Here is a 66287-nt window from a genome sequence, read left to right on the forward strand (position 1 = left end):
GCTGAAACAGCTGAACTTCCTTTTCAGTTTGGATTGCTGATACTTGAGACTCTTCAAATGGGACTGCAAATTGGAGGGTAAGACCGCTGCTGACAGATGTGATCCGTAAGGCTCGTGCCAACAGATACTCTGTGTGCTCTGTGAGTCTGGGGACAGTTGCCTGCATTACAGCTGGAAAGTGAGCAGCCTCACGCTGCTGTAAATCTGTATTAAAACTGGAAAGTGAGCAGCCTCACACTTGTAAAGAGGACATTGCACATTAACAGCTCATCTAAGGTAATTTTCTTTGCCCTCTGCTGCAAGACAATCCCTATAATATTTGATAGGCAGCTCAGACTGTTCATGAGATTATGAATGTGTTCCAACTGCAAAGCATGGCTGGGACAAAAAGAAGCTTTTTGAGTGTTTTCCAGCCAAGTGTATTTGGCCTAAGCATCCTACCAAGCTTTTACCATTGTCTTTATTCAAGGTTTCATTCAGATTTAACAACCATTCATTGATGCTCACAAAACTCCTGGGAAAAAATTCTGTTTAAGAATCAATGGAACTGCATCTGGTTTTATTAAGCAAATTAAAGCATGCAACAAAACATTTTCCATGAGGTATTTGACCCGATGGCAAAACAGAGTCAGTTCTGACAAGACAGGAGGAGCAAGCCAGCACAGACAAAAGCAAGACATTTAATAGCTCTTATAAAAGTAAAAAAGTAAACAAGCCTTTCCTCCCCACTCTCCTTTTGAATGTCAGTGTCCCTTAGCATGATGTAATCATGCTGAAGCTGAACAGGGAGGCAGAGACCAGCCCCAGCATGGGCTCCCAGCTCTCCCTTTTGGCTGCTGGAGGCGACCACCCCTCTGTGCAAGTAACTGTGCAAATATGGAGGGGAAGGCAGCAAGGGAAAGCTCAAACATGCTGGGGGTCACTGGTGAACTGGTCGACAGCAGCTGCCAGAAATGTGTCCTGTGAGACAAGGTGTGCATGTCTCACAGGTTCAGATGTGAGACATGCACACATCTGTGTGCATGATGTGCCTGGTTCAGTTGCATGGCTTCTCTCTTTCAGCAGAGGAGGTGACCTACCATAGCAAGTAGTTGATGGCATCTGTTACTGGGATCCACTGCTGGCAGGAGATCAGTTTCTGCACATCTGGGGGGCCTCAGGCCACCTTGGTGACTTGTGGCAGTTTAGCCTGTAGAGTGGAACATCAAGGGCCAGCTCTGGAACTGCAGTGATGCCAAGTATCAACCAGCCAGCTGTAGGCTCATTTCATCAGTTTAATGTTCTGTACTCAATACAAGTCTCACTATACCCCAGCCCACAGCAGTCTGCAATGCTGCTGTGGCACAACCTATAAACTCTGCCGAACCATGCTCAGTCTGCTACGTTGTCTTGCTGTCCTTCCTCTCTTCCACAGCCTAAATCCCAAAACACTGTCCTCTGCACTGCCTGCCTTTAACCACTGGGTGCCAGGGGCCTCCCAGCAGGACGCCGCTCACACGCGGGCTCGTTCTCCTGAGTCAGGAGGAGAAGCGCCAGCCTTGAACCACTTCACCCAGCTGTGCATGGGCTGAGTTTACATTTGCGGTGAGGGCAGGTGTGTGGAACGGCCAGTGGCAGATCAAGGCAGCCCCGGGCACCTAGGGACTTCAAGAAATTGCATTGTCTCTGCTCCGGCAGCTCAGGCTGCCTGCAGAGAGGGAGGTAAGGAGAGCTGTAAGGTTGTGGCTGTGACCCAAAAGTGCAACAAGAACCCCATCAGTTCGTTTTGTATGAGAATAGCTCACAGAGAGAGAACAGCCACCGTTAGTTAAAGTTACATCTCAGTAAGGCAAGAGGATTCATATCCCATTATCAAGGAAATACTGGAGTCATTCAGGCCCCTTTTGTTGCGATTGCTGCCTTTTATTGGTTTGAAATGACACTTTTGGAGGGCTTATTTCTGCCTTACTAGCTATGATTGTCTTTTCATTCGGTGTTAATATGCTGGCTAGCTCAAAGAACTCCAGATTAAGGTGTTGAGAAATAGCAATAAAATCATGAAGCCACAGGTTATTTCAACAATGCCTTGATCACACATACAATTGCAACAGAAAACAGTTTCAACAGCAGTTTCCAACAAAAAGCAGTTTCTTTCTCTATTTTATATGGCTTAAAACCCAGAAAAGAGGAGGTATAACACAAACACTCAGAAAAGCCTCTATTAATGCCTCAAAACAGGAACACAGAATCATAAAAAGTAACAAGCTAGAATATAAATGATTTCTCTTTCTCTAGAGAGGTAGAGCTAAAGCTCTACCTCTCCACAACCACATCCTTAAATTACCAAGCCATCATAAGGGTAAATGTCAGGATAAATGCTTTGAAAATGTCCTCCCCTGTATTATTACCATCGCTATGGACTATTAAAATTAAAAGGCTCTTTAAAACGTAATTGACTTTTTCATTATTTATCAGCTGCTGCTGCTGTTCACTTCCATGTGTGTAAGTAGTAAATCCCCAGAGGGGTGTTTCATATCTATATAAATGTATATTAAATGCTTTGCCTTTGGTATTTTAGAAATAGCACAAATGCAGCTGTGTTTGTGCATCTATAATTTCGGGACATGAGCCAGCCTCTCGAAGAAGTTTCCACTTGGCAGCTTATATTGTCTTCTCTGGAGTTTTGCAAAATCTCCAGTGTTAGTAAAAAGGGTGTGTGAGGCAACGTCAGAACAGCAGAAATTATCTAATTACATTAAGACTTCAGCCCATGTTTGTGTGAAACATTATGCCACAAGTAAATTGAATCCAGCTAGCTGTCTGCTGGGCTCTTTCCAACAGGATAAGAATGATATGCAAAATAGTACAAACTAATTACTTTCTTTTAAGGGAAGCTCTTCAAGCAGATTATGTAAAATACACCAAAACAGACTTAATCCCCAATGCCTATCATCTATTACATAGTAAATGCAGCATGTGTAACAGAAATTAATACTTTCTCTAGAAAAAATACATTTGACCATTTTGTGTGCATTCATCGTAACTCGCAGAGGGGGAAGCATGAGAGAGGGGCTGTTTGGAGTGAAAACAAACAAAAAATTGCAGTTCTGCAGGTGATGCGGTCACACTGTGCTGTGCCCTGTAGCTCTGTGATGCAGAGAGGCAGCTGTGACTCTGAGAGCACATGAGGTGCAAACCAGGCTGTGGTGTGACAGGAGGGAGCTGTCAGCGGTGTGACTCTCACGCTCAGCGTGTGAGCTTTGGCAGGTCTGGTTTGTCAAAGATGGGAACTGTGTATTGGTTGCTTACTTCTGAAAGCAGAAAGTCCTGGTGTTTATATAGTGCATGTCCTGTGGGCTGTTACTAATTTAATGAGGTTTTTTCCTTAATTCAGAACCGTTTATGGCTGTGGTGTTTTATGTTTTTTTCCTCTCAGTAAACTGCAGAATGCAGCTTGCAAAACCTCCAGCCTCTTAGGACATGCTGTGTTTAGCCCTGCTATTCCAAGGTATGTAGTTTGATGAGTTAGCTGAGTGTTTTGCTATGCTGAAAAGAGCACCTAAGCATTTGTGTGTTTGTTGTTCTGTTTCCTCCTGACTGATACATCCTGCAAACAACCCAACTTCATTCCTGGTCCCCACAATGACAGCATTGTACAGCACAACAGATCAGCATCAACTGATGTGTGATGCACGGTGCCTCATCGTACCAGAGACTGAATCAAAGGGCTACTGAAGAGTGCCACAGCTTTAACAAAATGACGTAGCTGAACCTAGAATTTGTTTTGTTTTGGTAGCTGTTGTTTAAACTAGGCTCCCCAGTATATTTTCTGTTAAAAACCTCTTTTGACATGGCTATAAAATTACCTTAGTTGAAGGGTAAACCAAATGATCACGACTCTGACATCAACCCTAGGAAGTAATTCCCTGGCTAATAGCTACCGATGCTGCCCTGTCACTGGGGTGCTTGGTTGTTTCTACCCCAGCTGTGCATCCCCACTCTGACAGGTTGTATCAACAGATGAGCCACTGCCTGGGAAACCAGAGCTCAGGGAAGACAGCTGCAGGCATGGTTTTACTGGTCGAGTGTTTTCCTGTGACAACAATATGTTTGCTGAGGATTTGTGTCAGCTCAGAATCTGTGCATGCAACAGAGAGGCTGGACATTGGTAGCTGACTTTATAATTTCAGTGTGTCCACATACAGTACAAACCTGTGATTATAAAATGCATATAATATATAAAATGTAAATACAGTGGTGTAAACGAGGCCTTTAAGGTTTCTCCACTCTCACCTGTAACTCTTTCTGCCAGTGCTACACAGGAGCACTGCTGTCTGAATCCTCCTGTTGCAGCATCTTGCCAATGCACAGTGGTGTTATGCAACTTCATTATGCAGTGACACAAATACCATGGAGCTGAAGCACTACTTTCAAGAAAAATTTATTCCAGCAGTAAAAACAATGTTTAAATCAACACAAACACAGGGTTTTGGTAATAAGGCAGCTGTGGGTCACCAACTGTTCTGAATCAGAGTGTCTTGAAATGAAGCAGAATGAATTCTCATACCTTAGGATACAAGCTGTCAGAGTTTAGAGAAGTGTAGATGCTTTACACCTCAGGAAATGTGTCTAAAAGTAGGACCTCCTGTACCAGTCTGGAAGCAGAGCCGTGTGCCAGCCCGTTGTGTCTTTTCTCTGCATTGTGGCTCTAGTATGCAGTGAAGTGACAAAAGTGTGGGACAGAGCACAGCCATTGCAGCAGTCCTGCCAGCAGTGCTTGTGATGGTGTTTTAGTTTGGATCAGGACTGTATTTTTGATGCAAATCTCCTGAACATCTTTATTGCCTGTGCTTCATTGGCATCAGGGGCTGATTTTGAGTGCAGGGGTTAGGTTCTGTTCAGTGAAATTAAACTGAAAAATGCTCTCCAGAAGTGTACCCAACGTGCTCAGACTTCATTAGGCATTCACTCCAGGGGATCCAAATGAAGGTGATTTGAATTGAAAAAAGTACTGGAATATGCATCGTGTGCATGTCAGATCCTCAGCAGCAACTGTTTGTGTAGAGCATCTACTCTACAGGTTCTTGGTCTGCTTGACCATCCATGCAGATGGAACTTGATCTGATTTTTAAGAGTAGTTGAGAGAACCTGGTGAAAATTAGGCTCCTAATTTTTAATTTCATTTTCCCCATAAATGAAATTGACCATGTGAAATTCTTCCTCCTCCATACACTATGATCATTAGTGAATTAGTGCTTACATAATATCACTGAAAGTGATTTGTCATTTCTGTAAGTGTGCTGGTAATAGTGAGGAAAATTGCTAGTTTATTCTATAATATTTTCTAATATTTCACAACTTACACAAGTGGTAAATATTTCAATTGTTGCTGAAAATGGCTCCCTTCAACAGTGGAATGTTCCAGCTGAATCAGCACACAAAATTGCAATGTAACTATAGGAAGTCGGGGGGTAAAAGGGGAAATTGGATAGAGAATCCCATGTCCTAGGTAAAAATCAGCATATTGCAACCTAAATTGGATTTGGACTAGCATTTGCCTCTGCTTTTATTGTAAGAGTCAATGTGATTTTTAAGTAGTCAGGATCCTACCAGCTACATTTTATTGGGAAACAGTCTGGAAATGCTCTAATTTCATAAACTGAGGCAGAAGTCCTTGAGAAAACATGTTTTCTACAGTAGAACATAAAGAGCACTCACAGCACCCTTGAGAATTTTCCTGAGCATTTCTAAAAGGAAAGGCATTTGAGATACTGTTTAATGTAAGGACTTAAATTGATAAGTAAATGTTAAACAGTGTTTGGAGAAAGTTGGATGTTAATTAGTTACAGCTGCATTTTCAGCAGTTCTGACTAGAACTTTTTCTTAAGCAGAAGCAAACAGGAAGCATAACTCTTTCAGTATCACCACTGATTCAGATTTGATTCAACTAGGAAAGAAAAGTCTATAGTAACAAAAATTTTAAAACCCTATTTCCTTCCTGGAACAGGAAATGTAAAAATAGGAATAGTCTACTTCCAAATCCTTCTAAAAGAGGTGAAAATGTGTCACTCATTCCATAAAAAAACACTTTACAGTGTTTTTGAAAAAGCAAGTACAGTGACCTAACCAGCTTTATTTATGAATATGCAACATATTAAAAGAACTGACAGAAAACACAAAAGCACACAGAAATCCTAGCTACCTTGGTTTCCAACGTCACTATTACAAGCTCCAAACCAGTACCAATCAATTTAATCTCTGTGAACTATGAACCACTATTGATCCATAAAATGTAAGAGTCCAGACAATGGAAGACTTGCTGATTTCTGACTGTTGGAAGAGAGCAATATCAATATTCTACTCAAAATCCCAGTCAAAATGGCTGTGATTATAACATGTAATTCAATTTTTGTAAAATCACATTTTAATAATTAGATGTTAGGTGTTTTTTTATTGAGCAAATTGACAAATGCTATTAGTATGTAGAATGCTCCGGAGACTCCCACTTTCATTTCCTTTTTTTTTCCCCTTCAAACACTATTTGGCTTGTTAATTACAAAAGGCTGAGAAACAGTTTTCTTACAATCCAGGTTTGGGCTTGGATATTAATCCTCAGCTAGAAGCTTCCTGTCCCAATTCTTTCTTTGTCTCAGTCAGCTTAAAACCACAGTAAGCCTCAAATACTACAATTCCAACCCCAGTCATCTCGAGATGGGAGCCTCAGAGTCCAAAAATCTCCTTCTGCTGGAGTCATGAGAATCACTGTGTTTGAACAACCATTCCTATTTCTCAAGATAAGGAGGCAGGAGAGGAACTTTAATATTTCTGAGGTCTGATACATGAGCGGATACTTCACTAGAGAAGCAGTCATGTTTGGGGGCACTTGAACAGACAAACCTCTCTCAAAATGCTGAGGCCAACTCTCCTCCCATCTTAGAGCAGGGAGGTTTCTTCCAGAGTATTTTCTTGGGAGCATCCAGCAGCCTGCACTCACCTCCTTCTGCAAATACAATTTACATGATTAGCTGGAACAGAGTCAACACCCCCAGACTAGGGCACAGGATACAGGAGGATTTTAGTATGAGCTGGGTTTCCTGGAGGGAAGTCCAGCTAAAGAGGAGTCTTGCATTCTCCTCAGTCTATTGTTCAGTCTGACTTGGACCCTGGTCTTTTCTGTTTACTTGCTCAGACAGCCCATGGCCCTGCATACCAGTCTGTGTGTGTACAGTAAACACTGGAAGCTCATTGTAGTGGTAATAAGGCATTGCAGCTACAAGAATCCAGATCTTCCTGGGTCAGCTGCTGACCTTGGTTCTTTCTGCCCTGTTGTCCCTGCTGGCAGGCTCGTGCAAGAAGGTTGGTGCAGGCAGAGTGTATCCTGTACATATCCTGAGCACTGCTGCACACTGCAACTTTCATCAGATGAGAAAAATACATGTATGTCAACAAAATGTCTTTTTCAAGGTTTATGGAGGTGATAGAAATTTTGTTCCTTAGACTTCTGTATTTATACGAGAGGAAAGCTTTTATTTGGTTAATTTTGTGACCACTGTATGTAGATAAGGGGACAATAGGGAATCATATTAAGGCTGGTTGAAATTGACTTCATTGACTTTGCAGTTCAGGCTGTGGCTGTGTTTTTGGCAGCAACTTAACTCCTGTTAACACTGCTCTCTCTCTTTGCCTCCTATCAGGAACATATGCCATGGAGTTTTCTCCAGCAAGACACCTGTCCTGCACAGACTTTGGAAAACACAGACATGAAAATAAATTCAAAGGTACCTGCAATTATAGAGGAAAAGTGATTGAACTGCAGGGAGCACCTCGTGCTAGCTTCAGCTTAGCTAATACAGGTTAATATACTGGTGGAGATGACTGAGAGAAGTCATTTTCCATATGCTTTTCCTGCTCCTATGGTCCACCTAAGGCATCTGTGTTTGGCTACTGTCAGAGACAGAAATCTGAGCTAAAGGGACCCATTCTGGCCCTCAATGTGTTACATTGCCTAGAAACCAAATGCAAGCTGGCTGGGATCCCTGCTAGCCTACCTGAGCCAGATTTATGCAATCAGACACGTTTCCTATTTCCAGCTTGTAACAATTGTATAATTGGACTAAGCAAGTCTCTCTTAATGGTAGAACTACTAATTTTTAAACAGGTTGATAATTCATGGTGATAATGGATCTGTCAGACAACATGTAGGTGCCCTTGCTTTTGCAGCTCACTTCTAAATTCCCCTGCCCAGTCCTGAACATCACCTCTCCCTGTGTTGGGTGCAGCCTAATGCAGAGTCCCTTAAAGAAGCCCATGTCCCAGCTGCAGGAGAACATCACAGTCTGTCCCTGTCACTCTCTGCATTTGTACCTTGCTGGGCAGAGCTCCTGGCCCAGGAGGTGACACAGTGCCAGCCAGGCATTGCTTCACTGCACTGTCACCAGAGCTGCTCATCTCCACAGGCCAGGACTGTGCCTCTCCTTAGCCATGACCTAGCAGATGCACTTTCTGTTGCAAGGGAAGGATGGGAGAGAGACTGCCTGCCCAGGGCATGGTGTGCATGAATCCAGTGAATAATAATCCAGAGTAAATGACTGTTTCCTTGCAACGTTTTTACCATTTTGATTCCGTATGTTTCAGCAAGGTGCAAAAATAATGGGGAAGGAAGGCAAGGGGGAAGGGAGAGAGGAAGCGAAGGAGAAGAGGCAAGCTGGTTTATTTGCTGAATTTTATTGGTTTCAAAGCCCAAGTGTTGTCCTTGTGTCTGTTCTAGTGAGTTGGCACCACAGACACACACAAAAATTTCATATTTCCTTTAAACGGCTGAAATTCCAGTCTGGCCTGGCAGAAGGGTAAATTCCACATAAAGAGCAGTCTCCATGGAGAGTTTTTGAAAATAAATCAAAAACCTGCGAGACTGAGAAAAATTCTGAAAACTGGTGATGTGTCAAACTGATTTACCCAATTTGATTTTCAAATTGGCACAGTTGGGATATGACTGCCCCCCACAAAAATGCAGAGCCTTAGACACAGATTCCACACCTGGTATTCAAAAACCTGTGTTAGCTCACTGGAGAAGTGTGTCTGTACACATAGCCATGTGGCCACCATAAAGCATTACTCATAAGCCATATGAACATGTGCATATGGGATTCTTCAGTAAAATGCATTTATTCTGCAATCACAAGCTGAATTCCACAGGTGCACACACCCTTGTGGCTTGCAAAGACTCATCCTATGCAGAAGGTTGATATACAGTCTGCATCTTCCTTTATGCAGTGCTTTTAGCATCTTCTATCCTTCCTCCTGCTTTATGGTGTGTTCTGGGACAAAGACTCTATGTGATAACATTAGATAATTTGGGATCAGGGGCATCTGATAACATGAAGGAATTCTATGAAGCTGTCCTTCATTTTACCATCCACATACCTCCCACAAGCTGTGTATATTATAGGTGTTTGCATCTTGCTCTGTATATTGAAATGCAGTTTGCATTCAAATGCCTCTGCTTGTTCTCCAAGCCTTCTCATCCTCCCTAGTTTAATGTATCCATCACTTCTATGCCAGAGGTCACTGACACTCCTCTGTGAGACAAGAGGTGGTAAGAAAGAGGCATATAGTTACTGAGTTGTGACTCACTCGTTCTGTCAGGCCCTTTCTCTGTGCAGGTAAACACAGAATGGCCAAGGGTTTTCTTCTCCCCCCACACAGCCTCCAGCCATCTTCCCCACAGCACAGCCCCATTCCTGGGCAGACAAAATAAGATCCTTTAGCCAGTAAAGGCGTCTTCCAATGTGCTCAGCACTTCTACATCTGGAAAAGATGACCTGGCAATTACAGTGGAAGTCAAGGGCAGATGAGTAAATAAGCACCAAGCTGTAAACATGTATGTTCTGTCTATGGCACCTGGCTGCATTCTGTCATTCCTCCATTTATCAAGGAAGGCAGGGTCACCTCAGGGAGGTGAGGAAAAGTTGTCAGCAGCTGTGCCAAATCAGCAACATAAGCCACAAAACAACAAGTAAGAATCTTGCTCCTAGAGGAAAAGGCATGTCTGCCCATCATTCCACCAACTGTGAGGGATGGATGAGGCTTCAAGTTTCTCCCACATTCTCTCTGAATATAAATATAGGCAGAGCTACTCTGATCCCTTTTGGTACAGCACATGATTTCCTCATGGCCCCTGACTAAACTGTTTCTTGTGCCAGTCAGCTCAGGAGGTGAGCATGTCCTTCTGCTGTGTGCTCACAGATTTGTTTTCAGCTGGCTCTGAGAGCTACATCAAAGTGACAGTTCCAAATGCATTTAGGAGTTTGAAGGAGGAAAGCCTGGTTATTTCTTACTAAGAGAAGTCTACCCCCAGTGGTGACTTTCAGTGTGTTGGAGTGCTTCTGTTCTGCAGAGCATAGCATGGTCTGCAAATGAGGTGTAGAAAGTGAAAAAGACAGACTGAAAACCAAGAGATGAATCACACCAAGTCAAGAATGAGTGAAGGAAGACACCTTAGAAACCTCCTGTAATTAGAACTGTGTGATTTGGTATCTGTTCACCACTGTTCACTCATTTCATCCTAAGAGTGATGCCAGCTTTCAAAGACAGTATTACCCAAAGCTGGTGCCAGCAGACAGCTGAGGTATGAAATACCAAACCTCTCTGCAGCTGGTAACTGAGCCGTTGGCCAGCTTGCCAAACTTACCCAAATTACCCCCTGTGGTGAGCTCTTTACTGGCACAGCCTACAGATCCTAAATGGCCACGGAACTGGCTCACAGCCGGACAGCACACATGGCAGAGAAGCTTGCAGCTCTGCTTCCAGGCCTGTCCTTACACTGAGAGGACACAGCGAGGTTCTCCTGGACCTTAGGCTGGTGCTGTGGTGGACCTCACACAGCACTGGATCCAATTGTCTTTTTCAGATGCCACCAACAGCACAAAGTCAGGTCAAGCTCCCTGTGAGAGGTGAAGGCACTGTCATCTTTGTAACCCAGCTCATCTTCCTGGTCCAATTTGCTGTGCAGTCACAGAGATATTGATGGCACGAGGGAGGGGCAATGCTGGCCAGAGCTAACAGCCAAAGACAGTGTGAGATTGCTTTTTTCAGTGGCAATCACAGCTGACTTTGGTGCAACTAAGATGTAAGAAACTGCAGTAGCACAAAGACAGGAGAGGAACTGTGGTGATAAGTAGAGAAGGACGGGCCAAGAGATGGAAGGAAATTAAAAGGTATTGCTTTCAATGTAAGAAGTGAGTGCAATGACATTTGTAGCACTGTTCTGCATAAATATGAATGAAGATTATATTTTTGAAAGCTGGGGGAAAAGATATCACAGTAAATTTGATATGAAGTGACTAAGGCCAGGCTGAGATATATTACTCTGTGGGTAAGAAAGGACATTATTTGATAGAAGACACCCAGAAAATATCTGGAAAATTTAGACATTGCCTGAAAATGAGAACCTAGAGAAAGAATAGTCTGACTTAAAAACAATGGCCAAATCAATGTGTGTGTGTGTCTATTTATAGTTAGTATATTAAGCTCAAAAAGGAAGAGAAGGGTCTGAAGTAGAGAAGGCAACCATCCACCAGTAACTTAACTGGTCTGGGTGTGTGAAATTACCTGAAGCCAAGATGAAGAAGAAGTGACCAAAAGAAAAAAGCCCTCCCAGAGGAAGCCAGAGGATGATACACTGATGAAGCAATTAAGGAGGAAAAAGAAACTGTAAGATGGAAAATGAGAGGCAAAAGGACTGCCATGTGTTTCAAAGATTGCTGACATGTCTGAGAAGATGGGAACTCTGAGGATTAACTGAATCATGGTAGTTAGAAAATAGGACACACCGCTCTGATGTGGGAGGTATAGAAACCAGATTGGAGAGGGTTTAGGTGGATGTGTAAGATTACAAATAATGAATTTAAAGAATCAATTTACTGACCTCAGGGATGAAAGGCCAAGAGGGAGATGGAGCAGATGGAGATGTTGGAGAGACAAACAAAGTCAGGAATGGGATGGGAAGATTTAAAGCAGGAGGATGGAAAGAACAGTTTGTTATCCTTGCTTGTGACATTTGGAAATTTATATTAGGGTTTCTAGCAGGGGTTAGTGTAAGGAATACTGGCTGCCACTGCCTTTGCCTGGCTCTGATTTGTGGTGTGACTGTAAAGCATCAAACACAAACATACTTTGGTTATTTTCTCTGTTTAGGTCTCTGCCCATGGGCTATTTTGTTTGTCTTCTCCTCGAGGTTTGCCACTGGCATGACAAACAGTGCTCTACAGAGGAGGAAGCTTTAGAAACACAGAAGTTAAAGATGGAAAATTCCTCTGTAAAAGATCAAGTAGCCCACTGTGCTTGGTAGGCCAAGGGATAAACACTGTTGTACTTATTTAAAATACCACAAGAAGTCTCCCACAGCAACTGCTCCACCAGGCAGTGGATCTTACAGCCAAGCCATTGTGACAGTACTCATCCTAATCTTCTTGCCTTGTTTCATCCTAGCTTCTCCCTCCCTACAATAAAAAGGCCCTCACTTCTGTAAACCAAAATAGCTGTTCTCCCACAACTGCGTTTATTTTTTTGCAGTGTTGTGTCCTACTCACCGTGCACAGCTGTATTTAGTTCTTTCAGCTCACGTGACAGGGTCTCTAAATCAATCCTCATCACTTCTGCTTTTTAAAAAATAATTCATTTATGTTTACTGATGTCTTCTTGATGACAAGACAGTCAGGACTGAATGCAGTATTCCAAAGAGTTTCCACAACACTACCAGTAACAGAGGCTGTTGTTACAGTTTCTGTTTATGAACTTTACTATCCCATTGTTTTCTTGTTTCTGTTTTTTTTTTCCCCTCCCATCATCTCAAATTATGGGCCTGTCTAATTTACTGTCTGCTTTCCTGCTATTTTAGGTCTCTCTCAGCATTACAGCTTCTGAGAATTCGTCTTCTCAATGAGTATCTGTGAGTTGAATATTTTTTTGACAGATGTAGTAGTATCCCTTGTGGAACTACATTTTGTTTCCTGAATATCATTTGTGCCAGAGCTTTGACTTATAAAATTAATAGAATAGCATACCCTCAACCCCACAGCTTAGAGGTGTTTCCTTCCCTTCCCCTTCCATCCCCAAGCTTGAAATCATGAACATTAAATGGCAACTAAAGAAGAAATAATTTTTTTATTCTCTTTGAAAGAGTTGTTTAAGCTTCATGGCATCACTGATACATGAAATTTTCTCACTACAGTCCCAAGAGAAAGATGAATTACTTTGTTAAATAATTTCCAGTGTCACTGAGGATTACCAGACACGTCCTCCCTGTCTGAGATGTGATAGGAGGTTGCTGCTCCCAGCTTATCCCCCTTTGCCTGCCCTATACTGCTTGCAAGAATCTGCAGGGCAATTTCAAATGTAGCTATTGCCTAATCCTTTGTTGCCAAAATCATCCACTTTAGTTGAAGTTGGTTGTTTTTTTTTTTTGCTGGCCCCTCCTCCCCACCACACTGTAGTAAGTACCTGCTATCCTTGCAGATGGAAAGGGCAAGAGATGCTTGTGGATAGGATAAGAATAAAATGTAGGTTGGTGACTTCTTAGCCTGTTTTAGCAGCAACCCTCAGCTATTTGAAATTAGTGCCAGAATTGGTAATGCTCTTCAGAAACGATGACTCTCCTTACTGCCCTCCTCACAGACTACACCGTGGGTCTTTTCCCAGGACTCATTTCTGGAAGCACAGGATGCTGAAGACCTGTTGGAGCACACAGCAAAGTGAAGGCCATACATTGTGGGTTCATCCCATCACCAAGTGCATTATAAGCAAACCAATAAAAGGTCACATCTGTTAGTCACAACTCTTGTGGTTAGGCTCCTATTGAACAGCAGGCTGTGTGACAGCAGGGCATGGGTGTGCTCAGGCTCGCTGTAGAGCGTGCTGCAGAGAGGATGTGTGGTGTTAAGGCAGAGTGGCAAAACCAAAATTAAGGCTGTAGCTATTTTCCACATGGCTGTTTGTTATAGAAACGTCTGTGGCAACATTGTTGATGCTGCCAGTTTGCCTGCTCTTCAGTTCTCTGAGACAATGCTGTAGGACAAGGCCATAGAAGAGCCCGTTCCTCTCACAGAAAGCACACTGCAGTGCATCTGCACCACACATTGTCTTTGGGGCAGAGAACAGACACCTGTGAATTAGCACTTGTCTGCGTAAGGCAAAGAGTTTTCTTTGAAAACCATGCTCTTCTCTTCTTGCTCAAACCACAGCTACAAGGGGAATTCAAAGTAATTTTTCTCATCTGTCAACCTGAACACAAGTATTTTCTCTTCAGATCCCTTTCACTGCTACCTTATTCCACTTGGGCAAGTTGTAGGGCAGGATTTACCTTATCTAACTTTGAAAGCTAGGGGTGTTTTGCTTGGACTCAGATAGCTAAAGTTAGGTAAAATGAATCCCACCTAAGTCTTTTATCTCTTTCTGCTGGGCTAATATTTCTAGTTGTCTTTTTTTTCTGCCCTTGCCATATATTGAAGTCTTCCCAGTACCTGTGCTCCTGCATAACATAACTTAGGCCCTCACTCTCAGAGACAAAGACTATTTTCTTTCCATAGAATCCTCACTTCTTCCTAAAGAGGAAATTAAAGAGGACCTCCCCTTTCCTTCTGGTGTGGTGGCAGGGGTCTCTTCAGCTCTTTCCTTCCTCTTCTCCCACACATGAGAGTCTAGCCATATGTCAGGATGCTCACAGTAAATCTGTGCTGTGGCAGTGATGTCTCCCAGTGGTAGTAGTCCTGAAGCTAGAACCACATGGTACAACAACAACCTTTTCTTTCAAAAACCTCATGCAGGAATTTGTCCCACACCTGAAATGTCTTGTCAAATTTTGATTCGTAAATATGTGAGTTAAAATTTGGGGAAAGATGCCAGCTTGTAGGATGGTGATTTGTTTTTTTTTAAGAAAACCTGGGAATTTCTCTTAAATGGAACATGCCACCTGAACAAATATGTCAGGTCACCAGACTCTTCACCTGAAAATTCCTTAGGATTTTTGCTGGCCCATGGAGAACAGTTGAAGCACAGTAAGTCACATCCTTGCTTTACAGCCGATTTACCTGCAGTGATGGTCACTTCCCAGCTATACCAGACTGGGATCACCACTCAAACTCCACTTCAGCAATGCTATCTCTGAAAAATAAGTAACTGTTGGCCTGAAAAGCAGGTGCAGAATGAATGACAATATGCACTTTTAATTATTAGTAGATTAACTGATTTTATATTCTGGGTAGGTATCAACTCTCATCATACGACACATGAGTCTGGGACAGGAAATATGTTTTTGTATGTGTTCATAAGCTTGCAGTAAAGTCTTGTCTGCAATCTCTAGGTAATGATTTCATGTTCATAATAGTAAACCCTAAGTAGTAGAAGCAATGGGCAGTAGGTAAGTTTCACAGTACCTCAGTGAGTCTTTGTTTCAAAACATCTGGAGATAGAAAAAAGCTACACGAGAATACCTCTCCTACAAACACATATGGCAGCTGTTCTTATCTAAGCTTACTATGGATATCGACACAACTTAAAAGTGTTAAAGGATCCCAGCATGAGCTAATGGGTGTACATCCTGGTTTCAGAGTGGCATCAGCTTTTTCCATTCTGAGACCAGATACAACTCAGTTGCAAAGTTACGATTTGAATTCTCTAAATAAGGAGTGCATCAGGTTACCAAGCGTCACCAGTACAGTGCATAATTCACAAGATGCTCTTAAACAGTTCGAGAAAATGACACTATTTTACCAATTTGGTTTGTCTCCTTTAAGCACTTAAACATCTCAAGTGTTTTCAATTAATGAGTAGCTCTCCAAAAGTCAGCGTAACTATTTGACTTACATGTTCCATGCCACTGCTCCCTGATTGCAACTAATTGCGGCTTTTAATCTCTTTAAGGACCCCGAATTACACATGGTTTTTTTCAGCAGTTTCCTGTCTGATACCTGCTGTAGGCTGTGACAGCAGAACAGAGCAAACTGCACGGCGCTGCGGCTGCCAGAGGAACCTTGAACCACGAGATCAAAATAAAATAAACCCTAACTTTAAACGGCACATCCCTTCCCCTGTGCTACACGACCCGTTGTTGTTCTGGCTGGGTGCGCCCCGAGCCGGGCCAGCGAGAAGCCGGCGGAGGTCCAGCATCTCCCGGCCGAGCCGGCGGCACCCGGGGCCGGGAGCTCCCGGGGGACCCGGGCCGGCCGCCCTTCCCCGGCAAGGGCCTCCCGAGCTCCTCCATCCTTTCCATTCCCTTTCTTTCGCTTAAGGTCAGAAGAATTTAAACTTCCTGACTGCGACGGGACGGGAGGGGTACCCCCAGGCGGAGCGGGCTGGGAGCCGGGGAAGGCAGGCGCGGCTGGCCCCGCTCCGCCCGGCCCGGCCCGGCCGGCTCTTGTCTCGGCGGGGAAGAGCCAGCCCGGGGCAGGCTGTAGCAGCAAGGGCTGGCCGGCCGCCAGGAAGTGTAAAATCCTGGCCGGTGGGTGGCAAATTTCGCCAGATCGCGGCGAGGAGACAGCGCGTCCGTGCGTCCGTCCGTGCGGGCGCGGGGAGCGGCAGCCCGGCAGCCCGGCCCGGGGTGAGTGCGAGCCGCGACCTCGGGCGCCGGCCCCGCTCGGCCGGGGGGGCTCGGGCGGCCCGGGCCGGCGGCGATGCCGCAGGCGGCGCGAAGGGGATGTTTACCGGGGGGCGGCTGAGAAGGGAGCGGACTGGGCCGGCTCCCCGCGCTCCGCGGTGCCTCTGGAGCGCAGGGCAGGCATGAGACCTGGGTAAGTTCTCCATTTAAAAATATTAAAAATAGACCCTCCGGCTCCATAGCGCTGCCGAGTGAGTCATTTCCAAACCAAATGTCTTAGTCTAACCCTTCCCCCCAGGAGATGCAATAATTCTGAAACCGGGGCGGAGGGAAAGAGATTCTTCTCCCGTCTCTCTCTAAATAAATTGAATTAGCACGTAGAGGAGACAAAACCATAAGAGTAGCTGGTCACCTGTTTAACAAAGTGGAGCGTAGCTCCATCCCTTTCTCTCTTCCCTTGTACCTCTCCCGTGCTGTCGCCGCCCATCTTCCCCCGACGTGCCCTCGGAACCTCTCTGCCCTAGGAATATTTACAGTGCTTTCCAGTTTCGTGGGCATAATCTACTTTCCAGTTCCTTCCACTGCCAAAGACATTGACTGCCACCGTCTTCTCCATGGGACATCAGCCACAGCCACACATCATTCCAGCAGTCACCCCAGTCGATGCAGCTCCTGGCTGTCTGTGCTGAGAAGAGTAGTCCAAAGCACGGCTATTTTTTTCCGCCTTTTCCAGTCATATGATGATTTGTTCATGTAAGTGAGCTGTCTTGACTAGAGGGACGTTTCATTTGTCAAAAACAAGTGCTGAGCGTATTTATAGGCAATGCTGCAGTTTTGTGGTGTGAAAGATCTTGGTTATGCAGAACTCGTCAGTACCTGGATCAGCATGCAGGACCTGTTTACATCTCGCATATAGTGCTCTCTGTGTGTGCATATTTCATGTATATACACACAGATCGTATTTCACGGTGAGGCAGCACGCACAAAACACAGGATCTGGTACACAGGCTGGGTATTTCTTTTTCTTAAACAGATGCCACAATCCAGCTGTGCAGTACCTCCTGACCGTGTAGCTCTAAATCAGAAGAGACAAGACACTGTGGTCTACTAATGAACTGAGTGTCCTGAAAACCCCCTAGCTGCAAGTAAAATCCTCTCCTCTTACCTCTGTGAAGAACTTTGTTAGCAAAAATCTTGACAACAAAAAATGACCTATAGTTGAAAATCTGTGCAGTAAATTATGTCAGCTGTTTTACAGCCATGACAAGGATGTTAGATTTGAGAATGTGATCTGTGGTAGCAACCCAAAACTTAATGGCCTGCCTATGTAGGTAAGTGGAGAATTGTGATGTAAAAGCACTGTCATTCTTTTTTTGCTGCTTAGATTAAACTTCTCCTGCTAAAGCTACATATACTTTTTACAGCCAAGAGAGACCATTGTGATTGATGGACCTGTCAAATGGGGTGAAGAGTGCTAAGAAATTCCTGCAGAAGGCATGCAGCTTTTCTTTTAGCTGTAACATAGAAGAGATTCATGAGCTTAGGGGTGCTACCAAGGTACTGAACTTAAAAAATGAAAAGGTTATTCTCTTGTGTTCCAAAACACAAGAAAAAGTAGATTTCAAATCCCAAGTAACTGCAAATTTCAAGTAATCTAGGATGAGGCATGCTCTTGATGCACAATTCATTAGCATTCAGAATGGCATTCTTGCTGAGATACAACATCTGAGGGAGCAAAGTTCTTGGGCTGGGTCAAAAAACTTGTGCATTTGATGAAGCTAGGAAGAAACTTTTCCAGAGGTGGATTATTCTTGGTTGTCCATGATGGCGGTGTCCTGAATCTCTGCCTGAAGCAGCTGTCATGTCAGATATGGTGCGTTGCACTGGGTTCTGCACGGATGGCACTGGCAAGCTGGCAGTGACAAGGGTGGGCAGGGAAGTACAAGCGCACTCAGGCCCTTATTGGGAGTCTTTTCTGATATGTCAGCTTAATAGTAATATCTCCTTTTGGCAGTTTTAGAGCACAGTTAAGGTGACAGTTTCGCATTTGTCTTCTGCCTTCAAGATAAAATTCTTTGTAATAACTTCATGCAGTGTGTTTATGGGTTGTCTGATATCACCTGAAACTCTGATAAGACTTTCAACGTTCGCTTTCAAAGTTCAGCTGGAACACAGGTAGTGTTTACTGAGTCCTTACTCCCTTTTGGAAGAATTTCAATTCCTTAAATTTCCAGCAACCAAAGACAGAATAGGTGAGATATTTAACCTTTGATGTATTTTCTGTTCTTATGAAAAGAGTGGAGGAATGGGACTTGCATGTATCAGCAATGATTTAAAAGTAGCACGCACATAAGTACTAGGATTTTGTCCTTCTTGTAACTCATATTCTGAGAGTTCAGTTTTCATGTGACTTTTTTAGGCGTACTTGTGGATTCTTTTGCCCATAATGTATGGCCTTTTGTACTCATTGTTTCTGCTGATGTGAATTCAAACATAAATATACACTGACTAAATACGTGCTGGGTTCCAGGGCCTATTCAGTAGGGCATAACAACCTGTTTTTACTGCACAGAATGAGTTTAAGTGCAGCTCAGAAGATGGACTGAGGATTTTAGCAAAACCCCAGTTACACTACAGCTGGCTGAGGATGGGCTGTGATGTATAAGCATCTACTTAACTGCCTCGTTTTGTAGCCCCAGGGTTAAAAATGTGGGACATAGATTTTTAATAACAGCAACAGGAATGTGAAAAGAAAAATCAAACAAAAAGGACTAAGAATGAAGTGCAAGAAAGCACAAAGATAATAGATTGTCATTCTAGTTGCAGTAGAGACAGTTCTTAAGTAATTTTGGTTGCTGACTTATTGTTTGATTTTGATAAAGTATATCTTACACGCTTCTGATTACCAGTCCTAGAAAATTAAACATGTCATTACATTTAGACTGATAATGACCTTTTTGCTTCTGAAATGACATTTTTTGCTCACTCCACGCTTTTGCCTGGCATACAATCATAGAACCATAGACTACTTTGGATTAGAAGTGGCCTTAAAGATAATCTAGTTCCAAGCCCCAGGCATGAGCAAGGACACCTTGGAGTACACCACGTTGCTCAGAGCCCTATGCAACCTGGCTTTGAACAATTCCAGCTTCTCTAGGCAACCTGTTCAGTGTTTCATCACCCTCACAGTACAAAGTTTCTTCCTAATGTCTAATCTAAATCTATTTTCTTCAAAGCCATTCCCCCTTCACCTATCACTGCATGCCCTTGAACACAGTTCCCCTCCAGCTCTCTTCTAAGACCCCCTTTAACTTCTGGAAGGTGCTGTAGCTCTCCCTGGAGCCGTCTCTTCCCCGGCCTGAACACCCCCAACTCTCCCACCCTGGTCCACTCCATGATCATCTTCATGGCCCTCCTCTGGACTCCTTCCAACAGGTCCATGTCCTTATTGTGTTGGGGGGCTCCAGAGCTGGATGCAGCACTCCTGGTGGGGTCTCAGGAGAACAGAGTGGAGGGGGAGAATCACCCCCAGTGACCTGCAGGCCGTGCTGCTTTGGGTGCAGCCCAGGATATGGTTGTGTTTCCGGGCTGCAGCTGCAATTGCTGGGTCATGTCAAGCTTCTCATTCACCAGCACCCCCAAATCTTTCTCCTCAGGGCTGCTCTCAATCCAGATACTGGGCCAAATACTTGGCCCAGCCCGTATTTGTACCTGGGATTGCTTTGACCCAGGTGCAGAACTCTGCACTCTGCCTTGTTCATCTTCATGTTCAGGCCCTCAAACCTGTTTAGGTCCTGCTGGATGGCATCCCTGCCCTCCCGTGTGCTGATTGCACCACACAGCTTGGTGTCATCAGTGAACTTGCTGAGGATGTGCTCAGTGCCACTGTCCTTGTCACTGACAAAGGTGTTAAACAGTGCCTATCCCAGAACTGACCACTGCTCTTCACTTGGATAAGGAGCCATTCACTGCAACTCCTTGAGTGTGACCACCTTTAAGAAATCATACTGTGGCTGGTCTGTTCCTCTCTTGTGAATTCCCTTAGGAATTTGTTTGTGAATTTCACCACATTTGACCAAGGAAGGAATGGTCTAAAAGGTCAAGTAGTCTAAATGGTCAAAGTTTCTCTGAGATTTGTAAAAATATTTTTAGAGCCCATGCTGAAGGAATGGCTCTTTGTGGGTATTATCACTTCCCACGTGGGTGAAAATCAGAATGGAGAGCAATGCTAAGTTAGTTTCTGGGTTTGAAAACGTATTTGTCAATTCAGTCCAAAGGCCTTTTCTACTGCAAGAGTTTGGTAGCTTACTCCTACTTGTGTCATTCAAGTGATACATTCTTGGGCTGTTTTTCTCCAGTAGGGGTGCATTTACTCGGGCATCTGTTGAATGCAGGAATACTGCCAGTGGAAGGAAACAACTGTGTGTGTTTCATCTTCCTTGTTTTCATGTGTGTTCCCATTTGGCTGTATTTCTTGAAAATCACCTGCTAATCAAGTGAGTTTAAGACTGGTAGGAACAGCATGAGGGGGCCTGAGATCCTTGGAGTACTGCTTTGCTATGAGATCAGCTGTGGTTTCTGGAGTGTTAACAGCTTGAGTAAAGCCTTGCTATAGAGTTGGAGACGAAGCAGGGGTGATTTTACATTTGCCATGTGTTGGTGGGTGAAACTCAAAAGACGGCTGCAGGGGAGTTTGGTGCCGTGGGTTACGATAGCCCCGCAGTGATCCACTTTGGAAGGATGGCTGCTCCAGCTGTTACAGATGCAGCTTTATGGAATGCCTAAAATACCCTAAAGCTTTCAGTTGATCAGAAAATGGTGATAGATCATATCTTTCCCCCTTCTTATCCGTTCCTCCTCTCTGTTGGATTGTTTATTTATTGTACTAAAGAGGTAAGTGTATTTTTTAACTCTCAAACCACTCCGACAGTTTTATTTTTACTGAGCCTGTGTGACATTTTTGCTTCTTGCCTTTCATAGCTAGGTTTTGGTGTGGTAATTGTTTATTAGGGAGATACAATTTATTTCAACCAGATTAAATCATCTGTTAGTGCAGCTAATTCAAATTTGTCTTTATCTTCATTCTGGTCAGCTAAGTGATTCTAATGAGCTCTTATTCTCACCCAGGCACATCAGAAAACACTCTGGTGTTTTGCAACCATATCGTGCCTTTTAATAGCCATAACATTTTTCTCCAGTTTTTGAATGATGTGAGTTCTAGGAATTAAAAAAAATTGTTTGAAATAGAGCATCTATGGTAGAAAACAAAACAACTTTGTTGTCTTAGATGCTACTCCTATATATTTATTTTTCTGTGTGTTCTTTACTATGAGCAGGTCTCTTGAGTTCACATTGAACTGGCTTGCTCTGTGTTACTATTGATTTCTTACATTTTTAAATGAGTAGTTGTACTCTCATGTATATAGATGTGAAGTAGCAGTCTTGCTTTGAGCTGGCTGTAAACTCCAAGGGGACTGCAGGGGTCTCTCAGCTACAGAGTAGATTCCCAGACCATGGTGGGATAAACACAAAGGTTTTTTCCCCTCCTCATATATTTACTCTCACTCTTAAGCAGAGTTTCACTTTGAGTTTCAGGTTTGATTTAACCTCAGAAACTCAGAGCACAACTGAGTGAATACCACTGAATTTCTTTATAAATGGTTTTGTTATCAAAGCCAAGTTAGATCTGTTTGTGAAGTTGTTTGAGATGTATGGTGAATAAAGGCATGGTGTGGGTCAAATTGGAAGAAGGAATATGCAGAAGGTGGGGATGGAAAAGAGGGATGCTGCTGTCTCTGTTGTGGAGATGGGTGTGTACTAGGAAGATAAGGAAGGTGCGATCTTGTTTTGGGTGGCCAGTGTTTTGTGGCAGTAAAATTGTTGATTATATGATTGCATTCCAGAGTGTGAACTTTGTATCAAGAGGGCTGTTTTCCCCAGTTCTGTTGATGTCACTTTGGTAACATATTCAAGCTGAATAGTAAAAATCTATCCATTTTAATTACAGATACGTGAGGCCAGTAGAACACCTCAGGACTGTATAGGGGACATCAAGTTGCTGCCTTTGTGGTGGTGAAGGCAAGAAAAAAAAGGAAAAGACACCTTTTGGTATTCAATCTTAGCAAGGGAGAGGTAAGGAGAGGTAGAGCTTTCCTCTCCAACCCTGTCAAATAATTTGAAAGGTTCATTAAAGCAGCTTAGAGGGATATTTTTGTTTGATGAATAGGATCCTGGCTTGCAAGGTTGAAGACCAGGCTAAGTCACTTCACTGGCTTAGCAACTTTTATTTCCTCAGCCAGAAAATTGAGCTAATTATTTTTACTCTTATTAGCATGCCTCCAAGAGCTCTTGATGAAAGGAGTGATTTGCAGGACTGAGTGGCCCATCTGCCTGGGGCTGAGCCTCCCTAGGATCCCTCAGGGCTTTCCCATGGTGCAGGGAGGGGTGATGACTTTTGGGATTCAGAAACAAATGCCATTAATTTATGGGTGGAAGAAGCTGTCTTTTAAAGTGTGTGACTTGAAGCAATCCTATTGACAAGACTGAAAGACCTGGAGGCTGGTCTTATACTCTTCCACTTACATTCTTGAACTGGGCATGTTTCCTAGCATGGGCTGTAGTCCTGGTGCTGGCATGAGCACACCTGGAGATAAACTTTTCCTTATTTGAGGAGCTGCTCACAAGACAAAGTGTCACCATTTTTCTGTGCTGCTTCAGGACTTGATTCAAACCATATTAAGATCAATATTTAGTTCAATTCCTGTTGTTTTTATGGGCTGTAGATAAAGCACTAAACTTCATGGGTCAGATAGCCAAAGGTGTGAAGGCAAGAAAGGATGAGGGTGTAGGAAGGAGTATGCCTTGAAACTGGACCCTAGACTGCTTGTACATTTTTGACCCTTTTGCTTTCAACAGCTGCTGAAGTGTCTGTATCTAACACACAGCTTCTGATCATTGTTGACCAGAAATAGCCTCTGTTAGTTATTGAGTGAATCTCAATTGTATCATCTTCTCTCCTGAAAAGTAGGAGAGATGATGATCAAACCTTGTTTGGTTTTAAGAAACTGAGCAATTGGGAGCTCTAAGAGGAACTGAATGTGCTGTTAATGTAGCATTGGCAAATACTGCCCATGTAAGAATATAAATGAACTTCATGCAGGTGGCATGTGTAATTATGATGAGCTACAGGGCTCCAAGATGCAGGTTGTGAGCTGCTTTTCCACTTCTCAGTGTGGCTGCATAGCAGGTAAATGAGGGATTTTTGTCAGAAGTGGTGTCTTCAGATCTTGTCAGTTGAACTCTCATCAAGGGTTTTGCCAATCACATACTTTGTTAAAGATTTATTGGGCTGGAAGAAGAAGCAGCTAACAAGAATCTGGTTAGCTCTCTGCATACTTTTTGTGTCTGAGGCAGGATGGGACTGCTCATTAAGCATTGTGGGCTTAGTAAAGTGGGGCATTTTACTAAAGATTATGCTTCTTCTACACTCAAAATGATTACAAAACACTCAGGTGCATGTTGCAGTGTCCACTTTGTGTATTTTATGGTTGTAGGTCGTCAATGTCGCAACTATATGAAGCATATAAAAGACAAATATAAGCAAGTGTATATTTTTCTTCATGAAGGGGTTATTTTTAACACTAAAAATAATTAAATGGCAAAACATCAGTTATGTCAGGATAACTCATCAATCTCTATTGCTCTGTTTCATTCTCCACTATTTCTTTCCCTCCTATTTTGAAGTTACTTTTGGACCCGTGGCTTTTTGGTGTGAATTTGTTGTGAAGTAATGTTGGTGAAAGTTTTCTTCTAAGAAGCAAAAACAGTTGTAGATTTTTCTGCCATGTCACTTCTGTTAGCAGCTGTTGCTCTGAGTTTCACAGAGAAGACATCATAGGAATTTTAAAAGGTCTGTTCTGTTAAATCTCAGTTACCATGGGTCTTTTGTTTGTTTGGCCCAAGATTATCATGTAGATTCATAATTTGGAGATCTTGGTACCAAATTTTAATTTGGGTTCTTCTTTCTTTAGTAGAGAGAGATGTTGAAGTGGGGGTGGCTCCTGATCTTGCTTTTCCTCCAGACAGTCAGATGTATTATGGTCTGTTGGGAGGGAAAGGTCAATTCATGAAATCATTTTATAATGATTTCTCTGTTGTTTTTCATGGCTAACAGAAAACAAATAATACAAGTTTCCTAGCTTATGACTGTAATGTTTTTATAAATGTCCGTATCTATGTGTGTTGGAAAAGGATTTGTCTCGATGCTCAATTATTTTCTTTGAAGATTCATATTAATCCTAAAAGTGTTTACTCAGATGTGGTGAATTACTAGTGGATGAAATGACATTGTTGTCAGATTGACTCACGGTCCTGCTGTGCTGCCTCAGCTGGGGACATTGGCTTTCATCTTTGCAGAGTTAGCTCCCTTGGAGACCTGAGTTTTACACAGATGACATATCACGTATCTGCCTTGTTAGAGGTCTAGAGGCTTTTGGTAGCTGGACTTTGAGATCATAATCAAGGATAAGGAAAACAAAAGGTCTGGGGGTAGGATGTCTGGAAGGGAAGGAAGAGCAATACCTATTTCTCTGACTTAGTCATGACAAGTGTCTTGCCAAAAAAGGTGCGCAGGGTCCCTAAGCAAGATGAGGAGAGTGGGGAATGTTTTAGGATATATCAGCTGGCAAACAGTTTGAAATCCCCTGATGCCATGTAAAGCATTATCCCAGCAGCTGAACCATGTGGCTGTAAAAAATTATCTGGTGTGGCTGTATATCTTATGCAGTCACTGCACTTCAGTCTCTGACTTTTAATGTCTTTTATAATTGATGGAGAGAATGTTGCTTGGTGCCTGGAACATGCTGCATCCTGGTGTCTCCCATCATAAAAGGGGAAAAGTAATTTCTTCTCTGTAAAGCTTTTTCAAGTTCTGTGATTGCTAATAGGATTGTGATTAGAAGTAGAGTTTTATTTTGTAGCCTTCTAAACCACTTTAATCCTTGCAAGAAGAAAATGCAGATGTGAAGGAGTTTATAGTGAAAGCCTCTAGAAGAACAGTGTGTTTCTGAGCATTTCTGCATAATTCTGTGAGAGTTTTCACAGAAAGATGAAAATTGTTCCTTGCTCAGCATTTTGCTAAATGCTGTTTGTTCCCAATAGCTCAAATAGCCTGAATACCATGAGGGCTTCTTACTAACCTATAACTAAGTTAATGCCTTTCTTGCCACAGGGGTAGTTTCTCCCAGTAAAAAGCCAAAAAATTGCACACTGCAGAATTCACACCACAGATATTGCCAAGAAACTGCTGCTGCAACCTCCCTGTGAAAATGAAGCATTATTTAGAAGGCTTCCTTGCTTTGGGGAAAACATTCAGTGGAAGCTAGTTGCTGTGAAAGGAAAATGTGGTGTGATGGAAGGTTTTGATTGGGTTCAGGTGCTCTGTTGTACCTTCAGGTGCATGCACAGGATCTGCAGAGTACGTGCTACAAAAGTCAGTTTTTTAGTAAATGCTCTGTTACTGTGAGTTTTATGGAGCTCTGAAAGCAGTTTAAATGGGCTGTGGGCAGGGGAGAGAATGGTCCTTCTCACAGACTGGCATTTCCAGTTCTGGGAACATGAGGGTCAGTTTTGCTTGGATACCATTTAGGGTTAGCCTGCCTTCACAGTAAGAGTCTGGTGTGCCTGCCATTTAATAGTTACTGGGTTTAGATAAGATAAGAGAGATTTGAGTCTTTGAGTCCTGAAGAAATAAGACTATGAATCAAATCCTAAAGCTGAAGATCTTGCTTTAAATCCCTTATGAGGTTCTAAAGTAAGGTTGACTTGATGGTAACATACATTGCAGGCTGGGTTGGGAAAGGAAGAGGGGTGTCTTATCTGCTCTTCCCAGGCAAGAGCTTGTTTTTGTCTGACCTGGTGACTTGTAACAGAGATTAAGGAAAACAGCATGTATGTTGCAATGAGCTTAAGCACATTCCCTAGGTGAGCAGTGCTCAGGAAATTCATCATGGGGCCCAGCGTAATGCCATGGTTCTGCTGTGTGGAATCAGTCTTGTAAATCCCTGGCCCAAGCTCAGAAGAGACCTTCCTGATCGTGCTGTTCTACTGTTTGCACAGAAGGGGTCAAAGAACTTCCTACCCACACCTAAATTTCTATATGTTAAGGCACAGAGGTTGTTATATTGTTTTACATTTCTGAATTTAAGCTTTCCCCTTGCAACTTAATATAATTGAAATGAATATGAATGCATCCTATGAAATGATTCCATTGCTGGGGAGAAGGGTGCTGCATGCCTTTGTGGCACCTGGGGTAGTGGTAAGAGGAGGCTTGTGGGTTAGCACATCTTAACCACTGCTTTCTAGCCCTGCTAAATGCCTGCTAGAAATAATGCTGATATTGCATTTTATACCTCTGAAAGTGAAAGGTGTCTCTGCCTGTGGCAGGGGGGCTGGAACCAGATGGTCTCTAAGGTCTCTTCCAACCCAAATCATTTTGTGTTTCTATGTGTAAAGATTGTTAAGTGAGAAGTTTTACAGTGTGCTGGGAGAAGTGAGCTGTCACTCATTCAGCTCCTCATGCTGTCAGCTTTGGAACTTGCAGACAAACATTGGCACGAGCACTTGTTTTGCAACAGAAGCAGCCTCTATACTTGGGCTTTGCCTTGTGGCCACCCTTTGGTCTGCCATGGAAAGAACCTGCCTCGGCTCTCCAAGGTGCTGTAGCTTTTTCCTCTGGTGATTTCTGATGTGGTTACAGTTGTCAATGGAGAAATTGCTGGCAGATTGAAAATGTGTGGGCAATGTCAAATGAACTGGTGCTGCAAAATGCACACAAAAGATCCTGCTGATGTGGTTGTACTAGTTTACATTTAGTCTTAATGTCTAAAAGTTATAACTCTGCCTCCTCTGTAACAGTTAAAATAAAAACAAAGAATCAAGAGATTGCTGCCCTTTCAAGCAACAACAGTTAAGGCTAAGCTTATGTCACAAAAGACTGTCTGGGCTCTGTAATTGCTGAAAACAGTCAGGAGTTGTCTAAAGTCAGGAAAAAGTTGCACTTGTAGCCATGTTCCACTTCCACAGAGATCTCTGCAAAATGTATTTAGCTTGTGAGGGTGTAACAATAGTATTTATTTCTTGATTAGCACCAAGAATGATAGAGCTGTGTGTTTCATGGTCTAAAAAGTGCAGTGTTTTCTCCTTTCCTCATTGGCAGGGCATGTGGTGTCCATGGCACAGCAAGGGCCTCGCAAAGGCTTCATGGTGATGGACCAGAATCTGCCAAGGCTGGGCAGAACTGGGGTAACAAAGTGAGCTCAGCATAAAATGGGGCTGGCCAGGTGGGAAGAAAGCTGTTTTCTGATATGTAAGAGTTAATTATATTTTGGGCAGTGGAAAGATTTTCCCAGGGCTGAACACCAGTCAAATTAGTACAGACACATAGTATTGTTTTTGTCTGACCATCTCTCTTTTCACCTGATGCTGAAGATGTAGTAGAAAAGAGATTTTGCTTTACATCTTTCATGTTCAGTTCAGTTACACAACTCCTTTGTTTGTTTCTTTTCCCCTCTGCTCTCCTGTGTCCCACATCTCATTCTCAAAACTGCCAGCTACATCTATTGCTTGTATTCATCTGAAGTGGGAGGATTTCAAAGTACAGAAGCTTTGCCAAAGTTTTTTTGTGGCTTTTATTCAAGCTTGCTTCTTCTATTTCTGTGGTTTACTTGGGGCTACACAGTCATCTACATGGAGATGGCGATCAGAGTGGAAAATACGGGCATTTCGTAATTGGCCTAGCAATTACTTCTTGTGCTGTACAAAAACCAGAAACATAAAAGCCCTGCTCATGCTCAAAATATCTGCATGTTAGAACTCTTTTGAAGAAGCTCCTTATTATACTCTTTTTGTAGTGAACTGATAGCAAGTGGGTTTATTCCCTTGCACAACACTTCTCAAAAAACAAAGCACTGCGTTAGTCTATTCATGTTTTTCCATTGTTCATCTTTTGTACCTCTCTAGTGGAATAGATTTCTCTTTCACCAGTTACTACTATTTCATACACAGGCTGAGTGGCTAACTGTATTTAAAGGTATTTGTAAGTGCCTCTGGCAGAAGAGTTGAGCCATCTCTGTTCTTGCATCTCTGCTAATTGAAATCAAAGGAGAGACCATGCTTGCATTTCTGACTGGCTCTGTTGGGTCATTGTTTAAGGGGCAAGATGGGAAATAGGGCTGTTGAAGAACTCTGGAATTCCAGAGTCTTCCCAAAGCTGCTGTTAGTGGCACAGGATATTTTCATCCCTCCCTTCTCTTCCTTACTCTTTTCTGTTCTCTTTGTGTTGCAGGACTGCTTCAGTTCTTTCATCATGCAGCGCACGTCCCAACCCAACACGGTGGGGAATTGCTAGTCCAGGGCTGATTCCTTGGTTTTGATTGAGACCTTGGGCTTGAATTTTCATGGAGATGGCTGAGATTGACACTTGAACCTTGGAGAGAAGAGCCTTTCTGATGGTCCTGCTCCACTCCACCTGACCCTATGAAAGGAGGGTTCACCATAGCTCTGTCCTTGGCGCTCCAGTTCCGCAAGATGGGCTCGTTCAGAAGGCCTCGACCTCGCTTCATGAGCTCCCCTGTCCTCAGCGATCTGCCTCGCTTCCAGGCAGCCCGGCAGGCCATGCAGCTCAGCTCCAACTCTGCCTGGAACAGGTGAGCAGGACCCACCTGGCTGAGCTCTTGCCCTGCAGCAGCTCCTCAGTGAGGGCCACGTGTATCTTACACTTGTGCTTCACACTGTTTAAGACTAAGCTCATCTGTTTATGAGCATGCACGAATTTTTGGCATGTCCAGGCTTTGCTGGCATTGAAAGCATCTGTGGAATTGAAAAATCTATTAGTGCTCAGTTGGTTTTGGACAATGTTTTTCAGTCATACTGTCTTGAAAAGCAGAATTGCTTTTTGTTAACAGTTGCATCTTTTAAGTACCATTTAGGAAAACACATTCCTACAACTGTAATAAATGCCAGATTATTAATTCACAAAGGCATGGATTTGCATATTATGAAGCTTTTATCACAGTCAAGTTCCTCTGACAACTACTAAGCTTGTAGCTTCAACCAGCATTTCCTATTGATAGCTAAATCCTGTCTGCTGTGCGTGTTGTGCAGTAATTGCAACTGGAAAAACAGTGTGAAAGGTGAAGAGTGAGATGTCCTGTGTCTTGATCTGCTGTAATGGTCTGCTGCTACCAGAAGTGGGTGTTCCCACCTCCCCTTCTGCCACATGGCACCAGCCCTATGCTCTGCAGACTGTTCTTGCTTGCTGACCTAGCTCAGTTTACCAATGTCACACAAAAGTAGCCTGGCAAAAACATTGCAGTTTTGTGCCATGATAGTGAGCTGAGGTCTGTGGAGCATGCAGATGCCATAACTGGCCCACAGAAGGGAATGCCTGCTTAGGGAATGACATATGCCCTTGTTAGCCATGGTAAGCTTTAGGCCTGCTAAACCTTCTTGTCTGCTGTCACTTTATGACTTCCTCTGTGCTGGTGAGAGAATGAGAAGATACTCCAACAGCATCTTACAAGCATTAACAGGGCTCAAACTCGGATCTGACTGAGGTGAGGCTGCCTGCAGAACGTCTTCCAGCACAGCCAGGGTCTTGCCAGATTCTGCACAGTGGGTGGTTTGTGGAAGGATCACTGGATAATGCAGCATGATGTGTTTGGCAGATATTACCAAAAAGCTATGTCTCCTCATAGCAACTAGTCTGCAGCACCCAAACAGTTGTGTTCAAGAGACATCTGGAACAAGCAGGACCCCCGTGACAACTTTCCCTTGCTTACCCTAGGCAGAACTTGAGGTTGATTCTGCTCTGTCTCCCAGGGCAGATGTAGGTAATTAAGAGTAACAATTTCAAGGTGAGAAATAGTGGAACTATTATCTTCACCTGGTTGTAATGTCTCTGCTTTTGGTGCCTTGCTTGTGTTGTGCTCTGTGGTAAATCACAGTTTTTCATGGATGATGTCCTGTCTCATTTCTTTTTTTGGCAGTGTACAAACAGCAGTGATAAATGTGTTCAAAGGGGGAGGCTTGCAGAACAATGAACTTTACACCCTCAATGAAAATATCAGGTATGTTGCTGAAATGCATGAAAATGGACTTTTGTTGCTGCTTGTTTGGTGTTTGCTGGGAACTGTTGCCTTCAGAACCACAGTTAAAAGATATTGGTGGGAGGAGAAGGGATGAAAGCACATTTAAGTATAGCTTTGGGGGTTCTGGCTAAGTTACTTATTTCTTGCTACTGAGTGACAGGAATGGCACAGGATATTTGGATAATTTTTCTCCAACTTGTGTAGCTTTGATAAGGACAGGTTGTGTATTGGCTTGGATTGTAAGGCTTTTGTTCCTTTATAGGAGCTAAGCCTCTTTTGGATATGTTTTAAACAGAATAATATTGGCATCTCAGTTCTGAAAACAAACTTCTCAGAACTGTGGAGTGTTTAAAGCAAACCACAGCATTTTGTTTAAAAGCTTAATCGTCACATGATAATTGCAGAGCAAAACCTGAAAATATGAACAGTAAAGATAAAAAACCCTAAAAGCCTGGCTAACATTTTTGTCACTGATGCTAGTGATGGTTAAAAGTATCATTTTCTTTTAAAAGCAGGTTTCATGATTATCTGTGGTTTCATTCTGATTAGTTGGAAAGTTTGATTAGCAATAGATAGGACTGTGGAGTAGATAAAGAACTATTTATTCTTGCCTTGGTTCTAAGTGCTGCTGGGAGGAGTATTGTCAGGGCTAATGGATGTAGGTTCCTCCTTCTCTATTTACCAGTGCATCCATATTAATTCATCAAGAGTGCTGTCACACGTGTCTCTCCTTCTTCTTTTGTATGCCCTCCCCTCATTCCTATTGCATTTTTTGAGCTCCAAAAGATTCAAATGGCAATTTGAGCTAAGTATGTACTAAACAGCAGTCTAAACTACCCCTTTCCCCACTTTCAAAATAAATGCAGCTATCAGGGCAGGAGACTCTGTCCAATTTGGTCTAGTCCCAAACCCAAAAAGTTTAATTCCTTTTGAGAGTTGAGCAAGGGCAGCATCTTGCACTTTAATGATATTTTAGTGTGTTCAGGTCAGAAGTCTTCAAGTTAAGTTTTAGTACTTGGAGCAGTCTTAATTCTCCATGGGATGAGTATTTGTGGACATGAAAATAAAAACAGATGTCATAAGACTTGGGAAATACCTAATGCCCCAGCTTGTTAGCAAACTTGGGGAGTGGCTTTGGGCTTTGTGACTCGCCTTTTGCCTGTGGCAGTGGCTGCATCCTGCTTTTCCCCTGAAGTGCGAGGAGATGCTCCTTCCCACCCTCCCAGGGAGGCAGTACACTGGGCAGAACTGCTGTGGGGTCTGGGCTTGGCCCCAGAGGCTGGACCATGCTCTCTTCATGCTGGTTGCTGAAGTGAATGCAGACTGGCCAAAACCAGGCAAAGAACAGGAAATTCTTTATGAACTGTGTATGCTGATGGTGGGAGGGGAAATGCCCTTTTCCACAGACAGGCACTGCCAGGATATACTTGGAAGCACTCACCTTGAATTACATGATTAATGTTCCTGCAGGTGCCCTGAGCATTGGCTATATCTCCAAATGTCACTCTTTAAATAGACCATTTCCCATCCACATTAATGCCCATCTAAGGAGCAAAGGACAGGCCTCTGCATGTGTCTGTATAAACACCTGCAGCCTCACACCTGTGGTTCTTGATGGAGCTCCCAGCACAGGGTGAGCTCTGTGCACAAGGTGAATCTCTAGCTTGACACTGGAGAAAAGCCAGACCTCTGAGACAGACAACTCTTGTGTGCCTTGAAGTTGAGCTGCTGCATTTTCCTTGCCCTTGTTTGTAGTTCTCCACTCAGCTCCTGGGTTGTAGTTTGCAAATGCAGTAAGAGGCTCTCAGGTTCCTCACAATGCTTCATCATTTGGCAGAGGGGAAACATGGGACAGTTTTAAAGGAGGATGGTAATGACAGGACCAGGAGATGAGCAGGTGGTTACACTTTGTTCTGCATTGCTGCCACCTAGATTTTATCTTGCTGTGATTTGATACCATCTCACTGGCTAATTTTGGTTTTTTTTAGCCTGCTCTGAAAGTCAGTTGTCACAGCAAGAGGAAATGTGAGAAATGCCTCTGGTAAATGGAATTTCTCCAAGTGGGAGGTGACCTGGCCATGCTTAGGAAGAGACCCCTCCCTTGATTTTTTTCTGAGGTGCAAGTGCCTGGCTGCTGGTCTTACCTGCATGAAGCCAAATCCTGCTGGGATTGTCAAGTCAGGTGGAAAGCCTGCTGGATTTGGCTGAAGCCAATGGAAAAGCTTCTGACAAATTGGTCCCCAAAGGCTTACCTGATGTATTGATCTCAGAGACATAGACATAGGCTTTGATTTGGGTGGGGGAATACAAACACCCAGAGAGAGAAAGAGTAAAGACATGTTGGCATGCAAATAAATGCAGAAGTGTTGTAAAATAGAGAGGAAGGCTGTCAAATTTGACTTTGAGCAGAGATGAGGTAAAGTGGCATAGTGTGGTGGTAAAAACCAGCCTAAGAACTGGATGGGTGCTGATTCAAATGCTATTTTCAAGCACTCTTGACTGTATTTCACATTGATAAAAAGCAAAATTCTGAGAACAGAAAAAAAATTGCAGTGTTTGGCATTGATAAGTGTTGGGCAACCTTTAAATTTTAGGCGAATTTACTGCTACAGAATTTATTCTCAGTCACTGAAAGTTTAAAGTGCAAATGCACTGAACTTCCTACGTTGTTTTTTCAGTGCTGCCTCTGATGTAAAACAATCCTGATTTTTATATTTTATTTTTTTTAAACACAAATATGTATTAGAATTTGAAACCTTTATCACAGCCTAATTTAAAAGTCAACAATTTTCAACAGAAAGACTTTAGAGTGGCTTTTCCCTGTATGTATTTAAAACACCTCTTGTTAAATTTCTAGAATTTCTTCCTTGGAAAATATGCCTTGTTTTTTATTGTTTGAAATGTGGCAGTTAAAATGTGGGTGCAGCATCTGCTTCTTTTCTCCTCTCCTTATCCTCACCTTCTACTTCCTAAAGAAAAGGAAGTGCAATATTAGGGAGATATGCTACCTTCAGTGACGTGAAAGGCATCTTTGTTTAAACAAGAAAGCAGAAAAAATTATGGATTTCAATCTAAATAACTCCAGATTTTCTCCCCAGCTTTCTGTTCATTCAGGGGGTAATTTCTGTTTTTGCTTGTTCTAGGTGTATTGTTTATAATATCGAAGACTTCAGAGAAACTGTTTAATTCCTTTATAATTTGAGAATAGCCTTTGTAAAATACATATGTAAGAGAAATCTAACTGTGGCCAAAAGGACCCATTCCCATACATTCCTGTACCTTTGGTATGACTGGTAGTACAGTGCAGATATAGCTGTAAGAAATGACCAGCAGTGGCTGCTTCTTCATGGCTCCATTCCTTCTGTCTACAGACGGCTGCTGAAGAGTGAACTTGGATCCTTCATCACTGATTACTTTCAGGTATTGTATGACTTGCTTGCTTTATTTTGAGGTGTTGCTCCCTTCAGCTTTTCAGCCTATAACAAAATTAGGATCCCTTTTTACATGTGTGTAGCCTTCAAGTTTTGGTTTTGTTTTACTGAGGAAGATGATGGAGGTACTGGACTTTTTAAATGTGGGCCATATAGCCCTGGGAGTAATTATTTTTATTGATGTGAGTGCAGAATTGAGGATAATCTTCCTTGCACTTAAGAAAGGCTGCTAGTTGCCTGCCAAGATCAGCAAGGAATTCACTTGAAGTTTTTAAAGAGGATGGGATGCCTTTTCTTGAGTGTAGAAAATTCAAAAGGTTTTCTGCAACAGGGGCCAGCAAGGGGAAAGAGGAGAGATAATGACAACTGCCTGAAGGCAGGAGGGGGCAAAGAGAAGGAAGCTTCTATCAGCAGGAAATCAACCTGGGTGCTGTTTGCCTTTTAGTTCCACAAATACAAATGCAGTTTCTGAAAAAGGAAAATGTGCAAAATGAAGTAAGACTTGAACAATCACAAATGTGAATATGTGTTGCTGTGTTTTATTGACACTGGCCAGATGGACAGAGGTTCATGTGTAACCACATGAAAGACTGCTGGATGATTTTTAGAAGGCACTGATGGTTTTCAGTGCTTTAATTTGTTCAGTTTAATTTGTTGATTATAAAAAAAAAAAAAAAAAAAAAAACCCAAAAAAAACCGGGGCTGCTGGAAACAAGAGGGTTTTCTTCCCTTTGAGTAGGAGAGAGAAAATTTCTGTACTTTCTGAAGCAGCTGATGTGCGTGCTAACAGCTTAAAAGAGGAAAAAGAAGACTAATGTTGTTTCCTATCAGATTACGTGATTTATTAGATTACATGACTTTAAAAAATCCCCCTGCTGTGCTATCAAGTGAGAAGACAACTCCTGCCCCAGGGGTAGTTGTGTTTCACTTCCTCAGCCCCTCTCTGCACAAGTTGTTTACTGCAGAGGCAGCTGCTGGCGGCGCAAGGCAGGATGTTTCCTAGACCCTGAGTGGGGTGGCAGCCACCAGCACTCACATTTAATTTCTGGGCTAGTTTTGCTCAATGTCAAAAGGAGCAACTTGGCATCTGTCAGACTTAGCGTGAGGTAAAACTCTTGGTGCAGGCAAGTTGTGAGACAAACAGTGAAAGAAAGGCTATTGTTGGAAGTGAGATTTTTCCCTCTGTGAGCTAAGATGCAGACTTGTTTCTGATTCTAGACTAACGGCATATGGCCATGATAAAAGTTACCACTCCCTCCTGAATGTCTTTCCTCAAAAATCCTAGGGCCACGGAGTGGGGAAAGACTGTTCATGTGCCAAAGAAGGGCTGACAGCATTATTTCATTTGTCTGTGGGTTCTGTTTCACTGCTGATGCCAGCTGAATTATGGCAGAACTGCTGCCACCGAGATGAGCAGAGTTAAATCAAGCTGCTGATTTGGCTGAAAAATAACCTTGAAAGCAAACAGCCAAAGCTTCCAACTACTTCCTTTGACGTGTTGTGGTCATCACGTCTGACATGGGGGAGGTGCTGGGAGTGGGTCACCAGGATGCGGAGTGGAGTGGAAGCGCATCTTTTGGCAGTGACTTCCTCTGACATCTGTTAAAGCCCACTGAAAACTATTCCAAGAACCAAGTTTTCTGTCCTCTTGCATGGAAATGGACCCTGAAGAATATGCTCTCTGTGTAGCCAGGCAGTTTTAAATATCCTAGCAGCAATTAGAGCAACTAACGGGATCATGTAATATTTAGATGTGATAAACTGACTTGAACGTTTTCCATTTCTTATGCCGTGGCACTTATAACTGGAGCCACTGAGAGGAACTTTAAAATCACATTTGTTTTAAGAGTTGGGGATTTTACATTATGTAAATTTTATACACTCACACATGCACATTTTTTATAAGCATTGAATATTCAAGACTAAAATGGAACAGAGCTTTTATAGTGAGACAAAGCTACCTTTGTGATCAACTTGACTTAATTACTCACAAGTTCTTTTCATCAGCACTCATGCAAATTAACTGGTTTTAGCTCCTGAAATTGCCAAAGGAATGTTTAGGAAATGGTTGGGGTTTATGCAGTCTTTTTCTGCTACCAAGCCATCATCATACCAGAGTTAATGAGTCTGTTTTGTCTTTGAAAGAGAAATCTAATTCCCATAAGGGCTGCAGTGCAAACTCGGAAGTTTCATTCTGAAGGAAAGTTGTGTTTATAAATCTGCAGCTTTAGCAATCCTACTGTATATACAACCCCTCTCCTTGGATTGAAGCCTGAGGGAAAATGCCAGATAGTTGGGACTTGCAGCATTTACTGCAGATCTGCCTTAAAGCAGTGCTTCATGCTCCAGGTTCATCAGGACTGACTTTGCCCATGAACTGATTGGAGAATTTCCTGAAAAGGGGCATTTGTACCTACCTCTCTGCTCAATAACCCAGCAGGGCACCATTTGCTCTCACTGCTGGGTTAGTTTGCTGGTGGTCAGCTGAACTGCAGTGGGTGGAAATCCAATGACCATGGAAGGTATGAGGCTGGGATTCGGAGGAACAGGGTGTTCTGGCAATTGGGACTTCTCTGGTGCAGCTGTGTGGTTTTTCAGATAAGCTCCCTTCATTTTCCTACTGTCTGGCCCTCGTGTTGGTGGAGAAAAAAATTTTAAATATAAAATTACCAAGTGTTGGTAAATTGATGCATTATCTGCCTGACTCTGCAACAGCCTGAAACAAAACCTCTGGAAGGGATGAATTGTGTCTTTTCACTCTGTGTGGGCTTGTTAATCTTGAAACTCATGGGGGGCAAAATGGAAATGCATTTATGTATATTAACTCCAAACTGTCTCCTCCCAAGGCAGAGAGACCTGATCCCTTCCCAGGCACTGTAACCTCTCCCAGAACCCATAGGCTGCAAATGCAGAAAGTCAAATGCCCAGAGCTGATGCCTGATGTCCACTCCCCACACTGGCAGAGCTGGTAGGTGAGGAATGGCAAGTGAACTGTGTTTCCTCAACTGATCCAATGAGATCTTTGATGTCTCAAAACCAGAGGCAAGCTGTTACATAATTTCCAGCCTGCTGCAGCGGAGAGCAGCTGGAGGTGTCAAGTCCTGACTCAGAATTGGAGCCAGCTCTCTGTTCGTGTGAGCTGCAGAAGCTGCAGCGTGCGAGAGCACACATTGCTGAGGTGTCAAGCAAAGTCCAGGCAGCAAGATGATAAAAAATAGCTGAAGAGCAAGCGGTGTCAGCAGTGAGGTGAGCCTGGGTCCAAAGCAAGACTGATTTTATCTTCTGCCTTTAGAGCAGTCAGTAGTGGTGCTGGTGAACCTTTCTGTGGTCAGAGTCCCTCTTGCTGTAGCTCCCCAGCTGTGCAAGGTGGCTGCAGTGGTAGGGGGAAACCTGCTCTCCTCCCTCTCTTGTGGAACCATAAAGCTTTTTTTTTTTTTAGGTCCCCACTGCATGTTTTCCTGGAACTCCAGCCTGGAGAGATGACTCCAGCATCTCTCATGATGTTTGCTTGCTCCTTTGAAAGGCTGCTTTGTAAAGCCTAGCTAACAGCTGAAAAGGCCATGTGGCTGCTTAGCCAAAGAGAAGAATACTGGGGGTGTGATGCATCCTTCCTTGATGCCAGGTTTCTGTGTCTACCTGTTTCACAGCAAGGCAAGGCAATAATTGTGGAGGCTATTGCAGTGGTGGTTACTGCTGGATACAGGCAGCACCAGCTTTGCTCTGGCCAAGTGCTGTCTTGTGCCTGCTGCCAGGGGCTGCAACAGCTCAGCTGCTGCACAGGGAACAGAATTCACACTTGTGTGATTTGCAGAGCTCAGCTGTGTGTCTGCAATACACTTTTGGGTCAAGCTGGCCTTTATTATTGTATTTGTCTCCTCGTTGGCTGGGAACCTCTGTTCGTGCAGGTCTGCTAATTATTTCTGCTTCATCCGGCACTTCCTAGAGCAGCTTTCGTGGAGCAGCTCCAGAGACTCTGTGGCAAGTGCCCAGGTTCCTTATCATGGATGGAATGCCCCAGCAGCTCAGCACTGCTGTCGGGCAGAGGACCTAGTCCTGGGTGGCAGCAGGGGCACCTCCTTTCAGGCCCTGCTCTTGTGGACTCTGTCGATGTGTGGGAATCCTTCCAAAGGGAGCCAAGTTGCTCCCACTCAAAGCATGGTCAGGGTGCCATGGCTTGGCTGAGCAGGATCCCCCCTGGAGCAGGGATAATCAGGGTGAAGTCAGGGGCCCTGGCTGTGGGGTTTTCCCAGAGCTGCTGCCTGCCTCGTGGTCCATATTGTGGCAGTGCTGCCTACTTGGTCTGCCTGGTCTGCTCTCCTTCTTACCCTCCTTGACTCACTTTCATCTCTTCAAGTGGGCTTTCTCTTTTATCTGCTGTGAACAAAACTGGCTCTAGGAAGAGTCATTTTAGGATGTGATTTCATATTTATCTTGCAGTTTCTCCTCTATGTGGGATCGAAATGATCTCTCTGCTTCTGTCAGTATTTCCCCTCTTGTTAAAGAAAAAAGGATGGGGGTGGGAGGGTGCTCTAGATATGAGATGCTGCAGCTCACACAAATTTGTATTTTGTGAAACACTGCCAAGAATTAGGTAGGAGTTTGTGTGCAGCTGGCAATAACTTTGTAGAAAATACTTGCCAAGTAAGTTTGGGTGATGCTTTTTTTCCTCGAATTAACATCAGATTATGCACCAAGCAGTGGCTCTGTGCTTGTAGAGCCTGTAAAAGTGTGGTTTAGCACTAGAACACAAAGTCTCAGCTGCCTATAAAACAGAGTGTGCTTAAGAAACGCTGTAGCATTCTGTAGGATAAAAAAAATTTTCCACCCAGCAAAATAAGGTCAATTAATTTGAGTATGTTCTGTATCAGTTTACTTCTGTTTCAAGCTTATGTTGTTTGATGAACTGATATTAATTTGTTAATTTGAAGGTGGCTTTTAAAAAGCATACTAGCCATGTTTGGCTTGGAGACATTAAGGGAAAGCAGAATTTAGCCATAATTAAATGGGTGTTTGTGTAAACTTTTTCCCTCAAAGGTAATGACTTATTTGTTATTAGCAGGGGGATTCATTTGTACTTTGCTGTACTGCAGACATGGCATTCAGGCAAGGTGTGAAGTTGCCTGTGATGGCTTGAGCCTCCTTGATGTATTCTGTGGAGTTGCAGCCAAAGCTACTCAGCTGTTTTCCACCAGCCTTCTGCTGGCATATAGCACTCAGAGCAGAGCAAGCTGTGCTGGTGGCATGGCTGTCACCCCAAAATCCTTCCTGTCGGCTCTGTCTGGGGGCTGGCACCACACCCATGCTGCTGACTGAGTGCTTCTGACAGGCAGCATCTGATTTGCCTCAGGCACAGTTGGATGGGCACCATCCTGCCCAGGGTGTGCTGGGGGTGTGCTCCCACTGGGAATGCCCAGCTCCTGCAGTGGGAGGGAGGGAGGGGGAAGGTGCTGGGCACTGCAGGCACTGCTGGCTTGAGAGAGGAGCCCCAAGCTGTGCCTGGGACAGCTTTCACCTCCTGGGAGGGTGGTGGGACTGGTATTACTCCATTGGGCACGGATGGAGAAATTTGCCTCAATTTCTCTAACAGGGAAGGGAAGGAGGAAAATATCTGTGCTAGAAAAAAAGGGAAGGAATTATCAGGAAAGTGAGGTTGTTTTATAAGGTGGGCTCTGATTGCCTTCAAAATGTTTTTTATTCGCAATGGTTTGAATATCAGTTGCTTTAAAGAGTAGCAAACACAGACATGTTGTGAGAGGCTCTTTACTGAGGAACAAATGAAAAGTGATTATTTTCACTTTGAATCCTGTCTTTAAAAACTTAGGGCATTTTAAAATTTACTTAAGAGCTTTCTTTTAGCTGCCCTTCTTACTGGTGTATCTGAGTCAGCTATTTTGGTTTTCTGCTCTGAGAAAAGGGGTCAGCCTGTGAGATTTCACAAGGTCACTTCTATCTGCTGCAAAACATCTCCAGATTTCTCAACTGCACGTACATGGTTTGAAGTTGGGACTTTGTTTCTCTGCACAGCAGAGCAGCAAAGAGTAAAGGCAGGTTTGCACCTCCCACAATAAGCTTTATAGCATCCCATGGTATCCCAACAGCAAGGTGAGGACAATACCCTGGGGGACCAGGAAAATCTCATTTGGGGAGGGAAGGGAATCCCTGCTCCCCCAAGCTTCCATCCCTGTTCAGCTGTAACTGCAGTGGTGGAAGGTGGCAGCTGAACTTTTTCAAATAAATGTACCTTTCCAGCTTACTCGGTAGGAGTCTTTATCTGGTCTTGCTTTAAATAGAAGATTTGTTTTTCCTCTTAGCTCTGTGATTCTGGCAAGCAGGTATGCAGCAGCAAAATGAGAGTTGTAATCCAGACAAGGTCTGAAACAGACCTCCACTGCAGCTTGTATTGATTTGTCAGCAGAGCCTGTAGGGTTTGTTAATGACAATTTCCTTGTCCGGCTTGCTCTGAGGGATTAATGTTCGGATTGAATCAATTCCTAAGCCTGTGACTTCTTGCAGAAAAGATGGAGAAGTAACATTTCCAGATAATATTAGGATGGGGGAAGGGAAATGAAGTGTGGTTGATTTTACTTAGTTCTTTTTAAAGTCTCTTTGACAGGAAAAGCAAAAAATCTGAGAGGATAAGTGAAAAGTCTGCAGTAACTACAGTAACTATATAGCCCTAATCTCTTTTTTAAGGAAACCTTTAGAGTGACATTTTGCAATCTCTTTAGCACATGGAATTGCTATAATACATTCATAGGAGCATAATAAATTTGTTACCACAGAGTAATGATTAATATATCTGTTTTGCAATAGATACAGCTGTACTGTCCATTAGCATGTACAAATGTGTTCTTTGGTTGCTCTCATAGCTGCAAAAGAAAAAAAAATCCCTGGAAGTAAAAAATATCAATAATATTGATATTAGGCAAAGTATCTGGAAAATTGTATCCAGAGTGGGAAACATATGTAAATCTAATGTTCTCTTATTTCTTGAGTGAAACACAAGAAAATAAGTATCACATCCTCATATGTGTGTGTGTATATATAAATATATATATATACACACACACACACACACCCCCCTTTATATTCCAAAGTAGAACAGTATTAAAGACCAGCTGTAAACTTCCCCTACAGTAATTGCCTTGAGCTACAGGTTGAGAAATAAAGAAATTAAGTACTTTTTTTAATGAACTGAAAGCATTTGGAAGGATTAACGTGCCATATCACTCCAATATTATCTGTTGTTCAAGCAGAAAAATATTTATAGTGTTAATTGGGTTTCACTTTTTTCCCCTTTATGATTTTCTTCATTACAGATGTCTTTCTCCCTCCTTTTTCACACTCTTGTTTTTTCCTTGAGGTTTTTTCCTCCAAAGCCCATATTTCTGCTAGAGGATCTTCATAAAACAGTCACCTTCCACTCATTGCTAACATTTGAAAATGTTGTTGGTTTTTTTTCGTTGTGTGACCATCTTTATCCAGTTTGCTAATTCCTGTTGTCATTGCCCAAGTGAAAAGTATCTCTTAGCCTGAGAATGTCACAGAGCAATGTCTCCTCCTTTTTCTACCCAGCTTTGTGATAGCTTCTTGTTGAAGGGAGGATGCAGAGATGTGCTGCTCTCTTGGCTTGGGATGCTTCCACAGATGCCTGTCTCTGTGTCAGGGCTGAGCCAGGCTGGTGTGTGGCTCAAAGGGGCAGGTTTGCAGTGCAGAGCAGGATGCACCATGGCAGCTCATCAGGAGGCCGTGGTGGTGTCCAGGCACTGAGGTAACAGCAGTGTCCCCTGGGAATGGACAGAGATGTGCCTTGCTCCTTGGCTGATGGAAGGTTCAAAAGTGCAGCCTTGACCTGGTTCCCATTAAAAACAGAAACTGAACAGTGGGGGAGTCATCTCTGACTGTTGTGGGCTACCCTGATACTGAATCCTTTCAGAGAGGCAGGAGGTCAATATTCTCTGTCAGTGTGATCTCTGTACCTTTTCTAGGATGCAGTAATAGTGTGTTATGTGGGATTGCAGTGCCTTTCTCTGGCATTCTCACAGCTTTTCAGAACAACTGATTCACCTGGTGCTGTCAGGAGAACAAAAAGATAGGTGTTGGTTTTGCACCATTCTTGTGTTTGGGGAAGTGGGAACAAAAAGCTAATCAGGTATTTGGATGTCCTGAACTGCAAACAGGCTTATTGATATCTTGATCTGTCTGGTCCGTGAGAATTAAGTTTATCTAGAAAGACCAGGTCCTGTCAGTTCTGCAGCTTGACACTGCACACTGATATGATCCAACTTCTCAACACAAAAAGAATGGCCTATGGAAAGACAATAGGCAGGAATAGAGAAGTAGATGTTAGGGAGCTGAGCTTGGCCTGCTGTGCAATTAGACAAGCAATGAGCAATTGCAAAAAGAAGAGAGTGGGACATTTTTGTAGTATTTGACTCTTTGATCACCTCCATCTTGTAATTGAATTGTAGCATATGTGGGTGCACCATTATGGTAAGAACTATTTGATTTTCTTGACTCTCTCCCTGTGACCCTTCCCATTTCTGGGAGATGTTTCAACTGCTGTGTCCATTGCATTCTCATGTCTGGCTGAACAAGAAGGGGTTAAGGAATGTCTGGCACTCACACTGAGACCAGTGCTGGAAGGAGGCACTGCAACATGACTGATCTTAATTAAGATTAATGCATGCAAAGTGGATAGCATCTGACAAAAATGCATTCTTCCATGTTCATTATATAAATAAAAGGCAAATGCATGTCTCTCTTTGCTCTTGGCAGAACCAGCTCCTTGCGAAAGGCTTGCTGTTTATGGAGGAGAAGGTCAAGCTGTGTGAAGGTAAGGATTGTAGGAAACCTGTTTTGGAAGGGAGTTGTGCTTTGATGTTTGGTCAGATGAGATGATTTGCATGTCTGGAAAGCATACAGCCCTGTCTGCTGCTGTCCTGGGGTGTCACAGCCCCTCGGGAGCCCTGTGAGGCTGGAGAGAGGGCAGGCTGTTGGAATGGCCCCAGAGCCACGATGCTGCCACCAGCCATACCTGCACCACAAAAGCAGCAAGGTGGGTCTCATGTGGCAGCTGAACCTGGGCTCATGGCAGTTCTGCTCTGGACATGGATCCTGTTGTAAAACTGCTTGGAGCTGCCTTCTGCCTTTCGTTTCTCAACGTGATTTGCAGCTTGATGTAAGCATAACTTTGGTTTCTCTGTCATGCCTTTGAGAGCTGAGCTATCAAGCTTTGTGTAAATTTAAAGAAAAGAACAGTCTTTTGGGTGAGAATGAAATCCTTCAGGAAAGAAGTTGATCCCACATGGAGCTGTGTTCAAACTACTGCTGCAGAGCCTCCGGGCCAAGGCAAGTGTGGTGTGGCCACTCAGTGCTGGACGTCTGGGGAGCTGCTCACATTTAGTAGCTGTTTGCTCAAGCAAAGCCAGCATATCTTTATTCAAAACCAAGCTGCTGTTTGGTTTGACCCAGTTTTCTAGCCTGCAGGGAAGATCTCTTGCTAATCACCAGTGTGTTGTATGTGGGTCATTAAATGCCAATAGATGTTTATAATCTCACGTCGTTGCTGGGTCTGGATTCCTCTGCACCAGTCTTCACCAAGTGACCTCACCCAGCTGGCAGGCTGTAGGATTTGGGCCCCAAAGGAGTTAAGGGGTTGCCAGCCTCCTGCTTGGGATGTGCTTCTTCAGCATTGGCCCTGTGAGGGAGGAAAAAAGGCAGACTCCTGCATTTTCCAAGATGTACCTGCCTTGCCACTGCCAGCTCTTCAGAATGAATACTGCACAGCTTACCAGAGACTTTGGTTCCTGTATTCATATAAAACTATTCCAGGGTCTGCTTTAGCATTATGAAAATTGAGATTGAGTCTGTAATAAGCTGAGAGCTGCCCAAGAGTACTTTGCAGATGCTCAGGTAGTTTGGGTCAGATGAAGTTTCACAGGCAGACAGCAAAACACCTTCTATGCCTCATTTTTCTGTCCCTAGCTTGAAGTGACACTTGGAGCCACTTGGCTGTGCAGGCTGGCATCACTGTAGGAGATGACTCATGGGCACCTTTCTTTTATAATGTGTGGGCTTGTTGCAGGTCTTGTGGTCACAGCAATGAGGATTTCTTGTACATGCTTCTTGGTTAGTTCTGTCTTCCTGGAAAACTTATACTGCCCCTGTACCCAGACAGAGTGGCTGCAGGGCATGGCAACGTTTCATCTATGTCTATTTTTCAATCACACCCTCTTTAACGTGATTTTTCTTTATACAGTCTGTCAGAATCTCTTTAAATGCCTGCAGGATTTATGATTTCTTGAAGAAACAAACCATTCCTGCTTCCCCTTCAGAAGGAGAAGTGATCTCTGACATTTCATTGTGTCTCCAGACAGCAAAGCATTGTAGTCCTGGGAGGGAGGCAGAGGAGGGAAAAATTTAAACATTCAATTAATCTGTTTCCTGGTGTCTTTTTTGCTTGCACTTGGCTGTTGTGGTACTGGGTGGCTGTTGTGGGGGTTTTGGGGTAGTTTCTTGTCTGCCTGCAGTTCCAGTTTTGAAGCCATAGTCATACCTGACATAGTGAAGCATCTCTTTGAAATTTTCTGAGGTTGCTAGTGGGCTGGCTCTCTGCTCAAAGGGAGATGTCTGCAGGATCTAGTCCTGCTGGCTCTCTTCTCTCTAGCTGTGTCCTAAGCAGCACAACCCTTGGGCAAGCAGAGTGAAAGTCTGCGTGGAAGTCTGCAGATGAGGAAAGCATTTCAGTACAGAGTGATAAGGCTCCTTTGAGCTGCAATTTTACATGGATTCCAGTTCCTCATGTAGGGCGTCTAGTGACCTTGAGGATGAACCTTCAAACCTGTCTTGAGTGACCATCTGCCATTACTGCTCCTTGAGTCCAAACTGCTTCTGAGCTCCAGCTGAGGCTTTGTGGGAGGTATCCTGGAAAATCCTTTTGTCAGAAACTTGTGGGTTTAACCCTGAATCTATTTGCACCTGAGATTTCCAGCGATCACTCTAAAACTTGAAATAGACATTGCAAACCTTAAGCTAAAAATCTTAGAGGCTTTGGGCCCAGATGCTGAGGAGTGCCCAGCTCTGTAAGTCAAACCTTTGAGCATAATTTGATCACAATTGTATTCCTGTTATGGGAATCCCAAGATTCATAGCTTAGTCTGCCTTGGTTTTAAGGACCCAGTTACACTTGGGGATGTTTGTTTGAATTAGAATCATATATGGGAAAGCCACAATTGGATTTCATTTGGGAACCTTCACGAGTGCCTCATTTGTCATCAGTGCCTTTGTTGGGATTCCTGACAGGTACCTGTCTGCTGCTTGGTACTGAGTGGATGCTGGAGGGGGCTCAGCACTTCTAAATGCTCTCCCTGACTCAGTTGCAGGACGATGTTGGATGATCAGCTGATGTTGGCTGTGACCTGCTGGTTCTCAGATTCAGCTGGTTTTGTGTGATCTCTCCTGTGCTAGCTGAGCATGGTAACTGAGCTGTGCAATTGCCCAATCCTGTGCTGTGGAGTTAAAGCCTCTGGTTCAAGAGGGGCTTTACTCTTGTTGGCATTGGTCTCATGTTTAGCAGAGAGCAAACAGTGGTCACAGCCTTGTGTCTCTGTTGGTTAAGGGGAAGCTTAGCTGGATGATGTCCGGTTTTGGGCAGAAACTGCAGAAATGAAGTCTCTTGCCTGGGGAATTAGAAAGTACTTGGAAAATCCAACTTGCTTTTAGTGTCCCTGTCACTAAAGCTCTTGCTCCAATCTCTGTTTTCATAGGTGAGGATCGCATTGATGTCCTGTCTGAAATCTGGGATCACTATTTTACAGAGACTCTTCCTACACTCCAGGCAATATTCTACCCAGTCCAGGTAATTCTCATTACAGTTCAGTCAGGTGAAGCAATGTAACTGCAATGCCTGCTGATGGCAAGTGGTAACTTCTCTGCCAGCAGCACTGTTTGGCCAGTGGCTAAATACATGTCAAAACCTTTAAACTAAGTCTTGGAGGAAGTAGAGTTTATTCAAGTATTAACTGTAAGAAGGACAGCTAAAATCTACTGGACAAGCACAGTGTTTTGGGCTGAATTCATTCCCAGTTGTCTGCTTTCTGTGCTTAGCCAAACTTGCACACTGAAACTGTTGGACTGTGCCTTGTCTAGACTGAAGCTCTGGGCTATTTGTATTTATCATTCCTTCTCTTTTAAATAGCTGTGACTGTTGGTGCAGATGACAATACTGACAGCTTGTCTTAGAGGTATGAATCTGAAGACTAGATCAGGAGAAAATGTGTTTAACTCACCCTGATGACTTTTGAAGGGCTTATATCCCATTTGTGCCTTTGGGAAATCCTCAGTTGGGTTTTTGAAGCTTCAATAAGCAGACCTGTAAGTCTACGGGTAGAGGAAGAATGAACACTTTATGTAAAACCTTTTTATGCTGGGTATTTTTTAGGCTGAGTATCCCATCAGAAGTGCTGAGCTGTATCATTTTTTAATGTATTTTAACTCAGAGTTTCTATATGAGCAGCCTAATTACCTTCCCGGCCTATTTTGACTTTTCTGCCATCGGAGAAAAAGAAAAATCTACCTCATGTGGAGAATGATGTTCTTGGAAATGCTAGCCTCCTCCTCATGACTTTTGCCTCTTCTGGAAGGTGTTATTTCCAGAGCCTTTTAAAATTATTTTCCCCTTGTATTGTTTGAAAGGCAGCAGGTAAAGCTCAAAGCTTGCCCTTTTCCTCTAATCCTGTTAAAGCTGGCATTTCCTAAAAGAGAAAGGACTTCTGCAAAGACTGACACTAACCTTTCTACTGTGTTTATTTTTGTTCTTTCCTTGCTGCAGATGCTTGAAGGTAGGTGTTTGACAGGTAACACTGTGCAACTATAATACCCTCCCTTTCTCTCCTTTTGCAGCCAACTCCCAGTGAGGGAGTGACCTGTTTAAGCAGGGGTTTGTCTGCACTGCAGCTACCTGTGTACTGTGGAAACAGTTGAGCTGCCTGTGTCATACTCACTGATGCTAATAGTTCTGCCACTTACCAGGAAAATTTACTGCCCTGCTATTAAATGTCTGTGATGAGAAGTGGGACAGAAGTTACCACATTGTGGGTAAAGCTTTTGGAATTAACTTAGTGGTGAAAGGATGACTATGGGATGTTGAGATTCTTTGAAAGTATAATTTTTTTGCTGTATTTGTCTTGTCACAATATCTGAGTCACTCAAAATGTATCAGCAAAGCTGTAAAGTTTAGGAAGTATTACCACTTTCTGGATGAGGAACTGAAAGGTAAACAGACAGGGTATTTAAAGCTTTGTAGACATCTGAGTACTACACTAATGTATGGATTAAGCTGCCTAAATACATCCAAGAATTTAACTCAGAGTGAGCTGCTCTAGGCTACCACAGAGAGAGTTGCTGGTGCAGCAAGAAATATACATTGCTCTTATGCCAGGCCAGTGTCCTAATAACAAGACTGGGCTGTTCCTAGAAATAGGGAAGTGTATGTAACCACTTATGTGGTGTGTCACAACATGTGAGGAGAGCTCATCCAGCGAGTGCCTTCCATCACGCTGCAGTTCTTTGTACACTGCTCTGGTAGATGGGAAAGTCAATTTGTTCTTGATTCCCTATCCTTTCCTGCAAATACCTGAAGGATTATTTAGTTGTGCTCTTCTGTGATCTCAGCAATTACCCATTCAGAATGAAACTGAGTCAGCCACATGTGTGAGTGTATGTTACCAAAGGTAGTAACTCACACCAACCTCCTATCTCAGCTAAGTTTAACCCCAGGGCTCGTAGCTCTTGCAGAAATATGACCTTTAAGCAGCCAAGCTGGTTAAATTGCTGTACAGAGGGAAACTATGTAAACAGGTCACTCACTGACTTTCGTATAGTTGCAGCTGTTGATGTGACTATTGGTGTGGAAAAAAGAATAGCAAATCTTGTTTTGCTTGGCACAGAAACATATTTGCATTTTGAAATGGGGTATGAAGTTAATGGGACCAAACTGCATAATAGAAATAAAAAGTTTGCAGCTGCTGAGATATAGTTTCAAGATAGGTACTGGTCTTTCCTGCACATTTTTTCCCTACACAGTGATGGTTTAAAACAGCAAACTGGTTTTTTTTTTATGGCCAAGCTCCCCTCCATACTATTGGTTTTAATTCATATTTACATATTGATAATGCTGTTAATTATGGCCTGCAACCTGTTATGAATTAATGATTAGATGCTGTTAATTTCTTCTAGCTAAATATTTGCTATGTTATGAGTGCTAAATATTTGCTATGTTATGTTATGTGTGTTAGGGAGATCATAAAATTATTCCCAAGCAGACCATGGGACAGAGATTAACATACTGAGAAGAACAAAGCAAACTTTTCAGGCTGGAAAGTGCTGGGCAGAGCTGGGAGAAAAATTTCGGCTACTGAGTTGCAGTGGGGCAAGAGAAAGTCACGCAGATATTAAACCTAGCAGAGGTGAAGGTGGTGACACTGGAATCCCAAATGGAGTTAGACTGTGTTTAAAAATGCTGAGAAATATTATATCATCTGTTAAGCCTGCTCCCTTGTGTTGTTAATGTAAAATAGGAATGCCTTGCAGAGGATATCCAAACTGTTGCTTTTTAAAATTGTGTTTGGTTCTAGCAGTCCTGCTAGCTTTGCTTCAGCCTAAATCTTAAAATCTGTAATTAACTTGCAGATTTTTGTCATATCAGCAAATGCAAATGTTGAGCAAAAAGAGAGTAGAGTATAGGTCAGAGGTAGGTTTAGTTAAGAAATATTCTGAAACAACTTTGTTCCCTACCAAACCTTCTCTGCTTTTCCAACTCCAAGAGCCAGAAGCACAAGCTACATCCAGCCTGAGCCTTTTTTGTGAACAAATTGGATGGCAAGTGGTTTTTATGAATACATACATAGTCATTTGGTGAAGTACAGGCCCATTTCTGGCTTCACTCCAAACTCAGTGGTGCCACAGATGAGGCGATGCCCACTTCACAATTTGTGAGACTGAGAGGGAAGAAATTAAAGAGAATCATGAATCCTCAACATGAATGACTGGGGGTGTTCTGCCACAGCAGCAATGGGCAGAATAAACCCTCCTGTCTGTGTGCCCATGTGCTGGTATGATGCTCACGCATCCCTTTACCCACACTTGGATTTTGCCTTTGTTTTTTAGGGTCAGGAGTTGACTATCCGTCAGATTGCTCTTCTTGGCTTCAGAGACTTGGTCTTGCTAAAAGTAAAGTTGGAAGAAATCCTTCCCCTGGTCCAGACAAAGGTTCCAGCTTCCATTGTCCAGATGCTGTTAATTCTGCAGGTGGGGAACCTCTGCTCTTCTTCATCTGACTCACTTGGGTATCTTGACCTTGTTGAAATCATACAAACACTGGAGGAAAAGTGGGGAGAGTAGAGGGTGTGATGAAGGGGGTGTGATATAGGCTTATTTGGGAGTGGTCAGTGTTAAAATGAGAGCTGAATTTGGATGCCCTGAGCTTTCCTAGAAACAGGTAAAGATGTTGCCTTGAAAGAGATGGGTTTTTGTATTTTTTTTGGTACCTCTCCTGCCCATCTAGGAACACTGTCAGGACTCTTTTTTTCACACAAATTTTCATCTTCTAGCTTGTCTGAATGCCTCTTTGTTCCCTAATTTTCCTGATTTCTCAGCTTTGCAAGGACAGGGCAAGTGCCCAGCACAGCAGATAATGGAATTTGAATGGATTGTGGCTCTGGCTGCTTGACACCAGCACCGTGGCTGGCTGGGATGCTGAGTAGTGCCCATTTGAGGAGAAATACCTTTTGGCAGCAGGCAAAATGAGAGGTCATCTTTCAGAGGCCTCTGCCAAGAGATCTAGAGCATCTGTGGTAACTATCCTCTTTATCCAGGTCTCAACAGAATACTTTCCAAGCTTGCCAAATACAGCCAGTTTTTTTTTTTTTTCTTATATTGCCCAGCCTGACAATCCTGAAAAATCTTACATGTTAGAGTTGACAAAATCATGGAATGGTTTGGGTTGGAGGGGATCCTAAAGATCATCTAGTTCCAACCTCCCTGCCATGGGCAGGGACACCTTCCACTAGACCAGGCTGTTCAGAGCTCCACCCAGCCTTCCTCTGAGCCATGTGCAGGACCTTTCCTTTGACCTTGTTGATTATCATGAGATATGGGCCTTTGCACAGGCCCATATCTCGAGCCTTTCCAAGTCCTTCTGGGTGGCATCCCTTCCCTCCAACATACCACATAGCCTAGTGGCTTTTATTTCTTTTCCAACGTAATGGGTGTCCGAGAATTAAACTTTATGAAGCACAACCAAAATTACAAAGTGGCTAAGCTGGTAGTTCTGTATGAACTCTCACTGTTCTGATGTTCCAGTGACCCAGATTGGAACAGCAGGTGATACTAAAGTGCTACCTCAATTTCCCTGAATGTTTTTTAATACAAGAATCTTGAGAGCAAAGTATCTCAAAGCAACACATTTGAGGGAAAAAAGCTTATTGAGGCTTTGCAGGAAGTTAAGTCTGAACGGTTTCTGAAATTGCTGTTAAATTGGTTGGTGTTATCTACCATCTTCACAGCTGTAAGCTGAACCACAGAGGGTGCTTTGCCTGCCGTCCTGCCTCGGGAAAGAGCAGCGCTTTGCCCAAGGCGTGCTAAGGCTTTTCTACAAAGAGGTGTTTGCTGGTAGAACCACCCCAGCATAATTATTGACACTGCTGTAGCACACTGTGCACATCCTTGGTGTGAGCAGCCCTCGTACCTTCCTGTCACTGGCTCACAAAAGAACTGTCTGCTCAATGGCCAAAGGGCGTGGCTGTAACTTCAGCAAGGAGATTGACCTGAAAGGCACCCAAACTCCATCACCTCCAAAAGCTTTACAGCTGGCATATGGCACAGTTGGGGTATTCCAGTACACAGAGAATTGACAGACCCCAGGCTTTATTCCAGAATCTTTTAAAGGTAATTTGACTTTTTGTGTTGGATTTTCAGAGTGTCCATGAGCCTACTGGCCCCACTGAGGGATACCTACGGCTGGAAGAACTGGTCAGGCAGGTGGTCTCGCCATTCTTAGGCTTGTGTGAGGATCACAGCTCCTCTGGTAGCACCTGCTTGCTTGGTAAGACATGCACATTGTACTGAAGCTATTATTGGGCTACAGGGGTGGGGTAATGGGAGGCATTTGTGCTGGAAAAGGAAACAGTGAATGACTCCATGAAAGACAGAAAACAAAGGCTAAAACAGCCTTGAAAAGGCCCTGATTAATGTTTCTGGATACAAGTTTTTGTGACAGGCCTTTTGTTGTCATTGACTCAGTGACCTATTAGTACCCCATCACTGCACACAGACCCCCACAAAGTCTCCCCTCTCTCTGGACATGGACTGGATTTTAAAACCCCTCTGTCCATGCTTGGTGCACTGCTTTCACCACAGTGAGAGACTGTACCTGGTCCTTTGCTGCCTGCTTGCTAGCCTGCTTCAGCTGCTGCATCAATCAGCTTTTGCAAACAGCAGAACTGTTTCATATTAATTCTGAGGCATGACAGGGATTTTGCATAAAGTCTTCCATCCAAGGATTCTGTTTAAAAAATAAACCCAAATTAAAATTCTGTGTTTAAAGTATGGATAAACATGTCTAGGTGAGAGAATGAGCACCTCACTTAAGGAAGAGCGTGATTATTCTGGGAAACTTTTTCACATGATGCAGGAGCTCTGCTTACACATGTGGCCAGCCAGAAGAGATTGGCTAGCTGATGGGCAGAGTGTTACTGATTTGATAGTCAAGAAGATTTAAATAGAACAAGTGAAGAAAGGTCTAGGCTCCCTCTGTTTTTACTAGCTTTAGCCTTTGCTTCATTGCAAAATTGTAGCAAGCTGGAGACCCACAACCAGCCTTGTACTACACTTAGCAGCACATGGGCAAAGATGGTCTTGTGGTAGAAGAAATTATTGGGACTCAGACAATCTGTGCCTGTAATAAACCCATGGCATTGCTTTAGGAAAACTGCAGCTCAGGATTTTTGTTCTTGTGGTTGCTGGGCAATCAGATATCTTCTGTGCAAGTGAACACGGTTGTGCAGTTCAGCATGGATTTGCAGATCTGATCCTAGGGCTCAATCTAGACCAAAATCCCCTATAAAAGTTGGACTTTGACAAATTTGATTGCTTTGCTTTTTATGGACAACTGCATGCTGCTGGGATGGTTTGAAAGGTAGCTGCCTGACCTGTGCTGAAGTTTCTAGCCATCCTGGATTTCTGCCAGCTGAATGAGGCATTTGTGCCATTAAAAAAAAAAAAAAAAAAAAAAAAAAAGAAAGCTGACCTTGTAAAGTTTATATACCTTAAAATAATTGAACTTACTTGGATTTTAGCTGTCATTTATTTGCGTATATTTCCAAGGTGGCCTTTTACCCTTGCTCCACCCTGTGCTGAGCATGAGGAAAGAAGGAATTTGTGTTTGCAGTGCAAGACAGGGACTGCAAAACTGCACTTTTCTACAACTAACCCTGGTATTTTCACAGTGCTGCTAAGGAGGTGGCTTCTCTTCTTTAACTTTCACTTGTAATCAGACTTCTTTCTCTTCCCTCTCCCTCTTTCAGTCACCATTTTGCTTTCTCAGAACTAGTTTCTTCTGTCACTGGGCAGCCTGTAATGATTCTGAAGCCCAGTAGGTTTCCCAAAGTAGCTTTTGGAGGGGTGCTGCTGGGCTTTGGGTGTGCTTGCATTCTACACAGCTGCTCTGGAGGCCAGACTGCCCTCTGGACTGGAGCCTTCAGGGTAAATGAGTGTTGGGAAATGGGACTGAAGGTGTCTGCTCCCAGCTGTGAGGACACATAAGGCTTCAGCCTGCAACGCTGCTGTATCTTAAGCTGATTTAGAGCAGAGAGGTGTGAAAGGGACAGAGGGGAATTGTAGATGGCAGCATTTCCACCTGGTCTGTTAGCACCCTTTTGCTTTGCCTGTCTAAATTAGCCATAACCTGCATGGTAAGGTTGGGGTATGCTAAAGGGATCCAGCTGGCTAAGAAACAGGGCTTGTATTGGGGATAGGAGAGAAGATAAAACAGCTACAGATCATTGCTGATCTGAGGTTGCTTACAAAAAAGTCCCAGAAAAACTTCTCCCAGTTTATCTTCCTGGTCATAAGGCACCAAAATAAAAATAAAATTTCTAGTTAAGCTATGCAGAACAACTCCCTTAAGAGACTGTCTTTTGTGGCCAAGAAAGTAAAGGGGGAAGAGTAAAGCAATAAATGCATGTTCAGAGTTTGGACTAATTTCACCTAATCTTTTTCTCAAAAGAGTCATATCCTAATGCCCTTTAACATTACAGTTTGCTGTGGCTTGAGCTGCAGATGAAACTTAAAGAGTGTATTTGCTGTAACCAGCCTCAGAAATTATTTTTGCATACTCTTAAGTGTGAACAAACCATTTGAATTGATGTATTACTGACAGTAACAGGGTGAAGGCTGCACACCTGTTCCTCCCTGCTACAAATAGTTTGTTTTCTGCTTTTCTTCCTGATACAAGCTTCCAAAACTCTTATCACCTTCAGTGATGAGTGCTTTGCTTTGCATTTTGTTACTCTTATCTTCTGTCGTCTTGGTTGGAAGCCTTTTACATGGTTTAAAGGCTTCTGACTTTATGAAATGAGACCCTGCACTTCAGTGAAGCTTGTGAGAAACAGAGAGACACATAGGGAGTGGCTCCATCAGCTGCTACAGGGATAGACCCACAGGAGGTGTCCAAAGCCACATGGAAGATTGCAGGGAGGTGGAAGCCAGCAGGTGAACAGTCACAGTGTCTGATTCAACCTGCTGGGGTGGGATTAGAGCCAAGGCAAAGCTCTGAGCCCAGCCTTCCTTCAGGCTTTCAGTGTCAGAACTGACATGTGCTTTGTGGTACTGTGCTTGGGTCTGTGCTTCAGACCTGGCATTTTTCCTCTTTAATGGTTTTTGCTGAGCAGATTGTACAGCCCACACCCACCCTTTCTGTGTCGCTGCCTTTCTCCTCAGCACAAATACTGCCTTTCCCCAGTGCCCCTTTTCCCCAGGCTGCTGTGGACTGTTCCTGAGCACTCTTAGGTGTTTTCTGTGTTCAGCCTCCAAACCAGATATGTTGCAAAGTAGATGAAATGTCCTTTTGCTGGCATGATCTTTAAAAAATATGGTGGGATAATGCCAACAGAATGGCCTGTTCCTAGGCAGATGTAGACACAATGCAATGTAAGCATCAGAATTTCACATTGACAACAGCTAATGGCATTTCCTGAGAGAAGTTTTTCAGAGACAGGGATGGCAATTCAAATCCCCACTGAATGGTTTTTTTGGAGACTTGTGCCACTTTAGTGTCACTTATTTTAGTGAACCTGCATGTGAGACTACCTACTTGGTCTTCAGCCCTTGATAAAAGAGAAGACTCTGAGGATGCTAAAGAGAGTCCCTTGGCTGCACTGGTGACATTCTGGCTCACTGCTCTCGCAGGCAGCAGCCCCTGCAGCAGGATGAGAAGCCTCTCCTCTCTGGGGCAGAGGCAGATCTCCTTTCCCACCACCTAGCAGCCTGAACTAGTGATCTCCTGACTGTTTTCCAGTGGCAATGAAGTAGGGCATTCTGTAGCTGCACGCTGAATTCTCTCTGTTCCCCGAGGCCAGCCCAGCAGCATGGGCAGCGCTCCGTTTGCGTGCCATTGACCATTCCCGCTTCCTCTTTCCCTTCCAGAGAGAAGGTACTCCAGAACCTGCCCTAAGGCCCTGACCCCGCTGACGGAGCAGGAGGGCGAGGCTTACCTGGAGAAATGCGGGAGCATCCGTCGGCACACGGTGGCCAACGCTCACTCGGATCTGCAGCTGCTGGCCATGGCCTCCATGATGCACACGGGCATGGTGGCGGAGGAGTCGGACACTGCTGAGCAGTGCCTGCTGCTGCAGCCCGGCTGCTTCGGCCACAGGCAGTGCTCCAGCGAGCCCAGCATCGCCGACGGCCCCGAGGGAGCCGCGCCTGCAGCCGGCAGGCAGGACCCTGCCGAGCTGAACTGCACCTCTGTCAGCTAGGAGGAGGCTGCCTGAGCAGTGGAGAACTGTGTGCACTAAGCTGGACAAAGTGGTGTGGCATCCCTGCTGGGGAAAAAAGAGAAGAATAGGAATTTTGCTCATGTCGTTGAAATGGGCTCGAGGGTTCATGTGGCTGAGAATGGTATCTAGAGAGGTCCTTTTACCAGTCTGGGATCATTGTTGATGGAGGTACCAGGCTGCTCCCAAGTGACCACTGAGGGCTGCACAGGTTTTGCTGTTGAACAGCACAGTCTGCCTTCTGTAAGCTTTCTCTATTAGTATAAACTTTTTGTGTCAGGTTTCCTTCTTTTTTCTTTGGTATGATACAAATTGAGTTCTTTCTGCTTTTACCCATGTTTCCTTCTTTGTGCTTCTTTGTTCTTTGTCCCTGCAGTGGAGGCCTCTGTGCTGAGTGTTTTCCCTGCTTCTGGTGCTTCATGGTGAATGCTGAGCACTTAATTTCTCTTTCAAAGTTGAACTCAGGGATGAAGCCATTTGCATCCTGCAGAAAGATCTGCTGAGGTGGCTTGTGGGAGGAAGAGATCCTTCATTTTGCTTCCCATGGGCATGGATGAAAAGTCCAAATCAGAATTGATCAGACTTACTTTTTTCCTAGGCCGGAAGAGAACCGAGTATAGGTGGAGTCTGAGTATTTCATATGTACTTTATTTAGTCCCAGCCATATCTTGGGGGTTCTGGTATAAATTGGGTGCAGAGGATGGCTGGGGTGTGTAAATTGGGTGCAAAATGTACCGAGCATCCTGGCATTTGGCATCCATTTGCTCTCAAAATGTCAGTGGAGATAGGACTATGATGAAAGAGAAAATCAGATGGGCAGGAGATGTAAAGTGCTTCTCAGCACTGGGCCATTGTGACTCCAGATCAGGAGGTGATGATCAGTATTTCATCCTGAGCCTACCCTGGTACTTTTAGCACTTGTGAATTTCATGAGACCAAGGATTATCAGCGGGGTGTGGAAAGGAGTCCTGGCTCAGTGTATTCATGAAGTGCTCCTGACCTCCAGTGGTATCTGACTCAGTGCAGTGTTGCTTTTAAGATAAAGTGAGAGCTCTTTGCAGTCTTTGGTTTTATTTTTATTGTGAAGATTGGGAGTGGGTCCTGTTTGCAGGTGTCTGTGTCAGGCACTGCAGTCTGCAGTGCCTGCTTTGTAGCATCACTTGGTACTCCAGTGCTGCTTCTGTGGGGACAGAGCCAATCTGTTTGAGCTGTCCCTGGGATCCTCTGCTGTTGTCTTGCTAAGCAGATTTGCAAGTGTTGTTATAGGCTTAGAGGTGAACTGCAGTGCTGCCTTAAATGTCAAATCCCATTGAAAATATGGACACAACTCAACTACCACTTGAATCTACAGCAAGTGATACTTGGTAAATGAGCGTGTCTTGATAAGGAAACAGAAGGTTAGGATGAGCCTTTGGGATGTTATTTTGCATGCTATGACATTAACTGCAGAATTTTCCCTGCTTCTGTTGGGCAGTAAAGATCTGCTCCACTGTCTGCACTGGAGCACAGCTCTGACCTGCCAGGATTTGGCATTAGTAGCACATGCAGCAAAAGGAGAGCTGGTTATTATTTGGCAACAAAGCATCAGAAATACCAGCTATGAGCACAAGGCATGCTGCCTTGATAAGTAAGGGTGTTGCTTTTTCTGTTGTGCTTTGCAATGTTGAGACAGATATGTGGAAGAAGCTCCTTATCCCTCCTGCCACTGGAGCTCTTGGCCTTTGGGGAAAGGCTGAGTGATTATATCACCAGCTGTGCTTCCCATGTCAGGAGAAGAGGTTCAGTGGTGCTGGCTGCCTCTTCTTCCTCAGAGCACCCACAGTCTGGCAGGGCCAGGAAGATGTGCCTTGAAGCAGCATTCCCTTCAGGTGGATTGTAGGATAAATTGCTCTCCTGTTCATAAATTGGACTGACCAGGCCAACTTACTGCCACCTGCCCCAGGGCAGCCATGGATTGTGGTGGAGCTTTAGAATCTCTGTGGTGGCAGCCACACCGTGCTGGTCTCACCTTGGCACAGTCCCTCCAGCGTGGGGCAGGTGATGATGTCCTGCTCACAGGTAATTTCTTCAGCCCTTGCTGTGACTTATTCTACTCTTAGTCACACCGAGGTGTGTGGGGAAGTGGAGTCACCCTGCAGCATTTCAGTTCACTCTTATGAATGCTTTTCTTCTTTCTGTTTCTCCTGTAGCCCATTTGCCTTCTGTAAATACCCAAAGCATTTCAAATTAGAGAGCAGCACCCTCTTTTATGGTGAAAACTAGAACAATGTATTTATTTCCTGACATATTCTTGGATCATCTCTAGGGCTAATAGAAATTAGTCCTGGTTTTAACTTGAATTTTTTTTTTTGTTTTACACATATGTATGATTTTAATTATTTTGGTTTTGTATCTGTTACTTTGCAAAAATTTGCACCAAGCCCTCTGAATCATGCACTTGCCCCATTGTTTTGTTTTTATGGAGAATTAAAGCTGGTGGATTTACTTTGTGAACTGAAGTAAACACAACCTGTTCTGTAAACCACACCGAGTGTATGGTCATGACCACCACATTTACAGCCACGTGAGACTGCACAAGCCTCTGCAAGTGCTTTTCTTTTACAGGCTGGGTGAACCTGAAGGTGGCTGGAAAGCTGTGCCATGGTGGCAGTGTGAGGCTGGCCTGGGAGGGCCCTGGGAACAGCTCTGAGGAGCAGTGCTGAGCAGATGCTCTCTGCTGAGGAAGCTTCCAGTCCTCTGGAAGCAAAGACTCCGTCCCCATGCCAGAGCTGCAGCATGACAAACACTTGCATTTTGGATACAGGGCACTGGCTTGGGGTTGCACTGTGTTGCTGACCATGTCACATGGCTGTGACAGGGCCACAGGGTGGGTCTTTTCTACCCTCGTGGTCACTAACTTGAGAAAACCTCCTGGAGGAGCTGTCAGAATGGGAAGAAGGAATTTCCCTCACCACCTCCTGAAGTCTGTTACCTTGTACTTCGATAATGACCTAGACTGAGTCACTTCTCATCACACTGAATCTGTCTTCCCTTTTTGCTCTGTCTCCTTCTTAAGGTAAGTGATTTATTCTGTGTCCAAGCAATTATGTCATAAACTTATTGATGAGGCTGTTCTTTGTACCACTGGCCTTTTTCCTGATATTCCCCATAGCCTAGCACATGTTTTTAGTGCCAGAAAGTAGAGCTGCTTCTGGTCCTAGCCATGTGGACAGCAACTTGGTGTGGTTTTTTTCTGTTTTTTTTTTCAATCAGAAAACTTGCAGTGTATCTTGCTGCTGGCACTGATGGCCGCAGGGTGGACACTGCAGGGTTTGGGTTGCCTTTTCTTTTTAGGTCCAAATGGCAATGGGTTCATCCTGGAAGGCCTTTTGACACTTGCTACAGAGTCAGCAGATGGGAAATATTTGGCTCTTAGAGGCAGCCTGTGTCCCACCAGAGAGGAGAAACTGCAGGTCTAATGAGAGAAAAATTGTGGTATTTATGGTGTGCTTAGTGATGCAAACTTCTTAATATTGCTGTAGTCTCAGTGTAGGAAACCTTCCTAGCTGGGTTCCCTGTTCCTTCCCAGCCTGGCTCCTTCCCCATGCCAGCAGCAGGACTCCTGGGCCTGGCAGAGTGCACCTCCCTCACCCTGCAGGAAAGTTGTGTGTTAGATAAAGCCACCAAATGGGTGTCTGAGCTCCTGAAAGAGGCAGGGCTGGCTGGGTTCCCTGGCTGCCCCTTCCCCACTTGGGACAGGTCTGCACAGAGCCAGCACCACTTCCCACTCAGGAAAGCAGGTGAGGAAGCAAGACCCACCCTGGCACAGATTCCCCACAGTGCCCAGGGAGTTTCCCAGGGGTACCTGAGCTGGAAATTCAGCCCACGGTCAACATTCTCTGTAGGAAAGTCACTGCAAATTTTCCTGTTAATTAAAAGTGTGAAGGGCAGGGTATTTGGTATTTCCCTGAGAAAAGAGGAGGTAATTAGTCATCCTATTCATATTTCAGATATGGAAGGTGGATCTGGCAGGACAAAAATAGGTTAAATGGGACATTTGGAGAGGGTGTTCTCTTCCCCCTGGTACCCCAACAGCTCCAGGTAAGGGCACCAAGCATTCAGCTACATAAACAAAAGCTTTAAAACAGAGGTAGCAGCTTTTAAAGCAACTTTCCAGCAAAGGTACAGCTCATTCTCATCAATGTGGTGCTCAAAATGGCGTGCTGTAAAATAACTGCCATGTGCCACCTGAGAACTGGCTGCCTTTTATTCACTACTTGCATCTGAAGTTATCTGGAGTACCCTTGTTAGTTATTTCCACCTGGGAGAGCAAGTGCTGTATCATTGTTGTGCCAGTTTACATCTCTCCTATGTGTAAGTTCATCCCTTCCAGGGGGCTAATCCTGCCCCAAGCACTTCTTCAGATCTTGTGAAAGCTGTCCTAAGTCCACAAGGAGTGGCAGCTCAGATGCTGGAGTAGTTTGTGTGCATTTCTCTAAACCAAGTGATGAAAAGAAGTGACAAAATCCAGTGCATAAGTGAATGAACTGAAAATTGTCATTATTTATCAACAGTTGCTTGCTGTGCATGGCCAACACACTCTTGGGGCCACAAAAATGGGCTTGTGTGTAGGAGACTGACCTGTATGGGAGAGAGCAGTAAAGAACAGGTATATGCAGGTAAAGGAAATAGCTGACTAGATTAATCTCCACCTGAATAATTGATATAACAGAAGGTAGAGGCTTAATTATCATTTGATCACCAGATTTTGCAATGAGCAAAAGGAAAGCAAACTCCTTAAACAAAAAGACAATGGCTTGAAGGGTCCCACCTACCCTAAACTCCTGCCATAGCACAGAGCAGATTTTCAGTAGCTGTGAATTCCAAGAGTATTAAGGAAGTTGCTGTTTGAAGTGTCTCTCATTTGGCTTTAAAGCTAATTCCCACTTATGCCAAGAGCTAGTTGTGGCATAATTATTATAGACTGCAGTTAACAACCTCTGTTACATTGGAAAACAGACTGGAGTCAGAGAATCATTCTTTCTGACCTTGAAATTTATGAAGACAGCTGCATCGGCTCACACACAGGACTTTTCTGTGGTTGTTGAGCTGGTTTTGGTTTTTTTTTTTTTTACTTTTAAATTTTTTAAAATTTTCTTTATTTTTTTTTTAACTTGAAAGAGTGAGTTCTGTTAGAATTGCTTGGGCTTCTCAAAGACAGACTAGTTACAAGATGCTCAGTCTTCAAGTCGGTTCTGCAACAGGACTACCTAGAAAGTGACAGAATTTATTTATACTAAATGTCAGTAAGAAACCACAGACTGTGCCACAAATCACCTGCCCTGCAGGCCTCTGAAACTGATTTACACCCATCACTGGTAAGCCAGCCCTCTCTTTCACTGGGGGTTTTTAATCCTCTTCATACAAAAGGCTTATTGATTAACATATCAATGGTGGTTAGAGTAGAGACTTGGTCACCCTTGTCCCCTGTGTCTATCTCATGGCTTCACTATGGCAAGTGCTAAACCTGTCTTTCTTCTGGCACATCTCAGGCTGATGGATTGAGTATTTGCTGTGTGGTTGGATATAAGAGATGAGAGGGTGGAGAAGCTGTTCTGCAGGAGAGAACTGACAGTATGTGTGAAAAGTGCCTCTTAAATGGTATATGCACCACATCTACAAAAAAACCCCCTCTGTTCTAATATTTTTTGTGTGGGAATGGGAGAAAAGTTCTGATATGCATTTGGAACTTTGAATCTCAAAGATTCAGAGCCACTGTCCATTAGAAGTTTGAGTGAATGCAGAGGATTTCTTGTGATTTTCCTCCATCCTGTTGCTTTATTCAGAAGACAGCAATGGATGGTGATTACATGCTGAGCAGGGCTGTGTTTGGTAGTGCAGATGGAGTTCTGAGCTCCTCCATTCAGCCTGTCTCACTGAATGTCATCAGTCTCTCTTCTGGCTCCTAAATGTTCAACACCTCTCTTCCCTGAAAGCCCTGCAGCAGACTGGAGAGATGCTGCCTGCTGGACCCACAGTCCTGATTAAGTGCAGTGGCTCATCCTCAACAGCAGTGTGTTAAGGAACCTTTCCTGTCCAACCATCCAGGAGCTGCTTTGGCAGTCACACTCCCACCCCCTGAGCTGTGGGAAACCCAGAACTGAGTTGGTAAGGAAACCTGTTCTCTGACTGAGTGTGGGGTGTGCAGCAAGCCAAGAGGAGCACCCATGGGGTTACTGGAGCCACCCACTGTGAAGGGCTTTGTTCCCAGCAGTGACAGTCTGGAGTGGTGGGAGTGTGACTGCCAGAGTGACTCCTGAAGGGTCAGACAGGAAAGTTTCCTTAGCAACTTCAGGGAAAATGATTTGCTACCATCTAGCCATTCCCCTGTCAAAGTGTCCTGTAGTTGTTAAAAAAGTCCTGCTCTTTGAAATCAAAGTAAATGCTGCAGTAAATGAGACTTGAGAGCATTTGTCATGAGCCTCCTCCTAGCTAATTGAAATGTATGAATTGGTGTGAACAAGACACTCACGCTTGTCAGGCAAACAAAAAAAGCCCATTTTCAAAAGCTTATTTCTTTGGCCTTACCCAATGCTTAATCTAATCCACTGTTTGTCTGCATCAACATAGCTGTCCTCCTTTGATTGGGGTTTGCAATGTGGAGAGAAAATTGTTCGAGATCTGGACCTCTCTCATCTCTTTTTCTTTTTTTCCTGATTAACTGTGGTGGTTAGTTGATTGACTCACAGCGCTGGTGATGCCTTCAGAGGGCAGCAGCAGCCTCTCTCCACTCCTCCTCTGGCTTGGCAGTGCTTATAAAGACTCTGCTCTATATGAAATAGAGAGTGAGGGTCTGTTCAGCAGCAGACACTGCTGTTTGTGGGGTCTGTGGAGAGACCAGGGGAGCAGAACCAGGCCTTTGAGGGAGTGACTATTTACTTTGGAGATGTGTTCTTCCTACACTGCTTGTTTGGGATTGCCCATGTTGGGGAAGTCTCCAATGGGCTTTTGAGAGTCTTAGAGGAAAATTTTGTCCGTGTCGCTTACCCTCCAAGCCTGGCCTCCCTTCCCCAGGCTCTGCCTGGGACAGTGGCACTCCTCACCTCTGTCCCTGCTGTGTGCACTCAGTGCTGTGGAGCCTCTGGCTGGGGTTGTACCTGGTGTTACTGCAGAAAATGTGGGGTTGGGAGGAGGAGGAGAGCAGAACCCATGGGCCAAGCCCTGAAAGTCTTTTTTGCAGTGAGGAGTCCAAAACTGAACAGAGGATTAGAGATGCAGCTCAAAGGAACTATGAGTACGTACAATTCCATGGGAGAAAGGGTAAAAGGGTGAGTAAGCCTCTCTCATTTGGTAAGGACATGTGATGGTGTTGGATGCACAGTTCTGGCTCAAAAACCTGGGGACAGTTGGACTGGACTGGGGCAGGTTTTGTTGGAATTTATTTTTCTTATCTTTGTATAGACACATTATTATTTATTATACTTGATCTATTTGTAGTATACATTTGTATATATTTAATACAGCACATCAATATACTACTACATTTAATAATTTAAAACATGTCTCTTTATGTATATAATATCTTTTTTATTTTTGTATTAAGTTTGTTATCTTTATAATTACTTTATTTATCTCAGACTGTTAAAACTGGACTGAGAATAGACAGGAACCAGAAATAGGCAGAGGTTAAAATGTGGCTCCTTTGCATTCACACCTTGGTTTCCACTGCTGTTTGAAAGCAGCCAAGAAACCAAGAAATCCACTGTGGCTGTTCATCGCTGTCCTGGGGGTTTGGTGGTCTGACCTCCCTTTTCCCAACACTGCTGACTTACCTTTCAGAATAATTATATTCCAGGATAATTATATTTCTACCCATATCAACTCTAAATCCCTTCCATTCCCAGAAGATCCAAAAGCACACACTGTACAGATCACCGAGATGAATTTAAAATATTCAGTCCCTGCATTTTATCTAGAAGGATGAGTACAGGCACATGTCCATGTAGAGGACTCTTGCATGAAGAAACTCAAGCTCAGGGAGTTGTTTCTAGAAGGTGAATCACACTGGAGGCACTTGCTTAGGCAAGTCTAAACTCCACACTGTGAATTTTATCACACCTGGGCGTGATACTGAAACTAGGAACACTTGTATGTGTCACTTTTCCCTGGCAATACTCGTGCTCCTTAACACTCTGTTAGCAAAGGCCAAGGTCATACTTGGCTGAAACTATTCCTTTATTAAAGGCAGCAACAGAAACAAAGTTAAATCTTGGGGAGAAACAAGTCCATGCAGGCAGAAATATCAGAATAGAAATACAAGTGCAAACTCAAACATACTATTGTAGGATTTAACTCCTGGACTTCACACCTTCACCTGACACCTGCTGTGCGAGCACGCAGAGAGGAGCAGCTGCTGCTGAACAGAGAAGGGAAAACCAGCAAGTTACTAATACTGGTCTGTAGCAGGAGGCAGGACTCTGTATGTTGGGCGAGACAAAGAAAGGTTTGTGTTGTTGCCTTTTTCTTTTTTTTTTTTTCCCTCCAGTCTGTCAATTATCAGCTGACTTTTGTGGAAATCAGGTTCTGTCTGAGAGGACTAGAGGACTAAGAAACTGAAAACTCACATTTTTGGACAGTTTATTATAGGGCTTTTAGGAAGCTATCTCTCCTTTCCCTAATCAGCTAAGAGAATGGAGGAGGCAATTTTTTTCCAAAATGTCATTACCAAACTGCTAAAACACTGCTCTGTTTATGCCTTGTTCCCTTCACTGTAGAGTGGGTAAGTTCTCTGGACAAAAGCCATGGCCTGTGAATCCATTCTGCCCCAGGCCAACAACACGTCTCAAGTCTGGACAAGTCAAGACAAACCTGCTGGTACCTCAGTGAGAAACTCTCAGCTGGAATCTTCAGGACCATGGGTCCTTTTCCCTGGCTTCATCAGCAGGTGACTGGCTGCAATAATCATCCCCTGGTGTGGCAGAGCAGCCAGCTCCGGGAGGCAACAAAGGAGCAGTGTGAAATCACTGAACTCAGGAACACTCCGGCTCCCTGGCCTCAGAGATCACTTAGAGTTCACAGCAAAAGGAAAAGAAGGCTCATTAGTTGAGGCTGGGACTGTCACTAATAAAGAAATTTTCTTATTGCACAATCTCCTCCTTGCACACACTTTCATGAAGTTTCCTATTCCATGGAAGAGGAAAACCCCCAGCCAAAATGCAGCTCTCAGAGCTGTGAAATGCAAGTGGTTGTTTCAGTGGAGCAAACATGTTTGAAGAACATGAACATGATCACCAGAAGAGCAGACAGGGAAGCAGGACCCCAGCATTTGAGCAGAAAGTTATTTTCACTATGCTGTAGCTCAGTCTTTATTTGCTCTGCATTCAGCATGCACTAGCAAGGTACATCATTTTTTACGGGGTGTTGTTTTTGAAACAGAAAGAATTGCAGTCTGTTAGAAGTGCTGAGAAGTGGTGGCAACAGGTCCATAAAACAAGGGTGAGGAGGGACTTCAGAATCTTTCTGCTTCTGTGCAGACAAGAGGAAATGAAAGAAAGAGGGAACAGGAGAAACAAGGACAGTTGTGGCTGGGGGTTGGCTTTTTTAATGCTGTTGCAAACTGGAAAGGACTGCAGAACTACCATGAACTCGTCACCCATTCTGAGCCCTGACAAGCTTAAAATAACTTAAGCATGTATCTGCCTGTGTGCTCAGAGATTTATATATCAAGGTGGTTAGGTTTAATTGTAAGAACTTAAAAGCAGCAAAGGAATAAGACCTGAAGGCCACAGCTCCTTACATTTGGTACTTCAAGGTCTAAGACTGTCAGGTCCTGTGAGGGTGGTGATGGCACAAGGGTTGACTCAGTCCAGTTGGTCAAACTCTCCCTTCCAGATGGAAAAGACAAAGGCTCAGTGGTGGTAAATGATGAGGGTGAGAGCAGTGCCAGGGAAATGTTTCCTTTGGTAAGTTTTTGTGCTAGCATCAAAATTTCCTATTTCAGTGGTATAAAATTTTTCGGGTTTTTTTTTTTTTTTTTTTTTTTTTTTTTAATCCAAGATGAGTAACAGGCAGAATTCATCAGCCCTCTTACTCATTTCATCCAGACAGGCCTTAGATTCCCTCTGCATCATTTTTAGTCCATTAACCTCCCCTTGTATTGCCTTGTATTTGATGCATATGCCAATACCACACTTGACCTTTTTCAGGGCTAATTCAGGAAGTTTTGTTGACTAATGTAACTGCTGTCTTGGAACAGGCTAAATAAGTCACAGTTCCTAAATGAGAGACAGCACAGAAGAGCTGAAGTTGAGCACAATGTAGTAGGGAATGGCACAGGGAGTTTCTCTTTCTTGCCAGAACAGCTGGAGTGTTGGGCTCCTGCTTTTTGGGGATGAGGAAGGTGGCAAAGCAACTGGCTTGGCACTAGTTAAGGATTTCAGCTAAAACAAACACATTCTTCCTATGAAGTCACTGCAATGAACTGGTATTTGTTCAGGAAAATCCCCAGAGTATCCCAGTCCATATCTAGTTCAGCCTTTTTTTTTCAGAAATGTACAGGTACATGTACATTTGTACTTACACAGGTGAAAACATGCTCCTATATTGCTGCTCTTCTGCTTCTAACACATGGACTTTCTATTCCTGGGGCAGCTGCAAATGCCAGCTTTTCCTGCTTAAAAAAAAAAGGTCATTATTACTGTATCTCATCAAAAGAAGATTTTAGTGCACTTAAAATATGGAACACTAAAAATGGATTAACACCACAGATACCCAATGTCTGAGCAAGCCTTCCTATCCATTAGTCATGGAAGCTATTAAGACCAACCTGGATGAAAGACAAAGTCATAATTAACTTGACATTAACAGCACATTACTGCAATACCACTAACGTTACTCAGAAGAATCTTAAGATTTTGAATATCCCTTCCTGCACATGCTATTAAAAACAGATCCAGACTGAGATAAATCAGAGATTGCAATTAAGTCTATACCTCTCTTACTGACAGAGGAATTCCCTCTAGTTTCTGATCTCAGTCTCCTGCAACCAAGTTTCAGCCCACAGTTGCTTTTATGACAAATAAAACAAGCAAGCAGATGTGGCCAGAGA

At 43.7% G+C, this 66287-nt stretch overlaps 1 protein-coding gene across 3 annotated transcripts; it reads left to right on the top strand.

The window, feature by feature from the left end:
* The first annotated feature begins 16440 nt into the window (after window positions 1–16440).
* Window positions 16441–57725, top strand: PRR5L (proline rich 5 like). Of its 3 annotated transcripts, none has more exons than XM_059849255.1 (9): window positions 16441–16573; window positions 28914–29274; window positions 30616–30696; window positions 34089–34137; window positions 42927–42984; window positions 45917–46008; window positions 49317–49457; window positions 51126–51252; window positions 54852–57725. In XM_059849255.1, exons 2-9 carry the CDS (start codon window positions 29105–29107, stop codon window positions 55181–55183), a joined length of 1050 nt encoding a protein of 349 aa, XP_059705238.1. In that variant the 5' UTR covers window positions 16441–16573; window positions 28914–29104; the 3' UTR covers window positions 55184–57725. The 3 variants fall into 3 exon arrangements, with proteins under 3 accessions (XP_059705238.1, XP_059705239.1, XP_059705240.1); XM_059849256.1 differs by lacking the exon at window positions 16441–16573 and adding an exon at window positions 16621–16763; XM_059849257.1 differs by lacking the exon at window positions 16441–16573 and adding an exon at window positions 17169–17323.
* Window positions 57726–66287: the final 8562 nt, after the last annotated feature.

This window comes from Haemorhous mexicanus, chromosome 6 (assembly GCF_027477595.1).
Source record: "Haemorhous mexicanus isolate bHaeMex1 chromosome 6, bHaeMex1.pri, whole genome shotgun sequence".
Taxonomy (NCBI): domain Eukaryota; kingdom Metazoa; phylum Chordata; class Aves; order Passeriformes; family Fringillidae; genus Haemorhous; species Haemorhous mexicanus.

Bases quoted from the DNA above. Each gene is read 5' to 3' on its own strand.
- PRR5L (XM_059849255.1), top strand. From the start codon at position 29,105: ATGAAAGGAGGGTTCACCATAGCTCTGTCCTTGGCGCTCCAGTTCCGC. The intron at 29,275-30,615 runs GTGAGCAGGACC...TTTTTTTGGCAG, and splicing joins TCCAACTCTGCCTGGAACAG to TGTACAAACAGCAGTGATAA. The intron at 46,009-49,316 runs GTAATTCTCATT...TTTGTTTTTTAG, and splicing joins CAATATTCTACCCAGTCCAG to GGTCAGGAGTTGACTATCCG.